This window comes from Simochromis diagramma, unplaced genomic scaffold, assembly GCF_900408965.1.
Source record: "Simochromis diagramma unplaced genomic scaffold, fSimDia1.1 OVJJ01000061.1, whole genome shotgun sequence".
Lineage (NCBI taxonomy): Eukaryota > Metazoa > Chordata > Actinopteri > Cichliformes > Cichlidae > Simochromis > Simochromis diagramma.
Genome location: NW_024386945.1, coordinates 1,538,582 through 1,610,422, shown reverse-complemented (window position 1 = coordinate 1,610,422; position 71,841 = coordinate 1,538,582). Strand labels below are relative to the sequence as shown.

The 71,841-nt window shown below is 39.6% G+C and overlaps 3 protein-coding genes across 10 annotated transcripts; 2 read left to right on the top strand and 1 right to left on the bottom strand.

Annotated features, from left to right (window-relative positions):
* Positions 1–14,917: 14,917 nt before the first annotated feature.
* Positions 14,918–23,992, bottom strand: pfdn4 (prefoldin subunit 4). The gene is made up of 6 exons (XM_040038014.1): positions 23,987–23,992; positions 22,213–22,221; positions 20,251–20,282; positions 18,724–18,831; positions 17,304–17,444; positions 14,918–16,005 (listed from the first exon to the last, which is right to left on the bottom strand). The coding sequence occupies exons 3-6, from the start codon at positions 20,275–20,277 to the stop codon at positions 15,874–15,876; spliced, it is 408 nt and encodes a 135-aa protein (XP_039893948.1). The 5' UTR covers positions 20,278–20,282; positions 22,213–22,221; positions 23,987–23,992; the 3' UTR covers positions 14,918–15,873.
* On the top strand, positions 21,760–38,868 carry bcas1 (brain enriched myelin associated protein 1). 4 transcript variants are annotated; one of them, XM_040038009.1, is made up of 15 exons: positions 21,761–22,016; positions 22,171–22,230; positions 22,435–22,519; positions 24,197–24,576; positions 31,307–31,486; positions 32,430–32,489; positions 32,770–32,805; positions 33,077–33,292; positions 35,326–35,367; positions 35,506–35,571; positions 35,859–35,897; positions 36,526–36,648; positions 36,770–36,850; positions 37,192–37,410; positions 37,823–38,868. In XM_040038009.1, exons 2-15 carry the CDS (start codon positions 22,189–22,191, stop codon positions 37,901–37,903), a joined length of 1,650 nt encoding a protein of 549 aa, XP_039893943.1. In that variant the 5' UTR covers positions 21,761–22,016; positions 22,171–22,188; the 3' UTR covers positions 37,904–38,868. The 4 variants fall into 4 exon arrangements, with proteins under 4 accessions (XP_039893944.1, XP_039893943.1, XP_039893947.1 ...); XM_040038010.1 differs by lacking the exon at positions 35,506–35,571 and having other exon boundaries at positions 21,760–22,016; XM_040038011.1 differs by lacking the exon at positions 36,770–36,850 and having other exon boundaries at positions 21,762–22,016.
* A 5,275-nt stretch (positions 38,869–44,143) lies between these two features.
* znf217 (zinc finger protein 217) lies at positions 44,144–51,093 on the top strand. 5 transcript variants are annotated; one of them, XM_040038116.1, is made up of 5 exons: positions 44,144–44,274; positions 46,125–47,474; positions 47,646–47,753; positions 47,848–49,194; positions 49,320–51,093. In XM_040038116.1, exons 2-5 carry the CDS (start codon positions 46,166–46,168, stop codon positions 49,430–49,432), a joined length of 2,877 nt encoding a protein of 958 aa, XP_039894050.1. In that variant the 5' UTR covers positions 44,144–44,274; positions 46,125–46,165; the 3' UTR covers positions 49,433–51,093. The 5 variants fall into 5 exon arrangements, with proteins under 5 accessions (XP_039894050.1, XP_039894048.1, XP_039894047.1 ...); XM_040038114.1 differs by having other exon boundaries at positions 44,175–44,414; XM_040038113.1 differs by having other exon boundaries at positions 44,176–44,400.
* The last annotated feature ends 20,748 nt before the right edge of the window (positions 51,094–71,841 follow it).

Here is a 71,841-nt window from a genome sequence, read left to right as displayed (position 1 = left end):
TTCTATTAAGTGCAAAATGTTACATTGTGCTTAACAAATGTAACAAAATTTACATATATTTATATTTTGGGGCAGAATTTGTGTTTGTGTGTGTTTCAAACACCAAACTAATTTTTAAACGTGTAAAAAAATAATTATGGTTCAGCATAAGTTGCCTCATTACAGCGTAACCAGGTTTTACAATGAATATTATTTCAGGTTTTTGGTTACTTAGGAAAATTTATGGATACAGCATTAAACGATTTGCTTTTTGTGTGTTCAGAAATGATGCGACTATTAAAATTACAAAGCTTTTAGTTTGTTAGAGGCACGACTCTTGTTTAATTTTCCTAACAGTAAATTAAACTTCACCAATTTTTTTGGTCTATGTTACTTGACAACTGGTTAAATGGTGACAGCAATGTGTTGAAAGCCATGGTTTGGGTGATCAGCTGATCAAACTACAGCACAGTATTAGAGGCTAAACAGCTGCTGGAGACCAGTGGAAAGAGAAATCTGCATGTGTCAAACCATTAGCTTTACAAATGCTAAAAACACATCCTTCCAAGAAGCTGCTCTCTTATGCTATTCATGGAAGTCAGGCATATGTTGTACTTGCATTCATATACAGTATGAGTGTATCAGCCAGATGATTCACCGCAGGGTCAAAGATACAGCCTCTGAAGTAGCACTGTTATGTGTATCTTTTTCTCTTACTAACATACTTTTAGCTTCAGTAGATAATACTGATAAAATATCTGCATTTACAATCATAGCAGGTACAGTAGCTGGTTTGCAGCTGCTATCCTGCACCAGATCTCCAAAACAGTATCCATATCTGATCTGTGGACAGAGTGATACACACTGAATTCCAATATTCTCCATGCAAAACATTTTCTTCACAGTTTATTAGTTGGGGTAACACCATTACTCTTATAAAACATTTAAATGTCAAACTGTATGTCACTGTCTGAATTAGGCTGTGAAATGTCTGCATGACAAAAACACAAGTTGAAGGATTGTCCACAGTGAATGACGCTTTAATCTTTTCTTTCACTCTTATCAAAGTGCTCGAGATATTATTCTTTAAAACGATGGCATGCCCTGTGCCACCGGATCAGGCTAACTAGAACAGAGCAAAAAGAAAAACGAGGAAGAACAAAAGAAGGAGTTATGCTACAGCACGTGTTACACTGATAGTGGTAGTTTGACACGTAGAAGGTGCAACCACATTTCAACTATAACCATGAATATATTAAAGGGACTCCATGGTCTTCCATCCTTACAGCTCGTGATACTGGGCGCTCTCTCAGGCCTTCAAACTCTCCAAGGTGCAAGATCAAATCTGTGATGAGCCAGCTTTTAGTTTTTATGTTCTCGGATGAGAGAACAGCTTGAAGATGATTTGTTTCATTGTTTCATGTTAGAAAATAAGGGCGGCATGGTGATGAAGTGTTTAGCTATGTCACCCCACAAAAAGAAGGATCTGGGTTTGAATCTCTGTGTAGCATCTGCATGTTCTCACTGTGCTCTATGAATTCCTCCAACAGCCCAGAGACACAAGTGTTAAGTTAGCTGATGGCTGTAATTGGTTGTAGGTGTGAACACGAACCTGCCCAGATGTATCTTTCCCTTTGCCCAGAATGGGACAAGCAGTTAAGACATGTTGCTGTCTGTTTTATTTGTTGTTGTAATTTCTTGTTAAAATATTTTTATAAAACATATTTTTCTTTTACTTAGATGAAATGAATAAAACTATTTAACATGAGAATTAAAACACTGAAAAATAACTAAACTTTCCTGTTGTCAGCTGTAAGTCACGTATAAGGGACGCAGGATAACAATGATAAGATTTCCTCATTTCTGTTTAAGTCTTGATAAAACAGACTGTCACACACTGTTCACCCTGTAATGATTATAACCTGCTCAGATTAAATGTGCAGAATGATATAGATGGATATAAGCTTCTTTAATTTTTATTATTTATTTTATTTAGTCATATATTTTTGTTAAAAAAATTTTTTTTATTTTTTACAATACAATACAATTTTATTTATATAGCACATTTTAAAAACCCAAAGGCACACCAAAGAGCTTCACAGTAATATGGAGAGTCAACATAAGTCAATAACAGGGTACAAATGAGGCACTAGCACAGACAGGATAGAGGCACTAACAGACCAGGAGAGTTCGATAAATACAAAATATGCTAAGAAGACAAAAACAGCAGTAAAATTAATAAAAAAAAAAAAATAAATTTAATAAAATCGAATAAAAGATTTAAAAGTTTTAAAATTTAAAAGATTTAAAAGGGTATTAATTGGTCAGGAAAGCCAAGTCAAATAGATATGATTTTAATCTTGATTTAAAGGATTGGATAGAGTCCAATGCTCGAATAGAAGCAGGGAGGCTATTCCAAAGGTTGGGTGCAGCTGAAACAAAGGCACGATCGCCTCTGGTCTTCAGTCTAAACTTAGGTTGGGCCAGGAGTAATTGACCTGATGATCTTAACGCACGACAAGGAGTGTACAAATTGAGGAGGTCAGTGAGGTAGCTGGGCGCAACGTTATTCAGGATTTTAAAAGTGAGTAGCAAGATTTTAAACTCAATTTAAACTCAGTGTAGATCAACAAGAGCCGGAGTAATAGGGTCAAATTTTCTAGTTCCAGTAAGAAGGCGAGCCGCAGCATTCTGAACGAGTTGCAGCCTTCGAAGAGAGAAGGCTTGGAGACCACAGTAGAGAGAATTACAATAATCTAACCTGGAGGTCACAAAAGCGTGGATAAGTTTTTCCAGGTCCCTGTGTGGTATATAATGCTTAGCTTTAGAAATCTGGCGCAGTTGAAAAAAAAACAGATTTAACTACAGATGATACTTGCTTATCGAGCTTAAAGGAGCTATCCAAATAGACACCCAGGTTACGCATAGAATCAGAGAGAGAGTTAGCTAGGGGCCCCAGCAGGGCAACAAGCTGGTCTCGAGGAATATGGCTGTCGAACACCATAACTTCAGTTTTTTTCTCATTTAAAACGAGAGAATTTTCTAACAGCCAATCTTTAACCTCTCTCAGGCAATCGTACAGGGAGTTCAGTGATGCTGACAAATCATCAGTCAGTTGACGATAGATTTGAATGTCATCAGCGTAAATGTGATAAGAAATATTGTATTTTTCAAATATGGAGCCCAAGGGTAGCACATACAAAGAGAATAATAAAGGGCCCAATACAGACCCCTGGGGCACACCACAGCAGAGAGTGGCAACAGAGGAAGAGTATCGTCCCATCACAACAGAGAAGGATCTATCTGTGAGGTAAGAATTAAACCAGTTAAGGGCAGAACCCTTGATGCCTACAACATGCTCTAGCCTCCTCAAGAGTATATTATGATCAACCATGTCAAAGGCTGAAGACAGATCCAATAAAACTAAAACAGCAGGGCGACCAGAGTCAGCAAATACAAGAAGATCATCATAGACTCTTAACAGTGCCGTTTCAGTTTTACAGTGCTTGTATAGAAGGTTCTCAATCAATTAACCTAACAGGGTCAGTCCATATCCTTCTTATAAAACCTACTGTGCAGAAGAAAACAAAAAGAACAATAATATTACCAAATTATTCACACTGTTAATCTTTCAAAATATCTTTGTACTTTTATTTTGAAAAAGCAAATCAAATTTCACATTTTTAATAGTTATGCATTATTCCATAGTTTAACAATAAAGATTCATTGTGTTTAATTCTCTTTATTGGCTAAATTATGAAACCACTCAAATCATATTTACTTCTGTCCACTGAAAAAATGTGCACAGTTTGAAGTGATTAATAACCCATAATAGTCTGTAAATGTGCTTCCTATATTTTGTGTTGTTAATGACTGAACAAGTACACCAACTCTGTCTGTGAAGGTTCTCAGTCATCCAGGTCATCGTAGTCTAAGGAGCTTGGAAAGAAAAGGGTCTGGACTTCTTTAAGTTGCTTTAAGACGTTTCACCTCTCATCTGAGAAGCTTCTTCAGTTCTAAGGTCAAATGGTGGAGAGTCCCAGATTTAAACCCAGTGGGAGTATCCCCCCAAAGAGGGACAAAAGGACCCCCTGATGATCTGCACTTTACTTGAGATGTATTTTTCTGAGTACTTTTTACTTTTACTCCCTACATTTTTAAGAAAATTTCTGTACTTTTCACTCCTTACATTTTCAAAACAGGCTCGTTAATTTTGGTTTAGCGCATTTGGAGGGAGTTATTATTTCAGCACTGTGAGCCTTCAAACATCAAACCGATTTGAGCCTAAAAAGAAACACATCAAAATCAGGGATTAAAAATGGGTTGGTGTTTTGGGTGACTGGATATGTTTATTAGCTGCGGTACTTCAGCATCTAGCTAGCCCTACTGAAGAGGAGCGAGCATAAAGGGAGTCATATTATTAAGTGACGGGTGTTTCAAATGTAGCGTTTCTATCAGCATAACAAACATCAACAAACACACAAACTGTTCGTGTGCAGTTTGTCTCACAGTGTGTTGCTAGCTAAAGGTCCAGCTGCTGTATTTTATAGGGAGAAACAAGAAAGAGAGCTAACTTCACTCAGAGATGGAGAAAGATAAGAAAGAGGACAGGAGAGGAAGAAGAAAGGTTAGATGTAAAGTTAAGGACTGCTCAGTGGGATCTGATAAACTGGAAGTGTAAAGCTTACATGTAAGTTCTCGTGTTTTTAAATTAAATACTGGGTATGTACACGTGACATTATGTTTTTTCTTATTTTGCAAAACAAACTGATGTAGACTAACTGTTTTTTAAAGGTTGCATGAAAATCCTCTGCAGGTTAGTGCAGGATAAACAGGTTAGTTTGCTGTACTGTGGCTGTGGTTCATGGTCAGTTAGGTTACACAGATCCCTTTGAGCTTGAGATCTGTGGTCTATTTTAAAAAACAGCTAAAAACTCATCTATTACTTACTTTACTTACATCAAGGGTAGCAGAGATTCATCTGAATTTTTAGCTGATGATGCTGAGATTCATTGACTAAATTCCACCTTTATACCAACTTTATAATTTCTAGAAAAACGACACCATAAACAGTGTAGTGTCAGTGTAGAGGATGAAATCAGCCAGGAGAACTTATAAGACATCTGCTCACATCTGGTTGAATTCAGTTGTGTAATTGAACAAAGAGCAGCAGGTCAGCTGATCACAGCCTGTACACTAAGAAAACCTACTGGAGCTCACAATAGAAATTATTATGAGTTATGATTCATTTCCCCACACTGAGCCATTACAACCAATTTTAGGTTTCCCACCTGCTGAATCCACTTTGACCTCTGACATTTAGAGGAAAAGTCGCCCTCTATAATGTAGGCAACAGAAAATAAATTCTCTTTTTTCTTTAGATTCAAGCTGAATATAATTAGAATTTTTTTTAAAAAAAAACTTACTTTTACTTGAGTAAGAAGGTGAATAAGTTCTTCTATTTAAGTACAGACTGTCTGTACTTTTGCCACCTCTGCTCTTAGTTAACTCTGTTAGTATCCACAAAAATGCTCCAGGCCCACAAGTACCCTACATCCAGGACAATTGTGAGATGAAATGACACAATCCAGATTGTTTTTGTTTTTAACCACTGAGCTTCATCCAATTCAACCACTTACACTAAGGCTAGACTTAATTGTGCTCCAGTATTATGCATCCCTTTTTGATGGTATTCTCCTCTGAGCTGGTCGAGTGGCCTAATTGAATGTATTCAATAGACAATTTATTGGCGGGATGACATTAGCTTACTGGCACACATCAGCATTACATTTGCCAGTTGGAGCTGACTGATGTGTTGAAACCGAAAGTGAAGTGAAAATACAGCACAGCACCTACCGAGGTGTTAATAGCAGAGATTCAGCAGCAGGATCAAGGTGAACAACACCCACAAACATCACAGTGTCAAGTTTTATAATGGAATTTATAAACCAGATGAATGAGGGTTTAGTCTGTGGGACTTATAATGGAATTCTATGACACAGATGAACATAATGCTGAAACTTTTATTGCTTGTCTACAATGAACACACTTATTTCTTTTATAATAAAGTGATTCATTCTTCTTTTTCCTTCTTTTACTTTAAATAATTAAGCTATGTTTATATTTCAAAAAAACAAGAAGAGATGAACACCGGAGCGATTCCAGAAATCAGAAATGTCACCCTAAAGCGAGGTTATAAGAATATTTTCTGCTGCTGTTGTACCATAAATTGAAACTAATTAGGTGACAGTGGAGCTGAGTCAGTGCAAAACTAATATGACTGAAGGATCGCTGGTTTAAACGTGTACTTGGGGAAAATGTTCCTGGAGTATATTTGAAGCACTCATCTTTCTTCAGTAAAAGTCATTAGAGTAATATTGTGCAAGACACGGAGGCCGCAATCGGTCTGCTGAAGCTGTCCAGTGGTGGGTGCATCAGCTCAGCGTAAGGTGGGGTGATCCGCCCACACTTTTATTCTTTGCTTAAGTGGTTCCTATCTAACACTCACACTCAATTTTATTTTTATTTTATTTTTTTTTGTAGAAGGTCTAAACCATGGGTCTCAAACTCAAATGAGCCACGGGCCAATTCTGGCACCGTCATCTCATTGGAGGGCTACTTTAGTGTTCAAGTAGTGCAAAAAAAAAAAGAAAGAAAGAAAATCCCCACTAATATTTCCTAAAATGTAGTGTTTTGTTGTTTTATTTAATTAAAAATATTGTATAACAAGAACGCATTTATTTTCCTCACTCTTACTATCTGAAGCCGTTCATTGAACTACCAAATAAACAAATTGGTACGCCGTGGCAGCACTTTTGCTATAATTTTGTTTGTATTTAACAAAATAAAAATGCAGACATAAGCATACACATTAGCTTTTGACTGTAAGTGAAAATGGTTTTCGTTCCAAATAAATCAGTCACCGAACTAATACAGCCAATCCCTCAACATGTTTGTCCTCTCTTGTTACCTCGGCCAGGTCCGCGGCTCCGAAACGTGGTAAGGAGACCTCTGGCTAATACTTCGGGTTTCGTGTCGGGCTCGTATCCGGGAACTAGCTTTACTGTCTGGGTCAACTTTGCTAGAGACAGACAGAGAGAGGCTCTGAAAGGCTGCTCCGATGGAACTTATTGTTTAGGAGGAAAACACGAACACAGTGTAAAGTCGAGTCTTAACAGCTTACTTACAACTGGGCTCGTCAGGCACTCTTTTTGGCTGCAGTGGCTTTTATTATATTTACATGCATCCATCTCCCGTTTCTGGTCGGTAGCACCTCATACTTTTCGACTTTGCTTTTTCTCCATCCACACACACACAGCGGGAGGGGCAGTCCCACACCTTCCCTGCAGCACGGACTACACCGCCCATGAGGCTACAGTCTTAAAGGGCCATGCCTGTAACACTCTGCTCATATTGCCTTCATATTAAATCATTTTTCGAATAATTTTTTAAATTAAATATTTATTCACATCAATATGCGGGCCGCAAGTAAAGGTGACGTGGGCCACAAATGGCCCGCGGGCCGCGAGTTTGAGACCCCTGGTCTAAACCCTTCTGATTAGTAGATGACCTGCTCCACCCTCTGGGCTACAGGCACCTCTAATGGTGACAGTTTCAGTAAACACAGTCGCTCTGGTTCTCCAAGTGGACTATTTACATACATGCACCCAAAAGCTTGGCCAAATATTAAGAGTCAATACTAAGGCTAAGTCCACATGTATATGGGTACTTTGAAAAAAAAGAGAATTTCTGCTTTATTTTTGAAAGACACATCTGTCCACATGAAAATGTAAAAGATGCCATGCTCTCTCAACTGCATACTAAAAACACCTCGCGGTTTTAAAGAAGGCCCAACCGCATCTCCATGTTCCTGAGAATCCTCAGAAAAACGGACCTGAGAAAGGAACTGCTGACCGTCTTCAACCGTTATATGACATATGGCATCTCTGTATAGTTCTCCAGCTGCACCACAGCACACAAAAAGGCACTTCAGAAGGTCATTAATATGGCCCAAAAAAATCATTGGACATCTTCTTCCCTCCCTGAAAGACCTGCACAGAACTCGCTGTCTCAAGAAGGCAGGCAGAATCCTACGGGATTGTAAACACCCAGGACAACCGGGTGTTTAAGCTGCTGCCGTCTGGCAGGAGGTTCAGGCTGCTGAGGTCCTGACAAATAGACTCAAGGATAGCTTTACAACAGGGTAATAGCCCTAATCAATGCAAACAGCTGACCTGGACTTTTTTTGTTGGTAACAAGAATAACAATAATAATACTAATAACAATGTGCAATAATAATGTGCAATAAACATACACTCATTCTGCCTTTTATTACTTAAGTTACTGTGTTGTGTTATACAGTTTACCAATTTTATTGTACTATGTATGACTGTCCAATGACAATAAAGATTTTATCTATCTTAAAGAAAGAGTCTGTGTTATATTTGTAAGTGTATAGAAATGTTGGCTAATCAGAAGCCTAAAAACAAAAACACTGCATCCTATCTGATATTTTAAAAAGGACATAAAGGTGCACGCCTTTGACATAGCAACACAAAATCTTCACTTTCCCTGTCTGCATGTCAAATGCAGAATTCGAGTCTCTGAAAACATTCACCTTGGAGGGACTTTTTTCAAAAGCTCCATTTTCAGTGACCCAAAATGCCTTTTATATGTGGACAAAAGACCTAAAGCGTATAGAGAAAGCTAAATTGACAATAACAACTCAAAACCCACAATCTTGTCCTTGGTCCAAAGATTCTGCATTTTCATACGCTGGTATCCAGACATTAGAGTAAATGTAAAAAGGAGTACAAAAGGAAATTTACTTGATCTTCCGGGAACCTCGAATACCTGAATAAACTATATAAACAACAGTATCTCTTGTACTTGGTCAATGTGAACCACAGGGGTAGACAAACGCACTGATCCAGATTGTCTAGCCTTTAACGAACACGACTTCCACTGTGACTAAAATGGTTAAAAGAAATCATCCACCCTTCCACAGAGAACACGCCACATATCACACAATGACGATGCAAAATAACTGTTACCGCTGTGAAATGGGAAGCCCCTACCAATCAGAGTGAAACATATATTAATTGACATATGAGGGTCTGGTAAATACAAAAGAAAGATGCAACCAGAGCCTCGAACATCCAGTGGCAACCAACTGTCAGCTAAATGTGACAAACAAATCCCAGCTGTTATAGTGCAAGAGGTGGGGTATATTAGATACGTTGCTGCATATAACTCAAAATAGTTCTATAAAATCCCTTTAAGAGACAAAACTATAGTAGGTTTTAAACAGTCTGTTCTTTCTTTACATGCCGTGAAGCGTGCATATGTCCGTTTCTTCAAGGTCTTTGCTGTGTAACTGACAAAAATTTTAGGTAATGATATTCATTGATATATTTGGAGTCATTCTACTGTCTTTCATATGGTAAGTTATTGGTCTATTTTTCCATGGTGGATATGGAAATGTATTTCTGAAGTAATATTCTCTGCATATTAGGGGCCTCTGATTAAAGCAGCTAACTGATGGAAAGTTACAGCCTTAGACTCCCACAGATTTTTAGGCATTCTAGGCGGAGGCTTGGTAATACACGGGGTGAAAGTTTTAATTTCCAATTCAGCAATTCATAAATGAAAGATAAACAAATCTTTAAATAAACCACTGGATGTTGGCTCTGAGACACCAATTTGTTTTCGAAGCACTTATAAGTTCTGATTGCTGCACCGATACCCCCCCACACACACACAAATTCTCACTGAGGGATCAGTCCACACACAGACTTGTCTTCATCATTCAGATGATTCATAAGCCGCCGCAGTGGAATTGCGCCTTTATTGTCTCGGCTGATCATCTTGACAGACAGTAATGAAATGAATGACAGAAGATATCCCAACATAGTGCTCAGCCTCCACACATAATGCGGTCCAGAGTCCCTGTCCACAGGAAGTGAAGGAATTCATTACCATCAAATTAATTAGTCTTAAAAGTCTCACAAAAACTTAGCGTGCCGTCTACAGTTTGAGCTGTGTGCCCTAACGCTACCTCCTAAATGATCTGTGACATTTGTTGACACAGGTGCATACCTGGATTGTGCTTCTCGCAGCCCCCGACACGAGGTCTCTTCACTGCACTCAATCTCGCTTTGTGCTTTTTAGGCCTTCCCTCTTAATCCCCATGATATAGCTTACTTGACATTCTCTCATAATGCATTTCACTGCAGCTGTCAAGGCTAAGGACTCTTATATCCTGTCCCATCATTCAGAAATTCAGTTGGGCTTTCCAATCTACTTGACTGAAACACAACAAAGGCAGAACGGTGTAAGACTAAGGCTGCAACTTGTTACTGTTTTCACTTTGCTTGGTAATTGTTCTGATTGATCAGTTAACTATTTGGCATATAAATTGACCACCGCTATTTCTTTATGCTTCACTGATGTATTCAAATATCCAAACAGTCCAAAATCAACCATATTTGAGTAATAATATAAGAGCAAAGCATTAAACCTCTAAATTAGCTGTGATTAATCTGCAATCGACTGAGAAATCATCTCAAATCCAACCGAGGAACAAATCACTGCAGGCGTGTGTAATGGTGGTTTGCGTGAGATAAACTCTCCTACTTATAGAAATCTTTATCTCATCTAATGAACCTATAAAGAAATTATAATAATTATTGCTATTCTTTAGGGTTCACAGCAGAACCATTGTACTTCCTTTTAATCCCATCATACATAAATTGCCTCCGACTTGGCCGGGGGGGGCAGCAAGCAGCAAATTTGAATGAATGAATTGAACTAAACAGCTGGAATATTTAATAACAGCAGGTTCTGAAAAACGGTCGTGATAATGTGGCAAGACTGAAGTCTTTTTTTTTTTCTTAAAGAAATGACACCAATGCTAGCATTCTGCTGAGGCGTGCCTATTGGTCAATCAAGGATAACATACTGTAGTGACACCACCTTTCTAAATGAAATTACAACAGAAACTTATCTGTGTACAAACAGAGGTGTGGACTACTGTACTACTAAAGTTATTCTGAATGAGAGACAATTTTGTTGTTGCTTTTATAGCCTCATATCAATCCAAGGCTTGTGATATCCACACATTCAAAGCGAATGTAACTCTTGCTGTTGTATTCAAACTGTCCTCAATTTCCAGAAACCAGTATCTGTGAAAACAGTTCACCGTGCCATTCATAAATCCAGGTTAAAGCTCTATGGTGGAAAGAAGAAGCAATATGTGAACATAATCCAGAAACACCAGCATCTTCTCTGGCCCAAATCTCATTTAGTGCAAGTGGAAAACTGACAAATCTATATTTGAAATTCTTTTTGGAAAACAAGGACACTGCATCCTCTGGACTACAGAGGAGTGGGACCATCTGGCTTGTTATCAGCACTGAGTTTAAAAGCCTGCATCTCTGATGGTATGGAGATGCATTTGTGTCCACAGAACTGGCAGCTTGCATATCTGAAAAGGCACCATCGGTGTTGAAATATACAGGTTTTAGGCCAACATCTGCTCCCATCCAGACAGCATCTTTCCAAGGCGATGATAAACCACGTACTGCAGCTATTATAACTGTGTGGCTTTGTAGTAGAAGAGTCCGGTGCTGAACTGGCCTGCCTGCAGTCCCGACCTCTAACTAACTGAAAACATTTGGAGCATCATGAAACGAAAAAAAGATGACAAAGGAGCCTCAGGACTGTTGAGGAGCTAGAAACCTCTATTAGACAAGAATATGACAACGTTCCTCCCCGAAAGTCGTGCAGCTGGTCGCATCAGTTTCCAGAAATTTACAGACTGCTGTTAAAAGAAGAAGGGATGCATCTGCTAACTTGGGCCCTATCCCAACTTTTTTAGAAGCTGATATTAAATTCAAAATAACCTTTTTTGTGTTTTAATGATACACTTTGTCAGTTTAAACATGAACTATTGTGACTAAAATCATTTGAGATATGCAATTCATTGCATTCCGTTTTTAATTGACATTTTAGAGTAGCCCAGTTTTCTTGCAAAAATGATGTCGAATCTATGATATGAAATTTAAGTTCTCATATTTTTGTGAATTTTTGCCATTGTTACCAAGATATACACTGTTTTCATATTGACTATATTGCCTATGTTTCTGTCCTCAGTCAGTGCTTCTTTACAATACGGCCAAACCATCCATCCATCTTCTTCCGCTTTATCCGGGGCCGGGTCGCGGGGGCAGCAGCGTAAGCAGAGAAGCCCAGACCTCCCTCTCCCCAGCCACCTCCTCCAGCTTATCCGGGGGAACACCAAGGTGTTCCCAGGCCAGCCGAGAGATATAATCTCTCCAGCGTGTCCTGGGTCTGCCCCGGAGCCTCCTCCCGGTGGGACATGCCCGGAACACCTCGCCCAGGAGGCGCCCAGGAGGCATCCTTGTCAGATGCCCGAACCACCTCAGCTGGCTCCTTTCGATGTGGAGGAGCAGCGGCTCTACTCTGAGCCCCTCCCAGATGGCTGAACTTCTCACCCATACGGCCAAACCACGACACCTTTCTAGGCCTCGTCCAAGTCCGCCACCAGCGTCTACACTTCCAGGATCTTCTCCTAATTCGTACCATCATTTTCAAGTAAGGACTCTGTGTTGGGGTTATATTAGTAGTCGTCTATACAGTTTTGCAGTTGAGTTTGCAAGTTTTGGACACTTTGCTTTTTAATTACTTGCATCCTAACTTCCAATAGAAATGACTGCATTGAGCTGCTTGTTTATTTTTCTATCTTACCTTTTGGCCATTTAATCTATCATTAACATAATAACACTGTTCTATCCCAGTTAGAAATGTTCATTATACAGGTGCTGCTGTCCCACTCTTTTCTAACCAAAAAAAAAAATCCAAACCTAAACTTTTACACAGGTGCTCGCATCGCTAGGTCATCATAAAATCCTCAGTTTTACATGTATAGCCTTTCACCTACTTAAAAAAAAACATATACAATCAATTTATTCTGCATGTCTTTTATCCTGTCTTCCTTCTCTCACCCCAACCGGTCACAGCAGATGGCCCCGCCCCTCCCTGAGCTTGGTTCTGCCGGAGGTTTCTTCCTGTTAAAAGGGAGTTTTTCCTTCCCACTGTCGCCAAAGTGCTTGATCATAGGGGGTCATATGATTGTTGGGTTTTTCTCTGCATGTATTATTGTAGGGTCCACCTTACAATATAAAGCGCCTTGAGGCGACTGTTGTTGTGATTTGGCCCTATATAAATAAAATTGGATTTAACTATTCCTTTAGCACTCCTCCAACAAACTTACTGTGAACGTCTCAAAACCCGAGCCCGTTTAGAGACCCTATGCCCACCCAAAATGATCAAAACGCCCTCTACAAAGACGACATCCTTGTATCACCTCTGCAAACCTAATACTCCCCCCCCCCCCCAATCAGGTCTGGCCAGGCATTCTGGTTTCCTGCCATCTTACTCCCTTTCCTTTCACCATTTGCTGTGAATTGTCGCAGAGAAAATAATTCCAGTCTATTAAAAGAGAGGAAAAAAAGCAGACCCGTATGCTAATAACAACAGCAAAATAACAACACGATGTACTGCAGGGTTTTTAATTTTGCAAATTCATGTAATATTGTGTTATTGAACCGCCTGCCATTTGACAAGCAGCACGCTGCATTGTGCTTTCGAGAGGGGCTGGATTGCTCCCCCTTGTAATGAATAAAAGCTGGCTGAGACAGAACAGCTGTAAGTGATGAAGAATGGCTGTAGCTGCTATGGATTTTTCAAACCGTCTGGGTTGACTCTCCTGACATTTAGGCTAACATACAGAGACGGTGAGCAAACACGATTTTTCACTGTAGCACCAGCGCAGAAAATGATATAAAGTGTGCACAAACTCTTCATGGAAAAACAAGGGATACCCGCTCAAACAACTATTTCTTTTTATTATTTAGAAAGCAGGCAAATCAAACTGTTTGTCGTATATGTAATGCATGCAATTGATTTTTATGGGAAAATGATGTCCCAGGTGCATACTGCTGTTTTTGTTTTGGTTTCTTTTACATTTCATTCATAATTCTTCTGCAGGAGACATGACGTGAGCATGTTTGGACGTATATTTGCAATGCGCAGCTATATTGAGGGATCTCAGAAAGCTCATCTTGATCCTACTTATAGATACGAGCTCACTGAAATTAGTGGGGAACTAGAGACACCCACTGGTATGTTTTTGCTGTTACTTTAAATCAAAGGAAGCAGAGCCTACTACATATATGTACCTTATTTAAAGTCACAACTTCAGATCATTTTCCTCCAAATAAAGGAATTAAGATGACGGTGTTTGGTGAGTTAAACAACAGACTTCATCCTATTGAAATTGTGTCCAAACACTAATGAATCTAAAGATTCTGGCAGACTATACCCGACCTTGATTGAATATTCACTCCAAATCATGCCACTTTAAAAGCTATCAATCCAGCAGCGCGGTTGATAAATATCAACGTGTGCGTCATTTGAGAGGAAGCGAGGGAATGAGCGGACAGGTAAAAACGAACAGATGCGGGGGGCGAAGGGGCAGAGACTGAGTAAACAAGGCCATGAGGGAAATAACTCAAGTCATTTCCATGCATGTTCCTCTGAGCCTGAGGTTTAACAAGCTGTGCATAAAGACAAGCTTGTGTGGGCCGTGTTCCTCTTAATCATAGCTATGAATGTTCAGCAGGAACCCTACAGGGAGGGGAAACTTGTTAATTGAGATCTCGATTCTCCTGAGGTGTCTGCTATAACTCCAAGCTCTCCATTTCTTTTATTTTTTTTCCCATCCCAGACATTTTATTAGCTCACGCAGGCCACACTTGAGGGCACAATTTAATGAGGTTTGTGCATTGTTGATATTTGTGAGAGCCACCAACCATCCAGAACACTGTACATGCCGGATTAAAATGGAGGAAAGACATTAAAGACAACATAATTCATCTTTTAATTCTGCTGAATTGTTACAGATCAATGAAGTGCATTTCAGTTTGAACTGGGTACTAGATTATACTACCCCCGCCCCCCTCCTCCAACAACAAATACACTCTTTATCACTCTCGTGCAGTCTTCTTGTTCTGATAATGTAATCAGCATTTTCAACATGCACCCAAAAATCAAACTTCTGTGTTACCTAGTGAGTGGCTAGTTCCTTTTACCTTTTTAAAAATGACCCCCCACTGAACTGTGTTTTGTGGATGTGGTGGCAGATTTCTTGCATGTTGTTTTAAATTGCATCTAAACCGTATGGCTACTAATTAAAGCAGAAACCTCTATATTCACACACTCGTTCAGCCTGCGACTACGGGTCTCAGCAAAGCGTCATTTGCTGAAAACGCGCTTTTTTATAGTTTCAAACTCGAAAACTCTCAGACAGAATGAATTAATGATTGATGAGAATGACGTCAAAACTTTGCAAAGAGTACAAATCAGTGTACTCTAAATTATTGATTGACGGGTACACCAGTGTGTCACAAACATTTTGTCCTACCTTTGACATTAGTAAAAAATAAATAAGACTTCAAATGACACAAATCCTTTTGCTGCATTTCAGACTCTGTAAAAAGAACAAAGAGCTTTGTAATATTTTAATTTCTGGCAAATTTGTAATCAGTTCAGTGAAAAAAAATTGATTATGCAACCACTTGAAATTCATTAGAAATGAAGCACATTTATTCATTTGCGCAAAACATTTCTGTTTGATGACCTTGTGATCATGTTTGACAACACAAAACTGCAGACACATTATTGGCATGAATGAAAGATGCTACCAAACGTAAGAAATCCTTTTTTGGGGGGGGGGGGGGATGTTGTGAAGCAGATACAGGAGGTCTGTGGAAAAGTCCAAACTGGGGCAACTGTCAAAGTCCATTTCACTGCTCAGCTTTCATCTGCCTCCAGGTTAATGTTGTTACCAAACTTGGCATAAAGCTGCACCTTCAGATCACTCAACACTTGCTGTATCGCCGACACTTGTTTCTCAAGGTCTTGGACCTCTTGCTCCAGTGTTTCCTGATTACAGAACACAGAAACTCCAATTACAGAACAGCCAGTTCAATTTCCCCACAGCAGGCAAGCAACAGACACAAGACATTTCCTAAACCGATTTCACCAAATGACTCTATGTCATCAAAAGCACATTCCAAACACTAAAAGAGATCATTTTAGGTAAGAAATCATCTAAAATGACTGATATAAATCCACATTAAAATATAATCTGCCGTTATAATGACTGAGCTGTCTTCGACACATTTGTCATTCAAGGTTTGCAGCAGACTCCTTTCAATCAATCAGTTCAGGGCTGTGCAGTATGTCCTATTGTGACAAAGTCACAGCAACACAAGGACAAATGGAGACATAATGGAAATTACAGAAGGGAGAAGGTTTAATCTGAAGTCCCTGTTGGTTAACGTCTCTCGTGTAGCAGCCACAGAGCACCGCCATTGCTACACGTCTTTCCAAAAGGTGCGTCAGGAAGCTCTCAAACCTAAATTTGAAACTTAGACTTGTACTTTTTGTAAAATGGGAATTTTTGAAAGGGAACTGAATTATGAATACTTGTCAGGCACAGACAACAATGACTGCTTTTTGGACATAACAGCAGGACTGCTAGAAATCCTTTACCCAGTGGAGCATTTCTAAAAATACTCTCAATTAACAAATGCTTTTATTTTAAATTATGTATTATCAGATATATGTACAAGTCTAAATCAGGTCTGAGTGATGAAAAGACTCAAAATCTTTATTGATTTATGAAGAAATTCTTGGTCTTAAGAGATTTTGGAATTAATACATTAGATTTGACTGACAAAGTTGCCGTTTTTTCATTTTGCAAACAAGATATTCATATCTGCAAAACACATGACACAGTTTTGATGAATTGTGATTCATAGCTAGTAAGCAGTAGGTATAAATGAACAGGCATTTAGCACTGTTTGTCCACGCACTTCTGAAAGTAATTATAAACTACACAACAGGCACATTTGTCAAACTGTGCTCAGTGAGTCTGTTTAGATGAGTTCTGAATGTTGTGCATGCAACGATATTTTCAACTCTGCACAACAACACATTCGAGAAAGCAAAAAGCATGCAAAATTCACTTTTCCCTCAACTTTTTGGGACTGCACTGGCCTCCAGTACTGATAAGCTGACTTTCAAAGGAATGACACGACAAGGACAAATCTTTGTGTTTACAGAAAGGAATGTCTTTGAAACAAACCGTGATCGATAAAAGCCATTGAGATTTGAAAAGAAGCTCACAAGACAGTGATTTAGAAAAGGTATTGAGAAATCGTCTGCGTTACACTTACCTTTGCGGATTCCAGCATCTCTTGTGTTTCGTCCTGGGAGTGATTTATAAAGACGTCGCCGATTTGATAAGGGATAAATAGAGAGTTGTCGTCAAACAGCATTAGGTCATCACTGGCATCCTGAAGGTTCTGAAGAGTTTTCTGCACGAAGACATTCACAGTCAGTCAGTTTGAGGTGGTTGCAAATAAACCTCGGTAGTTTAGGCGTCATTTAGCATCACAGTTCAAGATCGGTTTGTGTAATGCATCATTCAAACAACAAAACTGGATGAACTGTAAATGTTAAATTATCTTGATGTTGCAAATGGGGGGGTATACACAGCAAATTAGCAGCTCACAGCTCACCACAGCTGACGAGGGTGTGGGTAACAACACAGGGGCTGAGAATACGGTGCAAGCCAAACTTTTCACATACATTTCTCTCTAGAATACAAATGTGAAGGATTTGAGGTTCATTCTGCGTTTCTTCAATACTGTAATGATTTACTGAAGTCAAAAGGAATTTGACAACTGCAGGCAAACAACTCGTCTACTAATGTTTCTACAAAAATCCTGAATGAATCCTTTATTCTGGAATGCCTGAAAGACGTCTCGCAAGATTTAAATCTCACAAGAAGAACAACATTAATGCATTACCCTTCAGATCTAGGATGGAGGGACTAACAGCATCTGCAGCTATCTGACAAAGAGCTGCGCATAAAGGTGAAGCTGTCAATTCCCTGGCCAACTGGTTCTTAAACTGACCTATAACAAGATCAGGTACAAGCAACAGAAATGAGCTTCCTCATAACAGCATCTGGTTTCAGCTTTAGAGATTGAGGATGAGGAGCTCAGTTACTCAGGAGGAACTTGGTACAGCTGCTGCTCTGCTGATCATTAGGAGCCAGTTCAGTGGCATCTGATTAGGATGCCCTCTGCACACCTCCTCGGAGAGGCATTTCAGGCATATCCAACTGGGAGGAGATCCCAGGACATGAGAACATCGATTGAGTCGGTTCTGGGGTAATTTTAAAGTAAGATCATTAGAAACATCTCCATGGATGTTCGTCAATCATTCACCAGCAACACAATGTTTAGCTTCCATAATGACAACTAATTAAAGTCACTTTTCCAGCAACTAGGCTAGAAAGTGAAACCAGTGCACAAGTGACAAAGGAATGAGTCTACTTTGTGTTGAATTCAAACACAAGCCCATTCAAATAAAAAGCTAAATAGTCAGACTTCTCCTCCAGTCATTAGCCCAGTTCAATCTTCCTGATCAGAGTGCCAGTTGTCATTTTGAATTTAATGTAATAATTTTATCTAGATATAAAAACTCACATCTGGGTGTAATTTGACTTTTGTAAATTTAATTGAACACTAAATCCTTGCTCCGATATAAGACTATAAAACATGTCTTCCCAGCCCCAGTAAAACTCACCCTCTTTTCCAATATCTCATTCTTCAGCTCCGTCATCCGATTCGTGTTCCTGGCAAATTTATTGATCTTCTGCTGGTCTTCAAACGTTACATTCACATCTTCAACTGCCTGCAAACAAGGAGAAATGACTTGAGGTTGCAGCTCATTTTAGCCTGTTAAACATGACAATCCTAGATGCGCTGACAGAATTTGACTCATTCTGCTATGAGTTATAAGTATTGATCAGCAGCAACTTTTCCAAAGATGAAATCACAAGCATCACAAAGACATGCTGTGCTAACTGAAAAAAAAAAAAAAAAAAGACCCACCACCTTATGAATGGAGAAGCATTTAGTAAGATTAAAACAAGCCTTATAAATAAAGAATGTGTGGTGGTGTTGTTTTAAATCAAGCGTAAGGAATAAAACCAAAGAGCTGTATTCAGTTTCATTTAGAGTGACCAAGTGGCCTACTTTATGCAGGATTGCACAATGTTTTTTATTTTTCACCTCCTGTCCTACATTTCGAATTGGCTCCAATTCACCACAGCACAGGTCTGGCTTTTGGCTGACTATATAACGAAATCTACCACAAATAAAAGTTATGTGGTGTGTTTTTGCTGGCACTAGACTGCAATTTCCCTTTTGAGAGAGTAGAATCAATAAATGCATTTTGCATTATGCATTTTGCATTATGCACTATGCATTTTTCATTTCAACCTCAAATACATGTAATCTGGTTGATTTGTCCAGTGCTAACGGAAGTTTATCAGCGCATCCCTCCTCAACACAAAGATTATTAGGAGGGAAACAGCAGATGAAACACCAGAACAAATATTAAACAAGTACTGCCAACCAAGACCATTGCATTAAAAAAAATAAAAAATAAAAAGCAACAGCTGGAAAATTGGTTGTAATGGTGCATATAGATTTGTACCCGTCAGTCACATCCTCTGCAACCCGCATAGCTTTATCAGACTGCCCTCTTAGCATTAGCGTAACCCACATTGTCCAACACATGAAAACTATTTGCTCCACATTTGGCTTGTTGTGATATGGTCATCCTACTGTGCTGTTGGCCCCTCAGAAACATTTAAATATAAACTGAGTGAGACTGAGCAGGGTATTGGTCATTTATTGGGGACATATACTGCTTTAGCTTGTCGTTTCTTAGACAGTTAACTACAGGCCGATTTTTATTTTGTTTGCTAGCATGCTAGCTTGGGTGTCCCATCACCTGCAGCGGCCACTGCCCTGATCTGGATATTGAGCTCATTGTTTCACCACATAGTTGTTAAGCTCGCACGAACAACAGCTGCAAAATTACAACGTATGTCGAGCTAGTGTTTTAACCCAAGGAGATATCGCTTTACGGTAGCTACACGAGGGTGTGACGGCGCTTTCAAATATCACCGCCGTGAGAAAGCTCGGCGTCTTACTCGCACACATACACGATGCCACCTTCTTTCTGCATCCCCTGTTAAAACAGCGATAGAGTAACGCATATGCAAGACAAAAAAGTGGATTTTTGTTTAAAAATATTCCTTACCACGGATGATTTCATGGTCGCTGCCATCTTTGCTTCTTCGACTGTTCACCCGCAGCGTCGCTCAGCGGGATAAATACCCCGACACTGCCACCTATCAGCAGGCCTGATCTGGAGTTTGACCCCCACAAGTTGGCCAGAAAATGTGTTTACTTCTCTCAAACTGTTTGTTTAGTTCTTTTCCTTCTTTTTGAGTTTTCGTGTGATTGATTTGTTTATTTAGTTGAGTTCATGTTCTGGTAACTATAGTTAGATATGTCGCAAGATGCTTTCCCTTACATTTACATCTAGAAGCTGAAATTTGACTTATTTAAAAAATAATTCAGCCATTTTTTTGTTCTGTTGTAGGTAATTATCTCAATAAATGTGCACTGGTTACACTGCTTTACACTGGTTGTGTAAAGCACTTTGGGGTCCTTAGGGACTAGAAAAGCGCTATACAAATACAGGCCATTTACCATTTCAATACGCCAAACAAGTTATTATGCCAACCGGAACTGCTGTTCTGTAAATATTTGCACACAGTACTGCACCCAAGTTCAAATATTTAATGAATACATCTGTAATGGGAGAAGACTAGAAATTCATATTTGTCTAGACCGAATTACAATGCACCACCTGTAGTTTTAAGCATCACTGGCATTTTGGTCTGAGTGAAAAACAAATCATAAATATGCAGGTTTTTCTGTCTCAAAGTTAGCAGTCTTTATCTAACTTTGTAGGAGCCACTAGCATACCTAGTAGGCTGTTACACGTTGGTGCACCATGAAGAGTTTTCTTGAGGCCCCTCAGCTGCAGGCCTTGCATGAAGTCACCAAACAGGGGAATCCAACTCCCACCTCAGCATGCAGTCTATAGGATACAGTCGAGCCATTGTTTTCATGGATTCCAAGGCTTGCCATAATAAAGTCAATAAATAGTGCACATGTTATAGTCTTTTTTAGTTTGTTTGTTAAGCATGCTTGTTTGTGATAAAACGCTTTCACATACTTTGGTTGACATCTTCCAGGAGTCAAATGACTTCTAGAAGTTAAATCCAATAAGCAAAAGCCTTTGTCAGCATTATCATGGCCTAGTTACAAAAAAAAAACATAAAGATGAGTTCATCTTCAATACCATATTGACATACAGTGGTAAACAATAATATCTAACTATGGACACACAGCAGCCTTTAAACACAGACATTTTGACACAAAGCTTGTTACCCGCCTTGATGACCTCTTTTCTTTTTTTATCACATAATACCAAAACAACATAATGGGTATGTTAAAGCACATCTGTGTGATTAGATTTATTTTTATCAATCAACTGCATCTTTAAAGACTAAATCAGTAAAAAAAAAATGCTTAAAGTGTTATCTTCAAATTAACCAGTGCCAACATAGTTATTTTGGGTTTTGTCAGTGTGGATGCTTGCCAGACCAGTATCCTTAATATACATCCTGTTAGGTCCCCGCCAGATTGGTCAACAAACTGTTTGGACCGCCTTATCACAGCAGGCTTGGACAGATTCACACCTCATTATGATCTCGTCAGGGTATGTTCAGGATGCCACATGGAGATTACTGTGAGTTGATCAAAGTACCAATACAGCGCACTTTCTTTTTTTTCCAGAGGAAATCCAGCTGCCAACTTGAAAACAGACCCACCCATTTTGACACACACATAAAGTGTCCAGTTAACAAAAGTCTATATACATAGTTGGGCAAAAGGAGGAAGTCCATCTCAGACAGACACGCCGTATCCTTAAGAAGGAAGTCAAGTAACAAGGTAAGACATTTCACTGAAAGCAGTATTAAATTTTTTAAATGGCTTTGCAAAAGTCTTAATAGATGTTAACCATTATTTGCAGATTGTCTTTGCTTATCAGTACAACATAGCAATATGACATTTCTATTTCATTTAATTCTATTGCAACCTGCAGATCTTAACTGGGAAAAAGATGGGAAACGAGCAGTCAGTAAACATAGAAGAGCTATCCAAGGTAAAACAATGCAAATTACATGGCAGACATTACAGGCTAAAAGTTGCACGTGCCATTTTCTATATTTGTTGACATCAGTCACAAGATGCACACTTTTCCAAAACTCTAGCATGCACAGGTGACAGGTGAAAAAACTCTGCTTCTCTTTAAAGATAACCCATCTAGACTAGAAAGCACAATGCTGACGTTCTTATTTACTCACAGAATGGGACAATTCCTGAAAAGCATGAGAATGGAACCGTGAATGGCATCTCTATAGAAGTCACGTCTGGCGGACTGGAGATTAATGGTACATGAGTTTTATTTTATTTTTAATTTCTCTTAGGATAAATAACATCCAAGCAATCTGTGATGATGTTCTGCCTGATCTACAGTGGTGGTGCCACTGTAAAGCATGAGCAAATCAATGCTCAACACTGGCAAATTAAATTCTTACTTAAGAATGAATTTTATTAATGTCAGACTGTTGTGTTTTACTGTATCACGCTTTATGCTGATATACTTTACGGTTCTCCTTCAATGAAAAAAAGCAAATTAATTTTACAAATTTATTAGTGGTGATTAATCCTTTAATCCTTTTAATACTCTGCAAACACAGTGACTCCCAGTTGCATGGTGTCTGAGTAAACCACAGGTGTTTTCTCAGGAATTAACAAGGAGCAAGTATTTGACTTGTCAAGGTGTGGTGGTTTGTGTCTTCACTATAAAAATAAAATACTGTGGGATTCCCATGGCTCTTGACTGTTGATTCCTGAGATAACGTTCTCACACTGACTTGCCCGTGTTTACTAGCTCGTGGAAATTTTGCTGAATTTTATGGCAACTGTTGAAATTCTCTTTAAGCTAGAAGTAAAAATCACTCTATGGGCTAATACTAAACAAAATGACACTTATGTTTAAAAATAAATTCCATATGACCCAGAAATGTTCATTTTGACCCTTTTAAGCTGACTCATTAGGCGGATGTTTATTAAGGTGGAAGTTCATAGAAAAGGTCCAGAATCAGAATCAGGAAATCGCTTTGTAATAGACATTTAATTAAGGTGTAATAAGGTGTGTCATTCAAGCTGCAAAATATTAAATAAATATTTCAAAGCTAAAAAAAAAACAACTATGTGCAGTATTTACAAGATTCAACAAATGATGTTGCAAGGTCCAGATGTCGCAGGGAGGAACTGATACATTTTAACAGGAATGATGTGCTTTGACGTTCCATGTTGCATTGCTGTGGTATTAGCCTTTGGTGAATTTGCTCCTATTACTGCCTAGCACATCATGGACGCGAAGTGAAGGATTATCTATGAGTTCACATGACTTTGACATTTTTCGCCAAGCTCCCCAATTTCCAGATTTATGGGCCTTGAGGATCACTTTGTTGAGTTTGTCGGTGTCCATAAAGGTGCTTAATGTAGTTTCCTTTAGTTAAAAGTAACAAAACACTTTCCCCAAATTAACTAAAGCTATGACGTGATGCACTTGTTAAGACTTTGGGTTTAAAATCTCTATATACTGTGTTCAAGAGATATCAACTGAAATGGAACTAGAGCTGGGCTGCACTTTCATGCAATGCCAATTTGTACCACTAGGTGGTATAGTAAGTCCATGTAATCTTTATTTAAACAGACAAGTAATTTATTGTTGTTTACAATGGCAGCCTGGCAAAATGCAAAATATCCAAAGAAAGAAAGAAAGAAAGAAAGAAAGAAAGAAAGAAAGAAAGAAAGAAAGAAAGAAAGAAAGAAAGGAAAAGCACCACCACACATCTGAAAACATCTGAACACACCCAGTGGTAAAATGTTGCTACCTGGTCTTTAAGCATATATGTCCAACTGTTATTTTATAGTAATTTTTTTCCTGAAAAAAAAAAAGAAATTTAGTCTGGGTTTAACAATAGTTTCAGTCCTTTGTTTCAATGTTTTTCCTGTATGTGGCATTTTGCTTATTTTGCCACTTTTTTATTTTTCAGGTAAAAGTGAAACTACAGTCTGCCAAAATGGCAAGGCCCACTCTTTAAACTCTGCCATACAATCAACTGATGTGATCGTCAAATCAGAGTGTCAACCTGATATTGCCCAAGCTGTTTCTGAAGTTCCTGACACCAAAATCCAAGCCGTTTCTGAAGCCTCTGACACCAAAATCCAAGCCGTTTCTGAAGCCCCTGACACCAACACCCAGAAGGAAGAGGTCAAGAAAAGCAAAGGAGAAAGAGGTCGTCGTCATTTTGGCAAATTGTTCAAAAAGAAAACAGAACCTAAAGCTGAAGCTGAGACTGTTGAAGAGAAAGAAAAAGAGACACAGAGTGAAGATCAAATGGATGTAAGTGTTCCTCCCACTGAGCCACAGCAGGTGAGGGCACTTCTCATGTTTATTCTCATCAGATGAGTCTAGTTGTTTTTTTCTATTTGCCAACAAAACTGTGAAGAGACAAGCAGAGCAAGTCAGGTTACTTTGCATAGCACATTTTACACACAAGGGCAATTCAAAAGGATTTTCTAATGTACGGATGAATGGCCACTGGAATCTATGATGTATGAACTGCAATGAAAGTATGCAAAAACACAAATAAACTCATAGTAGAATTTTAAAGGTAATGGTAATGTTGCCATATCAATTAAAAGCAATGGGAAAAGGAAAAGTCTTTAGCTAAGTTTTAAAAACTGATCAATTATGGTAAATTATGATAACGCTCATGTTGTGCAATAGACCTCCATTGATTCTGAAAAACAACAACAATAATGTAAATACATATAGCAGATACAATGCTTGCCCTTAATTAAAAAAAAATAAAATGGAACCACACACCTTCCTTTATTAGAGCGAGCACACACACTGTGTTGTGTTTTTGAATGATGTTATTTTATCATTCTGCAGCTAACATTAACTAAAACAGAGTAAGCAGGAGTGCATATGTCCAAGGGTATAACCCTTTTTAAAAAAATAAATAAATAAAACAAGATAAATATGTCACACGTTGTTTGTCTTTGACAAAGATTAGTGGGCGTGGGCCTCTGCAGCACTGACGCCGACGCCCACGACAGGAAATTCAGAGAGCACAAAGATGTGCCGCTCACATTGTTAGTTTTGATCTTATCATGGGATTTCCTGAAAATATCTAAAAAGGGGGGGGGGGGGGAGCCACACTTTTTTTATGTTGTGCTGTTTTTGTCAATTATCAGTTGACCAGATAGCCAGAAGACACTTGGCATAATTAAAATTCCCTGATGTCGACTTTTAGCTGTGCAAAGAAAATTATTTTATTTTGTCAGCCTGCCAAACACTCCAAATCATTTTAGCAATGTAGTCCAACACACCAAGCACTATATGCATTTAACTATGTTTTTCCTTTTTGTTTTTTTGTTTTTTTTAGCTTTGTTTACAATGGGCAACATAATGTAGAATAGCGCTTATTTCAAAAAACAAACAACTAAATAAGCAAGTAAATAAATACAAATGTAAGCATGTTACACTACATGACTAATTTTTCTGATTACTCGTGATCAACCACACGATTATCATGCGTGCCCTGGGAAATAAACACAAGTTGTATGTTGGTTTACATAATTTAATACAAATGGAGCGGAAGCTGGCCGTTATAACTCACATTGACCATCAAGACGGAAATGAATGAACATTAAAAAATTGAATTAGCAACATAAAAGCAGATATTTCAACACAAATGGGTGATGGTGACTTTACAGCCACAACTGTGGAGGATACACTGAGTGAACATGCCATTAGCAAAGCTGAGGAGCTTGTTAGAGACCCTTTAAAAGATGAAACATCAACGTTCAGAGCAGAGAGGGTTGAGAAATCTGACTCAAAAGATGACACTGTTGCAGAGGGACAGACGAGAGAGAAAACTCTGGCAAAGGAGTTCACTTCCACCATTCCAAAAGCTGCAGCAAGTTGTGTTGAAGCAGTTTTGGCAGTTGCCTCTGACTGCGCAGTAATTGCGTCAGAGCTGGGAGTAGGTGAAGCAATTACTGAAGACAACAGTAAAGGAGCTGCAGACAAGTCAGCTGATGTAGTGCTGATTGAAACCGCTGAACCCGAATCTAATGCTGTCACTCCTGAGACCGGGGAAGCAAATGACATTACCTCCCTAGACAAAGAGGCTGTGACTGGAGTGACGGAAACAATCTCTGAGGTTGTTCATGAGAAGCCAAACTCCGCAGCCGTAAATGAAGACATGCTTGTAAAAGAAGCCGCTGTCCGTTTTCAGAATGGAAATCTAGTTAAGGTGGATCTGGCCCATGAGGAGGTCACTCCTGATGATGCACCACAGCTGAAGATGTGCTACAAATAAGTGAGCAAGACAATATTAGCCCTATAACTACCAATGAGTCTGGAGAAATGTTCGGTAGTTGTCCCAAAGAAGAAATTAATATTGCAGAAGCCTGAAGCTACTTTAAAATCTCCAGCAACTGAAGTCAATCCACATTGTATTCTAGAGATTATTGTAGTAGACATCGAAGTTGAAGAACATGTGATAACTGAGATAGAAACAGAATCAAGAATTTGAACCACGCTTCAGGAGCCTGCAGTGGATAACAACAGCACCGTCAAAGAAGAGGACATTGTAGCAACAGCTTTTGCGCTTCTCTCTGGAGAACATGAAGAGCTTCTTTCCCTTTCAGAACAAGCTTTTTCAGATCAAGCTTAAACAGTGGCAGACAGTGTTGAGGAAAATACTTCAGTCCAAGGTTTATCTACTGAAGGAGAGGTAGAGGTTGCAAGTTCTGAAAAAGCTGTAGAAGAAAGTGACATAGAAAAGGTTAAGAATCTAAAGATAATGAAAGCCACGACACACCTGAACAAACCCTTGTGATCTTAGAGGAAGCAGGACGAGAACCCAAGCCCTTTGTAAAGAAGATGGTAACAGTGAGGGTTAGGGTTTGTTTTTTTTCAGAAATCCTACAAATAATTTAAACAAACTTGAAGAACTAACAACTGAAGGACACCACAGAAGATTTAGAGCCTAATGTTTTAGTCTAAGAAGAATACTGAGGAGAATACTGCCCTGGAGAATGCTGATCAAGGATAGATGCTGTCATGTGTGATTTATATGTGAGCCTTGGGATTAAATCCTAAAAAGATAATCCAACCTTGTTTTTGTTTTATTTCTCTAAATAGCCTGGGAAAGATAGTAGAGAACAAATAAAAATGAGTTACTATTTCTCATCCTTGAGACAACTGAAAATGAACATTTCACCTCTGAAGATTCTTAAACTGCCATCTGATGAGCCTGTGGCAAAGTGTGGCGATGCACTCCCAGGCCAGAAGTTAAATACACCTCTAGGTGGAGAGTGATACTGAAGAGACGCATGAGAGGCGGTGCAAACCGGATAGATTCAACATGTGATGTACAGAATTTCCTTAAGGCGTCTCAGTCACAAGCTCAAACATTGAACGTTTACCTCTTAGGTTTCAGTCACCTATAGCTGTTGAGAAAAACAACAAGCCTGGTGACTGAAAGATAATTTCACCAGTCCTCCGTATTATTGACATCCACGAGTCTTCAAACAAACAAATAAATTATGAATGAGCAGTGATCAATAAGCAGACACGGAAATATTAATTTGAAGTTTCCTTTTCTCATTCATTCATTATTTCAGTCATACTGTGTTTAATGACAAATAATACTTACAGGGACATATTGTGCTCATTCTGTGCTTTATGTTCTTAGAGATTTTATTCAATTCAATTCAGTTTTAATGGTATAGTGCCAAATAACAACACTTACTCAAAGTCCTTTATATTGTACAGAGAAAACCCAACAAATGAGACGACCCCTTATGGGAAACACCCACTTGTTAGAAGTGGGAAGTTAAAACTTGCTTTTAACAAGGAGAAACCTCCTGCAGAACCAGGCTCAGGGAGGGGCAGCCATCTGTTGTGACCAGTTAGGGGTTACAGAGAGAAGATGGGACAAAAGAAACTCCCTGACAGAGAGTCAGTTTGACAATTAAGATAATAAAGAAGAGAATAAAAAATGATTAAATGCAAAGTGGTGTATAAATATAAAGAGAGTGAAAAGAAATGAGTGAAGATTATCTAACATGTCTAGTCTTTTTACACACAAAGTCTTGGTTTTTTACACTTTCACACTTTCACACATACATATGTATATATATATATATATATATATATATATATGACTGCTGGATTCAGTCATTTAATCTGAAGCTGGTTCCTTCATTTACATTTTAAACAAATATCCCTCTATTTACCTGTTCTGTATATAATACAGGAATGATTAATAGCAGCCACAATACATTTACGGTTACATAAAATTTAGCAGTACTTGCCACAGGGTCCACACAATCCTGATGGTCATCAAAAACATCTTCAGCTTTACCAGAACTAATTATCATCTGCTTAGATATATAACATAGATACAGATTTATTTGTAATTCTTCATTCTGTACATTTTGGTAACTGTTCAGTTATGTGTGGGCAACATTCATTAAGCAAATGCATTCACAGGGGTAGGACGAACTGAACGTTATATACAGTGGGGCAAAAAAGTATTTAGTCAGCCACCGATTGTGCAAGTTCCCCCACTTAAAATGATGACAGAGGTCAGTAATTTGCACCAGAGGTACACTTCAACTGTGAGAGACAGAATGTGAAAAAAAAATCCATGAATTCACATGGTAGGATTTGTTTTTTCTTTTGTTTTTTTTCTTTCTTTTTTTTTCTTAAATGACATCAGAAACAGCAGTATGCGACATTACGTGATGGCAGAGCTTCAGTTCATCCTTTGTCATTTTTTTTTTTTTTTTTTTTTTTTTTAATTTTTTTAAATTTTTTACATGGTAGGATTTGTAAAGAATTTATTCGTAAATTAGGGTGGAAAATAAGTATTTGGTCACCTCAAACAAGGAAAATCTCTGGCTCTCACAGACCTGTAACGTCTTCTGTAAGAAGCTTTTCTGTCCCCCACTCGTTACCTGTATGAATGGCACCTGTTTGAACTCATCATCTGTATAAAAGACACCTGTCCACAGCCTCAAACAGTCAGACGCCAAACTCCGCCATGGCCAAGACCAAAGAGCTTTCGAAGGACACCAGGAAAAGTATTGTAGACCTGCACCAGACTGGGAAGAGTGAATCTACAATAGGCAAGCAGCTTGGTGTGAAAAAATCAACTGTGGGAGCAATCATCAGAAAATGGAAGACATACAAGACTACTGATAATCTCCCTCGATCTGGGGCTCCACGCAAGATCTCATCCCGTGGGGTCAAAATGATCATGAGAACGGTGAGCAAAGATCCCAGAACCACACGGGGGGACCTGGTGAATGACCTGCAGAGAGCTGGGACCAAAGTAACAAAGGTCACCATCAGTAACACACTACAACGGCAGGGAATCAAATCCCGCAGTGCCAGACGTGTTCCGCTGCTGAAGCCAGTGCATGTCCAGGCCCGTCTGAAGTTTGCCAGAGAGCACATGGATGATACAGCAGAGGATTGGGAGAATGTCATGTGGTCAGATGAAACCAAAGTAGAACTTTTTGGTATAAACTCAACTCGTCGTGTTTGGAGGAAGAAGAATACTGAGTTGCATCCCAAGAACACCATACCTACTGTGAAGCATGGGGGTGGAAACATCATGCTATGGGGCTGTTTTTCTGCCAAGGGGACAGGACGACTGATCCGTGTTAAGGACAGAATGAATGGGGCCATGTATCGTGAGATTTTGAGCCAAAACCTCCTTCCATCAGTGAGAACTTTGAAGATGAAACGAGGCTGGGTCTTCCAACATGACAATGATCCAAAACACACCGCCCGGGCAACAAAGGAGTGGCTCCGTAAGAAGCATTTGAAAGTCCTGGAGTGGTCTAGCCAGTCTCCAGACCTCAACCCCATAGAAAATCTGTGGCGGGAGTTGAAAGTCCGTGTTGCTCGGCGACAGCCCCAAAACATCACTGCTCTCGAGAAGATCTGCATGGAGGAATGGGCCAAAATACCAGCTACTGTGTGTGCAAACCTGGTAAAGACCTATAGTAAACGTTTGACCTCTGTTATTGCCAACAAAGGTTATGTTACAAAGTATTGAGTTGTATTTTTGTTATTGACCAAATACTTATTTTCCACCCTGATTTACGAATAAATTCTTTACAAATCCTACCATGTGGATTCATGGATTTTTTTTTCACATTCTGTCTCTCACAGTTGAAGTGTACCTCTGGTGCAAATTACTGACCTCTGTCATCATTTTAGGTGGGGGAACTTGCACAATCGGTGGCTGACTAAATACTTTTTTGCCCCACTGTATATGAAAATCAAGAGAACTGGTATTTAGAATAAATCTTTTTAAAAAGCAAATAGATGTTAGTAATCACTGCATGGGTTCATACAAAGTCTTGTTCAGACTGCCACATTCGTTTAAGGACGAGATAGGCTGCATGTAGGCATACATACACTTTGATCATTATAGTGCTGAAAATAAGGGCCCTCGTGTTCCTCACTTCATCCGCTACTTAGAGCAAACGTTTATGCTCTCTTTCCTCTGATTTAAACCTTCTTTTTTCTGATTGGCTGCCCCTCGTAAGTAGAAAGTGGGTCTGGCTACTGTGAGCTGACCTGTGTGACCTGTCTATGTTGCTGGTCTCATTAACTGAAACTTTGGCAACATTTATTTTGGTGCTTGTAACAGAAAATATGGAAAAGCAAAATAGGCCACCTCTACAGTTTCTAATGGGATAATAAATTGGGCCAAAATAATGTGTCAAGATTGCTGGAAGAAAAGGCAAAAAATGTATAAATGAATTGACATTGGTTCAGTTCACATATTTTATAGACGCACACCATACGGGCATAGCTAGGTATTTGGTTTTCCTGACATTTCTCGAGAAATAACTCTCACACATTGTTGAATATCAATGACTGAGGGGTGGGACACACACATTAATAAAAGGGTGATTGTTGACAATGCCCCGAGTAGGCAGAGGCATGGTTGGAATTGTGCTCCCATCTCAATACTGCGATTAAGACACTCACTGCTTACATATCAGCTCCGCTCTGCTCTAACATAATTCTCAAAGGCGAATTCTTTTGTCATGGTGTACAGGAGACGGCTAACCTAAACCACGAGCCTGAATCATTAAAGGAGCCAGAGAGGGTGACTCCAGTCTCCAGTCCCAAGGAAGAAAACGTTCCTGAAACTGACAACGGAGACAGTGAGCCCGTGGAAAGCAAAGAGGAGAGTAACCCAGAAGAGAATCCAGTTATGAACTTCTTCAAAACCCTAGTAAGTGGCATCATTTGGCAATTTAAGGTGACTTTTTATGCTCCTGCTATTTCTGTTTATCATGTCAAATTAGACTATTTGGGGGAAAAGGGAAAGAACACATGTACTTTTATATCTGCTTCTTTTTCTGAAGAGAAACAGGCAAAAAAATTAAAAATTAAATAAAATGAGATTAATGCGTCTTCCAGTTGTGCCCCAGTCAAAGTGAGATGTGTGGTCATTTTTCCAATCATTTAGCAGTAATAAGTAGTAATACGCTTGAAAATGTTTCATTAGTTTGTGTGTATTTTTGAATGTTTTTGTTCTATGTAGTGATGTGGGAAGGCGGTATAACTGTATATGACTTTAAGTGTAACCGTAGCGAAATCTGCCATCATGACAGTGCCAGATGGAAAAGTTGCAACAAGCAGCTATTGTATTTCCTCTTCATCATGCTGTCTTTTGGATTCATGCCGTTTTAAAGAGTTGCCATTGCCCTAGCCCCATGCTAATCAAGTCTTTGAACATGCGGGAATGTGGTGGCCTATTGTTCATCCCATAGTGTGAGCTCACAAGGGAGGCCTGTGCGGTTGGAAGTCGAGATTTGTGAAGATAGAGCGAGGGCAGGCCTACGCCATCTCCGGAGCACAATGGCTGTCACAATGGCAGCGCATGTACTGTATGTGCTCTGTCAGGGACCTCTGTGGGCCTCAGTTAGCTTACCATAAAGGCCTATGTCTGCATTCATGAAAGGCTTCTGTTTTATCCAAATAATTATTTTTCTGTCTCATCAACTGTATCCCCTGGCATTTTGCTTTTCACACTGCTTAACCGCCACATACATAGTGCTCCACAATGCTTACACAGTTCACATTTAAAGATTAAGATTTTTTTCTCTTGTGTTTTTATGTGGATCACGGCACAAAAAATAAAGACGGTTCATTTTTATTCCTCTGTTGCACAGGTGACCCCTACTAAAACGTCCAAAAAGGAAACGGCTACTCCCGATGCCGCTAAAGACAAGGTGAACAGAGGTTCATTTTAACCTATCACTCTCTGCTGCTTTTATCAAACCATATCTCTGATTATCTAATACAGACAGCTATACAATGAGCTGTCACACCCTCGTCTGTTCTGTTTCTGTTGCTTGAACTAAGGATGTTCCTGAATTTAAAAAGTAACATTTATTTTTAAAAGGTGATTTATTTTTGCAGAATTTGTGCATAAAGCTTTTTTTTTTTGCATCCTTTGTTTGCTTCAGTTTAACCTTTTTTATAAGTGCTTTCTTTTCTGTTGCAAAATAGTCCCAGAAGGAGACCCAACCAGCGGCAACCACTACTGTGAGCATATAACCCATAAGTTTTGATTCCCATAACCATTGCACTTCACGTTAAATGTATATATTTACTGCACATGGTGAGTTTATTTAATTTCCGGATATGATGCCTTATTTGCTCATTTTACATAGCAATGCATTTTTATTGGGTGAAACTGGAAGGAAATACAGTTGCTGATATCATATCTGACAAAACTGCTACATCAAAAATGTCTTTGCAGTTTAAGAGGGCTGTGTAAACCATTGCTTTAACAGCCCCTCTCTTTCTTCAATAGGTTGCACAAATATCTGAACCGCCTGCAGCACCCAAAGGAATGTCTGTCCCACCACCCCCACCTCCAGAGCCACCGAAAGTGGAAATCAAAGGAGAGCCAACTGCCAAACCTGTAAAGGCCTCTGCGAAAGAAGAACCTAAAGCTGCTGGAAAGGAGCCTGTGTCCTCGAAAGGAAAATCAGCCAAAGATACTCTGAGCAAATTTTTCCGCCAGAAGGTAAACAAACAGCTTTAACTGCAGATTACAAGATCCAATCACTATTTTAAGGAGTAGCTATTCACGTAGACACTCATTGCATGTTCAATGAGAACACAGTGTGAAACATACTGTATGTCAGTTTGAGGTATTGCTAGGAGTCAAGACCTCCAAAAGCAATGGTGCTTCAGCAAGTGGAGCCAAAGCCCCGGGCAAGACTGCAGCAGTGGTACAGTAAATGATCATATTCTCAAACTGACCATGGCTCATCAGTTACTAACCGAACAAGAGCTCATTTGTCCAGAGGCACCAGAAATTTGCAATTTACTGTTTCCTAATCGGAGCTATAGTTTTGTGAAGTAGCATTAGTCCTGTGCTGAAACCTTTTCTCTTGGGAGAATCAGGTTTTCTTATTTGTTGAGAATAAGATAAGAAGAATGACGTCGTCCTTACGTTTTTGCATAATACATAAAGACAAAAATAAAAGATCATAGCTTCAGCATAAGGAGCAGAAGCAGGGACAAAGGGCTAACAAGGCTCATCAGCACCCACCAGCACCACAAATGCTCACCCACAACACTGCATCTCCTTTCTTTTAACCGCACTGACCGTTAAGTCACATTTGCATCACTGTGAGCTCAACGAGAAGCCATTACATTTAGCTGCTGCCCAGAGAAGGTGTTATAGGGCATAACTACAACAGATTTCTTTTTTTATTTTAGTTTCCGTAGAGCCAAAATAAACAACATGTGTATTTTTAAATAAAAAAGGCTTTAATTTACAAGATCAAATCCTTATGTTGTTACATTTTTGAGCATCCATGTTTTTTTTTTCTTTTTTCTTGCTGGATTTTGTCCCATATTTAAACACAGATCAACCAATTCAACCCAACACCTTTCATTTACATACTGAAGAATTACAAGCTGCCAAGACAGCAATAAACAAAAAACAAATAAATAAAAAGTAAAAATGAACAGACAAACAACATGAAGAGGGTAAAATTTCCAACATACATGCGCTAACAGTAAGTGGAGGAAACAATTAATTGCTATCTGAAATAATTAAAAAGACAAAGTTTCATGAAAAAGAATCACATTTACAACAATCAAACTAAACATAAGTGAGTAAAATAGATTACAACACACACACACACACACACAAAACAACAACAAACTTCTACTTAGTAAAATAAACTAAAACAAGTAATATCCCTGATGAATATTTTAAGATTCTCCCAGATTTGATCAAAGTGGTTTGGAGTACACAATCTATAAACTGGTTTTGTCCTGCACTTTGGACTCATGCCAGAGGAGCTGTGGGGCTGTGCCATGGGCGTAACTATGTGCTGAACATTGGGGGGGTCAAGATCTCTGTCTAAATAAATAAATAAATCTGGGTAAATTCCCAGATGATTAAACATGCAACTATTTTGCTGGTAATAACGGAAATGAGTAAAGAGAATCAACAGCCTATTTATGCAAGATAATTCATAATTTTATTGGGGGAGTTATATTGGCTGGGTCTGATTATTGGGGGGGGGGGGGTCATAACCTCCCTAACCCCCCTGGAAATTACACCTCTGGGTTGTGCTGACATTACAGTGTGGAGCTCTTTCTGACTCTTCTAATGCATTTGAACTTCCTTAACCAGTTGATACAAGTCACCATTCATTGTCATGTTAACATAGTGAGTAGTCCATAAATACAACTTTTCACGTGTTTTGAGGTTCTGAAGTCCTTTTGCATTTCGCTGTCCTGCAGACAATCAGTCATGTGCAACAGTCAGCTGTAGGAGCAGAGGTACAGCCAGGTGTAAACTTACATGTGAACTCGAGCCTGTTTAATCTTCCCAGCTGTATTCAGGGAATGTTACATTAATGTATTAAGATGTGAACATGAATCTACCGCACACAAGCCTTGCTGGAGACGACTGGATAATTGCAAACCATCTTGCCTGAGTTACATAACAAACATGCTTTATGGTTAATTACAGGGTTTGAAATGTTCATCGCAATTTGCATCTGTGCAGAATAAAATAACAGTTTTGCTCTACAGGAGACACCAGTGGATGTGCCAGCGCCTGTTGTAGAAGTGCAGGTAAATGAAAGGCAACTTCTCACTCTTGGGGCTTTGTACTCTTTTAGGGAGTGGAATGGTCTTTTGAGCCTCTGATTACACCACGTACCCTCTTCCAAAGCTGTTTTTGTATGTAAAGATTCATTTCTATTTGCTTAGATTCAAAATGAGGTTGAACCTCAGGAGGCAGCAGCAGTGGGGGAAGAGCCTGTTGTAGAAGTGCAGGTAAATGAGCAAGAAGTGCTTAGGAATATTAATTCCTGATTTTCTTCACTCTGCAGGCACCTCTGCAATAATGTTGCCACACTTATATGGTACCATAACATTTCCCACATTTACTCTTTGTAATTCATCCATTTTTTTAAAATAATTGTATCGCATCACATCCCAAACTGTACAGATTAAACAACCCCCATTATGGCACAAAATGAGTACGATATAAGATTTAATGACTATCACTATTTACGCTCTTCCAATTCAGGATATAACAAATAACTCTCCCTTTTCTGTAGATAAAGGAAGAGGTACCACAACCAGTGGTAGAAACTGAGGTAAATTAGTGGTGTTTAATGTTCTGGGAAAGCTTTTTTTCTTTTCTTATGTTTCTTTTAATAGTTAGGGGAGATGAGTGGCTATAAAATAACCATATGAGTCACACTGATAATCACACTATGTGTGAGGCCAAAGTACCAAGATGGCTGACTGAGCTTTAGCAGAAAGACTACAAGTACGAGGAAGCAGCCTTGCAGCCTTGCACTGTTCAACCGTGACACAATCAACCCAGATATCTGGGGTTATGTGACTCTTCTTTTCTTACTTTCTTGAAGAATTAAAGTTTTCCCAAAATGTTTAACTAGCTGTTTCTTTAAAAGTGGACATCTTTGAAATGTAAAGTGAATATTGATGGGCTTTACCTTTTTCCTCTTTACAGATTTTGGCTTTTGCGCTTGACAATGTGGGCTTCCTCACTAGTTCTTATCTTGATCTGATTATACGCTGTCTCTCTACTCTGATCACAGATATCTTTTTACTGCTTTACCTCCTCTTTCATGTCACAGATGGAAGCTCCTACTCTCACTCTGTCACCTAAATTGATGAGCATCCCTTTGATTTTTTTCCCTTTTTTTTTTTAGTAAATATTCATGATACATATTTTTCTTTTTCCTGCTTTGGTTAAAGAAGGTGGATTCCTCAAAAGCTGGCACCCAGGAGGCTGCTGCAAAACCAGAGCCGCCACCACCTGCTCAGGAAGAAAAGAAAAGCGCCTCAAAATCCCCATTCCTTTCTTTCTTCAAGCCCCAAGTAAGAACCTATTCCCATAAACATTTATAAGATCTCTGAAAAGAAACAACTCTGAAATACATTAGGTATGAATTGTGGTGAAATTACAGAATGGTAAGTAACAGGTTAATGTGAATTTGAGGTACTATTAGATCACATGACCACAAAAGTCCAGGCAGCCTCCACAAGTGGAGTTCGGCTCCTCAGGAAAACTACTGGACTGGTAAATACATGAAATACGTTGCTTCTTGCAAACAGATGCATTATTAACCAGAGTAATTTCATCAATTACGTCTGGTATTAAAACATGCTCTAAACAACTTCTTTGCCAGAAGCATTTTTCTCCATTTGCTGTTATCTTTGAGCATATGTCATCATCCCTCGTGATGTTGCGCATGATGTCGTATCCTAACAGCAGATGTACATTTTAATCCCACTTCATGTGCCACCTCAAAGTCCATCTGCACTTAACGAGTGAAGTGTATGAGCCACCGGTGTGTGAATCTCCAGCCTGTCAAGGACTGAAATAATTGAATGCTTCATTATGTGCCGCAACACTTTTAGGCTGCTGAGCCCAAGAAGGTGACCCCAACCCCACCTGCAGCAGCGGAGGCAGCTCAAGCAGTTAAAGCCAAGGAGGAACCTAAAGTGGCAGCCAAGTCTTCAGAGCAAGCTGCAGATAACAAACCAGCCTCTGTGCCTTCCCAAGCTGGCGATGATGCAGCCTGTGTGCCCAAAAAACTGGAAAAGAGGAACTCCATTCAGCTATTCTTTAAAAATCTGGTAAGAAGAACATTACTTTCCCCAGATATTAACATTAGAAACATGCACAATATCCTTATCACTGCACAGTGCAAAGTATTTTTGTATTATCCCCACTAGATGGCAGCAGACACTTAAGGTGTAGGCTCCACATTACTGAAAACCAAGCGGACTGATATAACACATCTGGAAATGCAGTTTACTTATAGGACAGTTACCGTTACTTAAATGTAACAAATTTAGTCAGAGTCCAGTTTAATACATTTGATGCCTGTGAAAGAAATTAATAAAGTTTTTGTTTAACTAAAAAAACAATTAAAGCTTATAAAAGACAAAAATTAAATAAAAAATAGATATTGGACGAGTTGCATTTTCTAAAGACAAATTAAAGACACTGCAACAAAATGTGCCATTTTCTCCCTGCAAACTGTAGACTCAGAAACGTCCTTCTACAGACGCCGGAGTCCAGACAGAGCCACTGACCGCTGCTCAAGGAGCTGAGAAAGCCAAATGAGACCAGAAGCAACCCTTACGTTTTCCTGTACAGTCTCCTTCCCTCCTTCTCACTTGTACTCAGTCCTTCTTTTTCTCTCTTATCACCTTCTTGAATCCCCTGAGTTACTTTGATTACTTTGTTTTTTAATTGTTACTGCTTAAAAGTCACAATAGCAAAGGTAAGGTTTTGGAAGAATAAAGGAAAGTGGACAGAACAGTTAGCAGGGAGTTGAACTTGTGGTGATTTAAAATGGTCAGAGGTTGTTTGGACATATTTTTTGTCACATAAATGTGACATTTTCTACAGACGTTTAAAATGACTTTTCTCTGTTTTGCAATCTAACATACTGGGCTTATGCAATATATAGTGCCATGCTTTGCCTTGAACAACTATTTTGTGTTAAATCGATAAAACTCAATGTCATATAGGTTCTATTTTTACACTTCACACCAGAGAATTCACGCAGTTAAGGTAATGCAGTGGTTAACATGAAGGACGTAGATATGAGTCATAGAAATGCTCTTAATGGAGCTGATCTAAGGAGTATTAAAGTTTATATAGCAGAGTGTGCTTACAGATTTTTGAACTCTATGCAAGTTATATGTGGACTAAAACAAAAAGGTACATGTCAGAACAGCTATCTTTTAGCTTATATGGGACATCACAATCTCTACTGATCTTTGGGGAACTGATTGTAAATACTCAACAAATGCTTAAAAATGCATCCGAGGTATTGAAACGGTGTCTTTGTGCAAATGTGTCCTTGTGGTATGCTCTGCATTACTCATAAATCACAACCGAGAAGCTTTTATTTTGATTTTAGCACTTTGTCTCGTGTCAACTAACAAAAGTTTTCCGGTGTAAGTAAACTGTGTCAGGCGTATGTGCAATTAATGTGACGCTGTAGTTTGTCGTTATGTAGTGTGTATGTGAAACTTGAGCTATCCTGAAGACAATAAATGCAAATAAATATACCACATGCCTGTTTTGCTTCAGAGTTTTCATTTTTAATGTAAGCTATAAAAGCATGAGGAGTGTTATCAAGAATAATTGGATGTTCCAGCAATTTAAAAAACAAAGAAGAAGATGACCAGGCAAGTCTGGCCAAAAAATAAATAAATAAAAGACGCCTCTATTCATGGGCAATGTCATAGCAACCATTTTTATGCATATAAGAGTGCAGCAAAGGTGTAGCGTATCCCGCTACACCCAATCTGGGTGTTAAGCCAAATACTGTAAGTCTGACTCATGTTCATAAAGATGTCTGACAAATCAAAGGAAAAACCTGATCCAATGACCCCTTTGGTGAGAGGATCTGGTGGTTGCATGGCAACATTTTTATATAGGGCAGAGACAGTGCAAATCATTATAAGATTATGGGGAGCCATCTTAACCCTTTATTATGATTAAATGCTTCTGTTGGGAGTGGCCTCTCCCAAGATGGCACCTCGAGCCACAAGTATGTACAAGAATTCAAATCGCATTCTGTGGCCTTCGCAGTCAACAGATCGTTTTCCATTTGAATGAGTGGTCTAACATGCTAGACAGCTGGCTAACGCGCTGCCATGGTCAAAAAAACAAGTTAGGGAGTGTGTTTTGGAAATGGTTTTCCTTTTTTGTTTGTTTTTCCTTTAATTTGTCACACACTCGTATATATTTGTAATGCCAACAAATAAATGTTTGTTGACTGGAGAAAAAGCAAATTAAACAGAGTAGAGGTCATATTTTTTATTTTAGACAGACAGATGGCTGTTGGACATTACTGCTGAATTTTAGTGTCTGTGAGGCGTACCTTGGAGATAAAAAATGTAAAATAAGATCTAAGGAATTTGATATTTCAGGTAAAGGAAGACCTCAAATCATCTTCTCCTTTTATGATGTAATTTCTATGATTGATGGCGTAGTGTGCAGTCTCTGGAAGGATGTGTTTTAGATAGAAGTGTCTGAGAACCACTATTCACCCACCATTAAGTGATGAGTCGCAGCCCCCGAAGGCATAACTCACACTGCTCCTTTGTTATCAATGAGGCACACTATTCTTGTATTACTGTCTATAATAGGTGTGATCATTTTAAATTGTGCATCAAAGTAATTGCCACGGCACTGAGGGAGAAAAAGTGAGGTACTGCTGCTTGCACAGCTTAAGACATGTGCTCCATTGTCTCTCCTTTCCCTGGAGGAATGTCTCAATTAAGATACACTGTGACGACTTTGCCAGCAGTTTTGTTTATGTGTGAAGAGCTCATTTTCATTAGCAAACAGAGTATAGTGTTGATGAATCTGGGAGTGAGGAATTCTGACTGAGTTTTAATGAGACGGAAGTGAAGAAGAAAGCAAAACTACTCACACATCTCGCTTAGATTACAAAAACTAATTGGAAGAGTGACTAAAAAGATGCCCTTACACAACACTTTAACTGGAAATCACGAGCAACTTTGTGGCCTTGCTAACAGTTCCAGATGTTTTAAACTTCCGTGTGCAGTTATTTAGAAATCTGCTCAGCCTTTTCTGTATTTAGTTACTTGGCAAATAGCAGTGAAGACGATGATAACAGCTGCATGCCCCTACACGCAGCGTTCCAGGAGTGAGAGTTAAGGGAACTCTTTTTCCATACAGTTGGGAAAGTGATTGCGCGTCACAAGGACTAGTCGCTCCCTTTTTTTTTTTTTTTTTTTGCACAATCACATACAATAATGACCTAAAAAGGCTTATTAATAAAGAGATAGTTCCCAAGTATGGATTTAACAATGCATGGACTGTACACAGTGCAGCAGATTTTCTCAGCCACCATGTTGCTGCAGTTCATCCTAGGACAATGCATGTGACTGTGTGAATGCACTGAGCTCAGAGGGGGTGAAACAGGGGAATAGTGGGAGGAGAGGCCTGATAGGAGACCTCCTGTCAGCACTAATGTGCATCATGGCAGTGCTTGCTAGTAATATGGAATATGAGAGGTTAAAACTATTCTGGGTACTAATGAAAAGAAAAAAGAAAACCGTCATAACCGGTTCTGATCCCTTCACAAACTGATGGAATTTTTTTTTTTTTTTACCTATAAGGAAAAAACAAGCTAAATATCTCAATGTGTTCCCCCTGCAGTGCTTACGGGGACAACACATGCATGTGCGTGTCTGTTAGGGAAGTTTTGTAACGCGGATGCTACCAACTGTGCCTTTACATTTTTTGTTTGTTTGTTTTAGTCTTTTGAGCGGAAAATTCGATTATACTGCTGTAGGGATGCAAATGAGTGACGTAATCATGATCTGCCTTCAACTGATAGATAAGTGTTCATCTTAAGAACAAGTATACAGGCATACATTTAGACAAAAACACTTTAGCTTCTGTTTTTACACTTGGATACATCAAACTTTGTTCTAAGTTGGTAGAATCTGAGCACATTGTTACAGCTTTGGGATCATTTTGAGAGTAGAGATAATAAAAGATGCTCTTTACATGTTATTATGTGTGCTTAACTTGCTAGAATCTTGGGAATGTGCGCAAATACCACAGCTGTTGTATGTCCAGGCTGCTAAGCTGGTTTTGCTTAGTTTTGTAAACAGAACAAATCAGTTTCAGTTTTAGGTGTGGTGCTCATAACGTATAATTTTATAGAAGAGATCAAGCATTGCAGTCTGAATGACAAGAGACTGCCATCATTATAACTAATAACAAGAGAGTGTTACGCTTGCAAATACATACGTCACTATTACCATAATTTAAAAAGATAAAATTCTTTGCTTTTTTTTATCATTTGTATATATTTTTCCTGCACAGTTAATCAACAAATAATGTATATCCTTTGTGTCTTTTATATGTGTAACTGTCATTTATGCACTTCACTGAGAGGTCATAGTGAAACAAAGAAAGGTCAGGAAAAAAAAAAAGTCGTCAAAAGAGGTCACGCAGACAGCGGGGCACTAGCAGCAGGACAAAGAGACACTTCCTTCACCCAGTTTCTACAGTTTCTACACAGAAAAGACGGGTACTGTTTTCAGTATGAACTGTGAGAATTTCTGTTTGGCCACTGATACTTCTATGATCAACAGAACACAACAGCTGGTAGAACTGAATAAACGTTCGGGGTGATAAAGAAGCTTACGTATTATCAGTGTCTTTCAGAAGCGACACCGGGATTATGAAAGAACTCAGGCTGTGAATCTGAAGGAGAACAATGCGGTCAGCTGCTCCTGACACGTCAAGACAAAAAACAAGCCATCACAGCCTTCCCCGAGTCGCTGATCCAATTCCTGTTAGGATGTCTGCCCGCAGAATACATTATAATTCTCTAAAGTACTGAGCTTTTTTCTTACAGATACCCCTTCTTTAATTAGATTTAACTGCTTTTAGCTAAATGTTTTAATAAAGAAACTATCTGAGATAATGACTTCAAAAAAATCTATTAGCATAATGTCAAACAATAGCACAGAGTTAATTAAATCAGTTAAAAGTAAACAATGCTCGGCCACTTGTTGCTGTCATTGCCACTACAGATGATGAATGCTATTTAAATTATCATAGTAAATCAATGATAAAAGTTGCAGCCAGCTAAAGATATATTTGTAGGATTAGACACAAACAACCACTGCCTTAAGATAAAAGGCATTTCCCGTGATGGGCTACAACATCTTTTGGCAATTTCATCATCCTGAGGAATGATACTGCTGCTTCAGACTGATAGCTTTTCACAGAGGCTTTGTGGTTGCTGAACAATAGGAAATGACCGGGAGGCCTCGATGTGTCACATGTGGTGCCTTTGATTAACATACTAGCCTTGTTTGCAACAGGATCTCGGGGGAAGGCACGAGTACCTATAACTAAATCGTAGCACTGCGAGGGGAGAAAGTGTTTTTAGTTTAGGGTAAGCTGCCTATGTAAATCAGTCTTACTAAAGAAAAAAATATGTGTTTTTTAAATCAGTGAGCTGAGTTATTTATTAAGACAAAATAGAAATAAAAATAAGTTCACTGGTATCCTTGGAATGAGTGCAATTATCAAATCCACTGTTCAAACCAAACATTTTTATTAAGCATGTTTGCTAGGCTGGAAAACCACATGTTTATTTCATTATGAGAACAATATTGGTTCGACCTGTTTGGTGACAGCAAATGCTTGACAACAGCTTGTAATATAGGCAAAAGAGCAGGCTGCTTACAGCCAATCCTTGGCTCATGTAAGAGCCATAGCTTAAGCAAATCGAGCACTCCAGTCTTTGTTCACTGTTTTTCAACTGGGAGTGGTTACTGATAAAGTTTTGTTTTCTTCCAGACATTGCTGCCATTCTGGGGGGAGGTAGAGTGGGTCTGCATAATGAATGTACACTGAAGTCAGTTGAATATCTTCATTGACTGATTAAGTGCCCATCAGTGTCTCTGCTTTTAAGAGTGGAGGAGGGGTTGATTTTACATAGAAGGGTGTGGAGGCTACTGTAGGTGAAGGTCTTTATCTCACAAGCACCGGTCTATTAATCTTAGGTGATTACACAATCCAACAGTAAATGTGTGCTGATTCTCTATTATTATTAACAGCAATATAGTATGTAACTAAAAGTTAAGGTTTTTCCTTCCATTTTTCTGTAAGATCAAATGTGTTTACACGCACCATCTCATGGCTTTGTCAGAGGTATGTTTTGGGTGGCAACAACTCATATGGGATATAAAAGTGGGCTGTGCGCCTTGGTACGTTTTTGTGTCACCATATAGGAAGAACTTGAAATTTCTCATGACTCAACCAACCTGCTTCTGCAAAAAGAAAAAAAAAGCCTCATGTAACTGTGAAAAGTTTGAGGCACCCCTCCCCCAGCTCCACATGGTAGCTGGTGCATGACGTGCTGACTGGCTGCACTTTTAGGTAACTTCTTAAAATGCAGCGTACACATCAAAGAGTGTTATATGGCGTCTATTCAGCGCACTCACTCTTACTCCGTGGAAGTTTAAAGCATCGTTAGACACATGATTGAACCGCTCGAAAAGCAAAGCGTGACAACAGACTTCACTGTAAGCGAATACGACTCTAATATTGGCCGTTTGAAGCACAAATGAAGCAGCTTACACATCTAATAGTGAAAACATTGGGAATAAAAATAAAAAATAAAAACCCCACGTGTGATAACGTGTAAGAAGCTCATTGTGGGCTAGAACAGTCAAATAAAATATGCCCCCATGCTTTATTGGAGTGTATGAGATAAGATGATTATGTGCACTAATCCCTCTCTGTTATACGTGACCACGTGATTGCCCTTTTTTGTGGTGGTGGAGGGGGGGGCTGCCGTGCACGCGCCCCATCTTCCCCTTGAGAAAAAGTTGAGAGCGCGCGCCCCGGATTTCAACAGCTGCAGCAGGGAGGACTCGCCAAGTCGAACAAATATGATTCAAATTCAAACAATTGAATAGGTGAGCTGTCCACCAGCGGCAACGCGTTGTGTGAAATGAAGAAGCAAACTCGAGCAAACACCCGAATTCCCTGAATTCAGTCGCTCGTAGTATCAGTATCAATATTAATCCGGAAATTCTGAGTTGGTAGGTATTGTTTGGTGAGTTTCTACAGTTTGCTCGAAGTCGAGGCAACAGAAAGTGTTGTTTGCTAACGTTGCTGTCGTTAAGAATGACCGAGGCTATGGGAGTAAAACTAGTTAGCGTTTTGTTATGCCACTCTCTCAATCTGGGTGAACTTTTGAAAGTGGCGTTGGAAAACAAACCGTAGAGGACAGCGTAAGTAGACACACACATTAAAAAAAGTCAGGTCGATAATGTTCTTTTTGTACCACAGTGTTGTCATGAAATAACGTCGTCGCCACTCGAGACGGGTTTGTGTCTGGATGTATTGATTTAAAATTCAGTCTTCCTCAGTCACAGACGCGGACAGGGCTGATAATTGATCTGAGTGTTTCCAAAATGAGTAACGAAGCCCTCGTGCTCGGCTTATGATGCACATATAGAAACGTAATAGCCAGTCTGTTAAATGCACCGACTTTTATTGACGTTAGCTGGAAGTTCTCAACTGTTAACTTCGAGCATCGCCTCCGAGGTAAAATTACGTTCAAACCGGAGCTTTGCTTTCTTGAATAAGAAGGTGGCTAACGTTAACGCTTGCCTCCCGAAGCATGTGTGTACTTCAGAAAACCACACAGGATCATTAAGAGTTTCCTGTGCTCACCTGGTCTAAAGCAAAAGTACCACACAGCAAACTAATTCCAGATAAATTGGTTATGAATAGCGTTGATGTATAAAAAATATATATGTGTGTGCATGTATTATATAAAACTGAAAATAAAACCATTTATCATTGGTTTGAATGACCTGAAACCTACAGTTGGGACTTCCCCTTTATCCACTCATTTGTGGGTTTTTTGTTTTGTAGCCATATACTGAAAACTTGATTTAAAGGTAACAGTTAAAAATGTGTGAAAAGGGGGAGGGTCTTTGATGCTACAGTAGACAGCTATAGGTATTGCTGGTGCCACAGCCTTGATTAGCATTTTGCATGGGCCTTGAGCATTTTGTCCTTGCTGAACCAGTTACTCCACTTCTCCACCAATCAAAGCGCTAAGCAGGTCGAGCCTTCCCCAATATAAGCAGTTCAGTATACAAGCTGAAACCACTACACAGAGAAAAACCACAGTGTCTTTTGTCACTGATGCCTGGAGAAAAGGATATGCTGGGATTTGTGAGTAAAGATTTTAGAGTTTTCAAAAATAGTTTAACAACTTGAAATTCTTAGACTTTTGCTGGGATGTTGCTTTTTATGTTGTTGACTATAAGTTAATCTATGTCTGTAGATTGTATTTTAACACTACATGTTTAGTATGATTAGTTAAAGTAGTTGTCGTGTTTAGTTAGAAACAAAAGAGAAGCAAAGGTTTGTTACATTTAGGGGAAAAAATGAAAAAAAAAACCCAATGACCTTACTTAATCATCTTACTTTCTAGAAGTATATATTCTAAGTTAATGTTAGTCATATTAAGCTTAGACACAGAGGCATAAATTCTAAATTAATTTAAATAATGTTTGCGAGCATAAAAAAAGACTGTTTTGTCATTGGCCTGCACATAGAGGAAATGACTTGTCTGTGTAGTTGATTGCTAAAAAAGATACATTTCCTGTTTCAGTGTAAGGAAAGGCAATTCTCTCTGGTGTTTTTTTTCAAACAGATTTTATGATAACTTAGGTGTTTCAGTTACCTGATCCTGTTTTGATTTTTGAGCAAAGCCTAAAAAAAACCCCACTTTTCCCATTCTTTCCAGGCTCCTAATAATCTGGACTGCTTGTAAAACATTAGGAGAAAATGCCGACTCATTCATTGCTGCCGTTTGTAAATAGCCCAGATGGACTCGCCCAAGATTTTCTTATTAGTAAAGATGCAAGCATCCCAGGGTTGGGCTCTAGCATGACGCCACACACTACTTACCCAGAAAAGACTGAGTTGCAAAATGAAGAAAGTGCACCGCTGTACTGTATGTTCTGCGAGGAGACTTTCGCTCATCAGGATGAGCTTGGCCCCCACGTGTTAACACAGCACCCCACCACATTCTCCGAGCCAACTGTGCTTCGGGTTGAAGCAGAATTCAGGATCCCAGGAGAGAGACCCCGGGCCAAACAAAGCAGCCTTCCTGCCGAAAAAGACGAGGTTCACAGCTGTATCCTGTGTGGTCACGTATCCCAAGATGGCAGCGAGCTTGAGGCCCACATGAGAAAGCACAAGGACTACTTTACTTATTGTTGCAATTTTTGTGGGCGTCGGTTTAGAGAGCACTGGTTCCTCAAGAACCACATGAAGATGCATGTAAAAGCAGGAGCAAAGAACAAGACCCAGCAAGACCCAGAGAGCCCAATCACAATTAATGGTATCATCCAAGAGCCTCCATCAGAGCCTGTAGGCACCGCATACAAAATGTGCATGGTTTGTGGGTTTTTCTTCCCTGACCATGATAGTTTGGTTGAACACAGTAAAATGCATAATCGAGAGGCACAGCCTGGAAAAGATAAAAGCAAGGATAAGATGGGTGATACTAATGAACCCACTGCCAACCAGGATTCATTTCTTCAGTTCCTAAACCTTCAGCCTCGCCCTGCAGGAAAGGATGTGGAACCTGTGAGATCATCAAAATGGATTCCCCAGCTAGATCCTGTCAACACATATCAGGCCTGGCAGCTTGCTACGAAAGGCAAGATCGCAGTTGGGCCTAATAATACAAAAGATGTTGGCCAGGAAAACAGCACGGACAATGACGAATCTGGCTCTGACAAGGAGGAGTTGAATAATATTTGGACTGAGGGCCAAGGAGACAAGGCCGTGAAAGAAGTTGGGAGAGAGCTCCGGTCTCAGCAACAGGCCCCTGTTAAAAGCCCAGACCCACAGCGAAGGTCTCCAGTTCAGAAAGATAAGGACAAACAAAGGCCAACGACTTGTGAGGAATGCCAAAGAAATTTCAGGACCTACCACCAGCTGGTGCTCCACTCCAGGGTCCACAAGCGTGAGAGAGGAGGTGAAGAAAGTCCAACCTCTTCTGTTGATGGCAAGCTTTCAAGAGCAGGCTCACTGGAAAATACAGAGGAAGGGTCTGAGGAGGGCATGGAGGAAAACTTGGGTTCAGGTAAGTCTGTTTTTCTGTATACACTCAGATTATCTTATCTGTGGTGTAGTAATTGTTTGTTACCAAGGGCTCCCTCTGCTGAGGGGACGGATAATAACACATGCCTTTTGTGGCCATTGTTCTGTCCTTTGTGTGTTGTGTTAATATTTAGATTTTTGTTTGTTTTCAAAGGTGAAGATGGATTTGACCGATCCAATGGCAGATCAAAAGACTGCAGTTACTGTGGCAAAACCTTCAGATCCAGCTACTACCTCACCGTTCATTTGAGGACTCACACAGGTAAATTCACGACAAATGATTATAAATTATCCTAAAAATAAACTGACCTTAAACTCTGACTTATGTTATGTTTATGCAAAACTATTTGTTCCAGGTGAGAAACCATTTAAGTGTGCTTACTGCGAGTACGCTGCGGCCCAGAAAACTTCGCTGAAATATCACCTGGATCGACGCCACAAGGATAAGCCCTACGTCGAAATCCCCAGCAGACCTGTGCCTTTAGTGCCCTCACCCAGTGATGGAAAAAATGAAAACAATGCTGAAAATCCTGTGCCAAAGAAATCCTGTGTCCCTCCAGCCAGGCCGTGCATCGATGAAACACCAGAAAGCGGACTGGATAGTGTCGATGGCAAGCTTGGCAAGCCACTTGTCCAAGTAAATGCTGTGCCTGCCTGCTCTCCGGAAGATGATGCGCTCGCCAATTGCTCTGTGCCTGTTAACCTGAAGAAAAAAAGGGAGGAGGTTCAAGAAGAGAACTGTGAGGCCCCATTAAATCTGTCCATAAAAGTCTCTGTCTCTACACCTGTCAGTGTTGAACCAAGAAATGGTATTGTTCCAATTGCCTGCCCATTTTGTGCTTATAAAACCATCTACCCAGAAGTTCTGATTATGCATAAAAAGCTCTCTCACAAAGACAAGTCAAACAGCACCAAAAAGAATGGGTTTGGAGGCAATTTAAGTGAAAGTCGTCATACGGGTTGCCCGCCTGCCCTCAATGGGAAAGATGTTTCCTCAGTTCTGATCACTGAGAGGATCTTCCCTCGCCGAACCAAATCTCCACCTCCCCAACCTGCAAAACCTCAAGAAAAAACACCTGTTAACCTACCGCACGTTCCTAAGCCATCCCCTGTCCATGCACCCATAAAAGATGTCCAGGAGACCCAGCGTTACAGGCAGAGCACCGACTCACATCCCAGTCAGGAATCCTCCAGGTATACAGAGCTAATGAGAAAAAACAGCACAACCAACAAATATATCATGGACAGAGTGGGCATCGGCGATCGGAGCTACCCAGTACGAAGCGGTGTCCTTTGGCACACAGATGCCGCCAGGCTCTGCCTATCCAGCCGATTTGGAAGCCTCCCCCAGATGGACTTTGGCGAGCCATCCAGCAAGCGATTAAAGTTTTCTGTGCCTACAAACAGGGATGCTGAGGCTGGCGAGAAGGCTGCTTTTAGAGGGCCACCAGCAGATGGATCTAACAGGATGTTTACTAAAAGAACTGTGAAACCCACACAGCAAGGGTCATGTCCACCCACAGCTTCTGAGGTTTCTGTTTTGGGTCCGGCAAAGAATGCACCTACGACTATTGGAGGCAGTTTGGAGTCTGAGTGGAGCATGATGAACCTTCTCCGCTCCTATCCACCCCATGACCTGGCATCTCTCTATCACACCAACCCAGCAAACCCCAGTCATGTAGGACTAGTCAACCCAGGAGCAGGTAAGCATTAGACTTGCAGTTTCAGTAGAGTGACATATAAATTTCTTTTGATATTTGGCTATTTTGTATCTGCATATTCTGATACTTTGAAGAGTTAAAGTTTTTTTGTTTGTTTGTTTTCTCAGGGGGCAGAAGTGTGCTGTTCCAACATCTGCCCAGTCTACCCAGCCTGCAAAGAAGAGATGTTTCAGGCCCATTCCCCAGTCAACGCTGTGGGGCCACTGACAAAAGCGCCTAAAATAAAAAGAAACAAAGAAAAGGTTGAAAACTTTCATTTAAAATAAACCTGACGAGAATTTTTGAAAATGACATTGAACTTCATATAGTTGAATCAAATCATTTTTTTGTCCTTCTCGATGTAAACAGTGCTGCTGCCTTATTTTGGAGAATTTCTAGAAACGTTGTTTAATGTACATATTTAGAAAGAGAGGTAGTTTATGCTCACGGTGTGCTTATCCTCTCTTAATTTAATGTTTCTTTTTCAACAGAAAAACATTTGTGTTATATGGACATTTAAGGGCTACAGTTTCAGCAGAAGTTCTTTTTTTGAATGCGAAGATGCAGATAACCTTTGGGGTTTTTTTGTATATAGTCCACTGGTGTGCACTGTAATATTTCTTTTTGAGACTGTTGATAAATCTGTACATGACCCACACTAATATTCCAGAGTCTGTCTTAGCTGTAAAAGTTGTGTGTGTGGGATGGCAAAATCTCTCTACATAAACTGTGTTAAGCTAAAACCTAAGAAAAACCTGTGTGGGGAAAAAAAATGCTGCTCTGTGTAATTGCTGCACTGCACTGGATGGTGGGGAGTTTCTGTCGGATAACTTGATGGCTTCGGCCCAGTTGTTTACAAACAGGCCACAGCAGCGAGCTCTGCTGTGTGTTTCAAGTTCTACCTCAAGTTGTGCTCTGAAGGCTTATTTTTGTAAAGCCTTTGAAGCTATCATGTTAGCTGAGCCTATATACCTACTTCGACCAGAGACTGGTGTTTTGAGTTGTAGTAATAGTAGTAGTACATGGACAAGTGACCCGTGACGTTTGACATCTATAAAACACCACAGGAAGCTCAAGCTCATTTGGTGACACTGGACTACTACTGCTGCTACTGTTTTTTTTTTTTTTTTACCTATACCACAATTTGGGCTGTACATTAATTTTGATGAACCCGCTATCTACAAGTATTGTTATTTTCCTTCTTGAAAAGCAAAAAGGTGCTTAAGTGGTGCCTCACATCCGTCAGCTGTAAAATGTACCAGATTGTGTGTAATTGTCTGGGTTTGTGTGAAATAGTCATTCAGTGTTATTTGGTTACTGCACATTTAGCCGCTCGCATGTTCGGGAGTTTGCTTTTGCTATGCAAAGTCTTGAAAGTGTTTCTTTTGTCAAGGGGCAGCAGTCACTGCCAACTGGATGTCAACGAGCGTTTAAGGTGTCGTGATTGTGCAGTTTTAGGGGAGAAAAAAAAATGCAAAAGCAGCTATGTTGATTGCTCCAATTAACTTAATGCTAAAGAGGGAAGAAAGACTCAGGTTAATTCAATTTTACATGCTGGGTAGTGTTTGGTATAATTTTGAAAAGCCTTTTTTAAATTATTTCTTTTTTTTTTTTTTTTTTTTTTGTTTGGTGTTCACATTATTGGTGTGTTTATATATTAAGTATTGTTTTGAAATTTTTGATGGCACGTTTCAACAATAAAGTGAGAGGCGAAGAAAGAAAGTATATAGGTGTTGTATTTAAGCTGAACCATAATGAACCTAGGATCACCTTTCTTAACCTCCTGAGACCCGTTTTTCTAATCTCTCCTAGCTATTTAGGATTAGTTGGACCTGATTAGACTTGTCCCCACAGAGGACAATGGTTTTATATTACAGCATAACATGGCATGGTCGCAATTGATTAAAAAATATAAAAACGCAGAATATAAAAGTATAAGGTGCGAAGCAAAATGTAATGTTGCCATATGAGGACACAAAGTTAAGAAATAAAGTCATACTTGGTTACAGTGTAGCACATTGTTCACGGACTCAAGGCACCAATTATACAGCTATGTTCATAACATCTGGGGGATGTAGGGTAAGGACCTCCAGCTATATTATAAAATATATATATGCTTTATACATGCATATATTTAGCAATATACCGAAACCAAGAGATGCAGTGGTTCACGGTCATAACAATAATCTGCTTTCTTTAACTTGCACCTGGGGTTCTAGCTTCCTTTAATGACATCTTTAATACCTGATTACACAGACACAGAGAAAGATAAATTCGGTAATATCTGTTCTAATTAAATCATCAGTGGACTGTAATATTCCAATAACTCGATTACCATTTCAGGCTATTAGTCCTCCAGAATCTCCAAATATAGGCAACAAGTATTGGTTTTCTTATGTTATATTACAACATAAGAAAACCATTTTTTTTTTTGGAGTATTTGTGATTAGTAAACTGTGTTTAGTTTTTGCATTTGACAGCAGATTATGTAGGCTATACTCGACTTTTCAATCAATTACTCCAATCGACCACTAGAGAGCAGTATTTACAAAGTCAAGACTATAGTCTCGTTAGATTCAGGTTTCACAGCCTTAAAACGTCCAGACCTTTGTAGTGCATTTACCTTTTATAAAACTTCACACCTTGACCACACTGAGAATAGAATTAATAAAATCATACTGTCAGTTACATACTGCTATAAACCCTAATACTGAATAGTTCTTAAAATAGACGATATTGTATTCACTTTAAATGTTTACATAAATAAAAAAATAAACAAAAACACATGCACTCCTCTGTTTAGCTGTAAACCTGTAGTGAGAAGAATGTCACGCTTGGGGATACACCTGTAATTGATGATGTCACACAGGTGTTGCACATTAGTTATCAAACACAACACATCTGCCATGACATCATTGATTGTAATTGAATGACTCAAACAGCAGTGCACCCAGATTATATTCCCCGAACATCAAGTCCTTAAGAAAAGAAAACTGCTTCAGAGAAGTTGGTTAATAGCTTCTACATCTGCAGAGACATCAGCGCACTATTGTTTCACATCTATAAAAGCAGAAGACTGACAAAACCTATCACTGCTTTTCATTCTGTAAACAAGAAATTGCAAAGGACAATCTTCAGCACATTGAACACTTTAAACTTTTGATTTTTTTTTTTTTTTTGCCCCCCTCCTCCCCTTTTGAGTAGACCACATCTGTTTGCTGTCTGTTCCCCTGGGCCAGCACTGTGTAATCTATTGCATTAGCTCACATTAGTGCATATCGCCCATGGGCCTTGGTAATCACAAACGCAAAATGAGCATTTCACTTAGCATCACCCTCATATTCCCTCACACTGTGGCAAACTTAGTGCAAACGCTTGGCAGAGAACGCAAGTCGACAACAGCTTATGACATCCATCCCGTTACACTCGATCCCCGTGTCCAGAATGCTGCGAGGGCTTTCATGTCAAAAGCTCCTTTAATAGGCAAAGATACATGTTGAATTTTCCTTCTGTTTACTTCCTCTTCTGTATTGTTTCTTTGTGATTTGGAGCCCTCGAGAAACGTCATTCCTGAGCCTTCCTGCCAGAATTTTTGTCTTTACCATAACATATGTGTTCGTGTTTTGCAGGCCTTTCATGATACTGCGCCCTTTGCATGGTCTACATTAAAGATGCAATGATGCAGTGTCACGAAAGAAGGTCTAAAGGCCTAAAATAATGTTGCTTTAATAAAACAATTTAGGAGAGTAACAGGGATCAAGGATACAATGCTTCACTCAGGTTAGTTACAGAAAACAGATTTCAGTGAAGTTATTAGAACACAGGCTTTTATTTAATCCACAAACGCTGCGATTTTTCCAGTTATGCACAGACCCAAGAAAATACCCACGTTTCAGGCAAATTCACCCGGGATTGCTCTGGTTCATAATTCTTTGGCATAAAACACCTGATGTCTTCACGGCTTCTTATCAAGTTTTTTTCATCACATTAGCTTTTGTGTGATAAGGATTCCCACAGCAGCCATTTTATTGCACAAGTCAACACACAAATGGCATTTTATGCTTGCATTGCTCCTCATTCATCTGTTCAGAGTGTTTGGTTTTACAAGAGGTGATGTTTAAGACTTGGATACGTTCATCTGTGACTGACTATGTGCCGAGCAATTTAAACCCTTTTCTCTCCAGTTTTCTCTCTAGACTATCAAATTTCCTACCTCCCTCCATTCTTGCAAAGTAAACTTCATGTTTTTATCCCCCTTAAGTGCTCTCTCCTCTTATTTTCACTCCTTTCATCACTCATAATTGTTGCCTCCAGATTGTCAACTTGCATGAATTAGCAATTGGGCCAACAAAGCAGATATGGTCAATTGTTGAGTATCCTGTCAGAATTTCAGGCTGAAAGTCTGCTCTCGCTGTGATCGCTCATCATCGTCACCCCATTCCTCTGAGGAAGAGGAGCAATGTAATGGTTCCCACAAAAACAGCCCCTGGCCTAAGGAAAGGGATTTGGGTGTCTAGAGACAACAGGGGCCATATGGAGCGGGCTGAGATAGCAAGGCACATGTACAGAATAATGGATGATGTGTCATGTTTCATGTTGCAGGGAAGCCATCAAGAGAGTTGGGTTTGGGAAATCAAAAGGCTCACGTACAGGAAAAGCGACTGTTGGACCATTTAGCATTTTTGTTTATTTTCTGAACGTGTAGGCTTGAAAAATGCGGTGTTCTATTTCCAATGCCTGTGGTCTGCTGATGTTATTTATAACTAAAATAATAATCGTGATTTTTTGGGGGGGGGCTATATGTAGCCCTGTATGCAATATTAAAGCAGATGACCTTACGAGTATAATGAGCCAACCACCTGTTTACTAAAACTAAGAAATATACTCTCTGAAGCAGCGATTCAATTAAGACTAGATTTGTAAAACAGATGAAACCAAATTTGTACACATTGTATTTATCCTGCTTAGTGGGTGGCAATGTCAGACAGGCACTTAATGCTGACAGGAATATTTAATCAAATCATGGTCTCCTGAGGATAAATCACATATACTTTAGTGATCCCTTTACTTTTCATCTAGCGCCATCAGGAGGCTGATGAGCAGTATTTTGGTTCGGTCTGGACAAAATACCTGCAAATTTGACAAGACCACCAATCTGGGAGCACAGACTGTAAATAAATGATGGATGCAATTACTGTGGCAGCACCTTTTGGTTGTTTTAAAGTTTAAACATTATGTGTCATGTTGTTATTTTAAAGCCAGGCAAACAGGAGCCACAAGTGATCATATTTGGGGCCCCAAAAGCCTCTAATATGATTGCAGGTAGCTAATGCTAACTTAGCACTGCTCCAATAAGGTGCATCGGTAAACTGAATGATTTCACCATACAGAGACAACCACCTGTTAGTCAAAGTAGCCACGCCCCTAACGTTAACGCTGTAAATTGTATAATTTACTGGCAGGTGCATAACCTCAGTGAGTTACTATAAAATATAATTTATTACTATAAACAGTGTTTACAGTGACTTTTATTTCATTTTATTTTGCAAGAATAGAAATCTTGATGTAATTTTATTCAAGGTAAAGTTACTGTAGGTGAAATTACAGTAAGATTAATGTTACTGTAAATGAAACTGCAACTTTTTTTACTATAATTACTGTAAAGTTACAGTAACTTATAGGCATCCATTACTGGCTAATTACTGTATTTTCATTTATGTTGTTATAGTTTTATAATAGATTTTTTGTAGTTAGCAATCGAAGTGTTTATTTTTTTATTTGCATCTCTACCTGTAGGAAAAGACGCTGAAGTTAAGCACTATAAGCCAGCGGTCCCCAACCTTTTTTGCGCTACTGGTCCGTGAGTGGTTTGGTATTGGCCCACGAGAGTTGAGGCTCGGGTGTGAAATTTATGGTTTTTATCATTATTTTTTTTTATCGTTTTTATCATTAACTTGGTTTCCCTGGGTGTTTTCCCGTGTGTTATGAATAAATCTTTTTTTTTTTGGTACCGGTACTGGTTTTATTTTGTTGTATTTATCCACGACACCATAAAGGCCGGTCCGTGAAAATATTGTCGGACATAAACCGGTCCGTGGTGCAAAAAAGGTTAGGGAACGCTGCTATAAGCTATATTTCAAATAAATGAATAAAAACAGTTGTTGAACATTTGAATGCAAGGGCCTACAGAGATTAACCTGCTATTTTGAGCCTTCAGGGAACATTCAAAGTTTTTGACCTTTCTGGGAACACATCAGGTGATTTAGTCAAATGTAGTCAAACTTAAGATATTCATTATATATATGTGTATATATATTCTTTCTTTTGCTTGCCATATGAACTGTTTCCTTCCATGCAAGCAAAGCCTGTAAATGTAATTGGTCAACAAAGCCCAGACTACAGCCAGGCTGCTAACAGAAACCAGAAATCTTGCAGAATCAAAAATCCCGCCCCTTCCCCTGAATTTTGTCTCTCCTTTCGTAGGTATCTATTTATAGAGATTCATAGCCTTATTATCAGATATTCTTTATGTTTGGTGCTAATGAGTGAAATTCATTAATTAACACGAATAGGAATCCAAGATGTTGAACACGTCTGCTAAAATTAAAAATATTACCATTGTTCCTGGGATTAAATATAGTTTCACAGATCCAGCTGCTCCTTCAGTGTTGTTTTAGTTTCATTTCATTGGAAATAACTCTAATAGTGCGGACAAAGTGAATATACAAAAGAGGAAAGGAAAAGAAATCCTCCACTGTTGTGTAGATAAAAACTCCTTTGTCCAAGCTCCACCACTACGGGGGCACTGTATACTTAGATCCTCCCTCCCCTCTTATCTGCTCTACCTGCATGTGGAATAAGCAGAGCACCTCATCTCTGTTTTTCTCCCAGTGTCAGAACTACACTTAAGTGCTGTTTCCGATACCCATGAGTAAGCCCCATAAAAGCTGCCCCATCGCCACAGCGTTATTGTTTCTTGCGGATGATTGATTGATGGATGAGGGCTGACACTTCAATGAAGCCATTTCCACTGGCATCTCTATCCGATGATGTGCAGCGTATATTTTCCATCCACGCCTCATTGCTCGCCTGTGTCATTCCTGGAACTTCATTTACACCATGTTCCCTGAAGGACCTTTTTTAGCCCCATCTCCCTTTTTCTCTCTCTGGCTCCTCTTTTTATCTCTTTCTTTTTCTATGCCATAAAATAATGCTATTTCTTGTACACTCTGGAGGGGCTTGGAATCATTTGCGGGGAATGATAAAACCAAAGGCATGAAGGGGTTATTTACAGGAAGTGTAACACTGACAGGGTCCCACTGTTCTGCTTTTTTCACTGTCAGATGCCAAGTCCATGCTGAGGCAGGGCAGGGATATGATATACATTTCAGGCGCACTCGACCTACACTGTCTGCACACACGATCATTTACTGTTATCTCCACAAGCAAAATAGGCACTTCCAGCTTTGCACGTTGTAACAGGATGATGTCCAAAGCTACCCAAAATACATGTTAAAGTATAGTTTGATGGCAACGTGATTGAGGTGCCTTCTCTGAGACAATTGCCTGTTTTTGCTCATATGGGGAGCAGATGGTAAGCAGGCATCAGAGCGGCAGGCTTTCTGGGATGACAGCCATGAGATTCCCCCTCAGGTGCCATTGGAGCCCCTTTAGAAGGGGAGAGTGATTGGTAGGACATGGCACCCCTAAGCAAGTGTTTTTTTTCTTTCCTCCCTCGAGTTTCCTGATTTTACAGTTCTCATCAACAAGCCACAGTGCCGGAAATAGATGTACAATGTCACCTATGACATTGTCTAATTTAGGAGCCTACATCACATATGGAGAACTTTATATTTAGCACCAACAACAATGTGTTTCCAAGACTTCGCCATTATTTCTTAGATGCAAAATGCCAGTTTTAATTCTGGATTTCTGTCTGCCCATGTTGTGCAATATGTAGTGGGGCTCTATTTAACACCTCTTACCATTTTCACATTAAAGATATTGTCCCTGTGTGGGGTTTAGTTGTGAGAAAATAGGAGATTTTTGTTTATTAAATTTTGACAACACAGTAGCCTTAACCAGGTGACAATAATACAAACAAAAACCTTAATCGCTGACCCCTAACTCTCATGGCTCTGTTATGCTGTGAGGTGCATGGTTTTGTATCACCGCCAATCGATACAAAGTTGCTCCCACCAATCGCTTTCATACTGTGACGAAACATTTCTGATGGGAGCAGTCTCTTCATAGTGTACGAGGTGACGCTAAGCAGCTTAATGTCAACAGATCTCACTCTAATTGAAGACCTATGTGAAATTTATACAGACATCTTCACCACCATCCCTGAAAACAGCAGATGAGGAAATCTCATTTGGAAAAAAAAAATAGTATCCCATCTCTATAGATGAGTTGTAAGAGACTTGTGGAATCTTTGGCAAGATGAATTCAAGCTGTTCTGGCGGCACGTCACCAGCACACAGCTTTCCAGTTTTTTCCTTTAATTTGTCACTCAGCACTTTAATGTTCAGCAAAATTCTGGGTTATAATTCAAACTTATTTCAAAATATTCTAACCAGATCTTTGAACATCTATATATGAATGACACACCTTCATGTAACTAAAAGATAATTGGATACAACGTATAAAATTGTATGACTTCAGTTGCATATAGGCAAAACTGCTATATGATAGGATCACACAAAGCTGTGCTGTTTGAGATCATATGGCTGTTAGCCATGCATGTTAGATTAATGGGTAATTCTAAATAGGCCATGCATGTGAGGTAGATAAAATGCTTGAAGTGTATAGAATAAAGTGCTATGTGGTTAAAATGTGACTTTTAGTTTCAAGTGAGCGGCCTGTACGACTACAAAGGCGCTGTATAAATGCGAGTCTAGAACACAGATAACCATATTAAGCTTCATAAACTTAGCATTGTTATCTGTGCAGGATTTTTTTTCCACAAATGCTGAAATGATCCTTATTTCAGCTTCACCGTGGATATATGTGCCCCAAAAGTACACAAAGCTTCATGTTCCTCGTGATAGTTTTTCTAGCTATCCCGTTAGTACAAATACTAACGTATAAAAATCTGATGAAAAACATAATAATGAATGCCTCATAAGATGAGTTGCTGTTATAGTGATAAATACTCCATACTACAGAACAGCATGTTGTGATACATGATATGAATTGGTTACATACTGCGTGATATTAGATGCTATTATGTGACAAACAGTTTAGAACTGCCTGTAGGCTATATTAAGATGTTAATGTGTTATTTCTTGTCACCGTTTTGTTCAAAAAACATCTTTTGAAGTGTCTTCCTTTCAGCACCTTGAGATCAAAACCTTCCCTGTTGTAAACTACAGGGGGGGACAATAACGGACACAATGCACAGTTGAACACATGATGCATTCACTGTAGCTGTTTCTGTCTGTGTGCGTCTGTGTGTGTACTTGACCTTGGCGGCTACAGGACATTTTGGTTCATCAGGAAAGATGATTGTTTCCTTTAAAAGATATTAGGAGGACTGTGTCTAAAGGAAACTGACATGCCTCCCTGCATCCCTGATGGTTTCCACTCCGTTTCTTTTATAGTCACTCAGTAGGTAAGGGAATAGTGTCCCACCTCAGTATTTATACATTAAGCAAGGTCTCCTTGTCCAGAAACAAGAGATGAGCAGTGATTGGGCCCAGAGAATAATTTCTTCTGTGTCTACACTGGGGATCAACCTTAATCAATAATCACCTTGGAGGGAAGTGATGCTCTAGTTTAAGGTGAATTGACCTCAGTGGTGATGAGTCTGTAGACAGTGGTCATCCGTTACCACAATACTGGACCCTAATATCTGCAAATGGGGAGGGTGGGAGTCCTGGAGCAGGGCAGGTCTTTATTGTCTGTGCAGGAATTAGTGTGGGATCACGAACATTTGGTGTCCCACCCATCCAGAACTGTCACCACTCCGGTAAACCCATCTCAGAGTTGTCGCTTTCACCACATGTCATGGTAAGAAAGAAGAGGGCAAATGGTTTTGCTTTCAAAAAGATAAAAGGAGAATGAGTCTGGACAATGTGGCCTTTATTTAAATCCTTTTAAGACATTATATGTTTGAGGTACATGTACTTAAAAAAAAAAGAAAAACATGTAAACTAATGAACATCTCCGTGTGGGAAAGGAAGAGCGAGGAAGTTACGTATCCATTCCAAAAAGCAATAGCCCTCATCCTCTAATGCAATGTGACATTGAATACTACACACAGAGAAACAAGTAACCCCAAATTGGGTTATTCCTCCTACCTGCCAGTAATCCAGTTGATAAGCACTATACATGTAGATTTCTGGGGAGCAGAGAAATCAGATTACCCTGAGCTGAACTGGGATTTTCAGTCTAAATTGGCTGTTCTTCCTCGGGTCTCTCATTCTAACAGGATGAATGAGGGGAAATAAATGATTTGACTTTGCACCAGATAAATTATCTGTGCAGGAGCACACAGCAAAGTAAAGAAAAGGATGCTCGGGTTATTGAGCTTACAAAAATGAACCATGTTCATACATTTAAAACAATAACACAAGTTTAAAAATACAAAATAGTTGCATGACTTCTTGATATTTAGGGATGTAAAGTTATAAAGAAACGACAATTTTGCAAAACAAACGCAGGCAAAGCATCTCAACTTGTAACTGCTTAGTTTTCCATAGGGCACCAGTTGTACATCAACTGAAATTAACTTTTACCTGGGCCTTTATTGGACATGGAAGACTTATTGGTGTCATGGATGACCAGAGGGGTGTTTCTGTGTTTCATAAAGGTGTCTCAGGAAAGCAGGGGGTTATTGTGCAAAATCCCATCTTGAACAGATATAAGGAACCAAAACTAATAAAGACAAATCCTGATAATGTGACAGATAATATGAATTAGCCGCAGCTTACATAGACTGTATGTAAAAGATGGCCACTATGACTTTTTTTTTTTGTGAAGTCTCATTTTGAAGTGATTTTAGCCTCTTTATGACCACTTCTGTATTTTTGAGTAACTATAATGTGATAATAGGATGGCTGGCTGTGCTATTGCTAAACTAGCTTGCTAAACTAGCTAAACAAACTTGGTAAGCTAGCTGAAGCCTAACTGACACTAGAATTTCACTCTCCAAAACTCAAACCTCAAAAATTCTTGGATGGTTTCTTTCTACATTTAATGTCACAGCATACTACACTATCTGTTATAACTGTATAAGCATGTACCAAAATGCAGCAACACCACAAGCACACCTGAGAGGTCTAGTTCAGTGACGTGCACACCATGCATCGAGCTAGCTACCACGCCCTGTACAGTTGGTATGTAGAAAGGTAGTTATAGAGACCTTTATTTGTTGTTGTTTCTTTGGTACTCATTCATTGGACAAGTAAAGTCTTTGGGCACTCAATCACTGGCTTTTGGAGACACCCTTGAGGAACAGCAACTCTTGCATGTTGCTATTTGAATTGTACTAGCAGTCTTCGAAGAAGTCTGTGACCCAGTTTTTTTGGTGAGAATTTTTTTTATTGCTACAGATAGTTACCAGGTGTCGGCGCCTGTGGATTTACCATCACCTTATCTTAGCATCCCAGGTTTAATCCAAATATAGTCACCGCTAGCTCCAAAACAAACCCCAAAAACAAGACAGCAATATAGAAAAATCAAGGTTGCAAGACGATAGCCCTCAAAAATCACAGTGGCTTTGTTCATCTTTGATTTAAAGTCAGTTCAGACCTATTTGAACCTTCATAGCACTGATTGAAAATGAATTCTCCCATGAAAAGAGGATGCATTTTTCCTTTAGCACTTATTTCTTGCTTTTGGTTACGGTGCAGTTAATATTCCGAAAGCACAGTTTAAGCAAGAACATTAGAATTCAAGCATTTATGTGGCCCTTGCATCCGTGCATGTGTGACTTGCATGCAACGCCTCGGTATGATTTATGTCCCGAGCAGCTTTTTCTTGCATTGCAAATAGGTAGAGGCTCAGCGTCTCTTCTGCTGTTTTTGTATTTTCTAACATGACACATGAATCCCCGGTGGCCCTGAGAATCAGACAACCCAGGTGCAACACTAATATCCTCCCAGTATCCAAACATTTCCTTTAAAAGTAACTGGCACATTGGGGCCCATAAATTAGAAGTGAATGCTGCTCAAGATGTCTGGCTTCCAATAAGACCGTACCCAGAGCAATAAACTTTGACATTGCTGCTTGAAAAATGCCTGCCCTTTTTCATTGTCAAGTGTTACAAATTGATGAAATGAGTTCATCGATGTTCCCTGGTCATTATCTCTCCAGTGGCACTTTGTTTTACAGACAGTGGGAAAAGGGACAGTGCAGATTAGAGGCCCAGGCACAGTTTATCAAACAAAATCTAATATCATCCATAAGAGAGGAATCTGGAAATCAATACTTCATTACTAAATTGTTAGTGGGGATGAAGAGTAATTGTGTGAGTTCAGAGATGTGTCTCGGCGGCCGGGGCATAGGAAGTTCAATGTCACCCGGGAAGTGATAAGTAAAGGCACTGATGGGAAGAAACATTTCTGTAATGGGGGGTGCTGTAGGAGGGCAGTGGCCTGAGCACAGAACAGACAATAGACACTGGTTTGCCATTGATTGGCTCAGCTATAAAGATGGAATAGTTTAAAGAGCTGTAGAGAGATAGAGGGGGGAGACAGTGTGAGACAGGAAAAAAGAGTTAAATTGAGCACCACCTCCTGAATTTACCCTTGTCTTGTCACCAGTTTTTGTGCATTGCGTAAAGTCTTCGGCTGTGGTCACTCCGATCAATCGTCCGGTACATTTGCATCCTGACAGAGATAAGTGCAATGATAAAACAGTTCCTCTGCAAAAATGGAAGACCGCTTGATGACACGGCCATTACTGCTGGCTGAAGGTTCGGCGCTGAAATGGCTTTGTGTTAATGAACGCTAATAAATATCTTTGATGAATAATCAAAGCCGTCGCAGCGGATTCTGTAATGTTTACAGTATTGTACATTCATCTGTTAGGTGTGATCTTAGCAGGGCCCTGTAGCTCCTCTTTTGTTCGCCATGTGTAAGGTCACATCAGTGGAATGAGCACATCACCTCTGTGCAGCCTGGCATGGCCTCATCCCTCTAAAAGCTTGTGTCTGGAGTCCCTCTGACCTGTTCCCCTGCCTCACCATGCTCAGCCATGCAAATCGGAGTGCCTTCAATTTCAACATTCATAAGCCAAAACCTGCAGCTTGCGTTTGAAGCCAGAGGGAGCTTAGAGGAAGCACAGCGCTTCCTGACATACAATAGGGGACTTTTATGTTTTGGCAAAAGGACAAAAAGCGAAGCAATGGTAGAGAAAGTCTTTGTTCTGTGCTAAACCAAACTGTTTACCTGTGTGTGTTTACTTCATTTAGAGACACTTGGGGGTAATCTGAAAATGTCACTCAGTCTGTTCACCACTTTGTTCAGACATGGTCCTGAGAGGATGATTTTTGTCCAGCACCACAATGAGGTTGACATTTTTGTTTTGAGTGAAATATCTTGACATCTATTGGATACACTGACATTAAATTTGCTCCATATATTTCAGTTCTATCCATCCATTTTCTTCCATCTATAAAATTCAGGGTTGCAGGAAGGGGTTGGAGCCTATCCCAGTCGTCATAGGACCAGAGGCAGGATACACAACGACAGGTTGCCAGTCTGTCACACATTGAGACAGACAAGCATTCACACTCATACCTAAAGTCAATTTAAATATCACCAAATAATCCAAGGTGGGTTCTTTAAAACAGGTGGGTTCCCTATCAGAGAATCTGCAAAGAACCATGCACGCTCCACACAGAAAGGCCCCAGGCTAGATCAGTACAGTGTTGCCAACTCCTCAGTAAGGAAAATCACTATTGGTTGTCCTAAAAGTCGCTAAATGACATCATCGTCTAATTTGCATAATTGGTCATGCTAATGTAATTGTAACCTACCTTGTTGGAGAGAGAAATAACATCGTGGAAGAGCCATAAATTGAGTAAAAAATGTCCTAAATGCATTTAGAGTTTATTTAGAACTACAAATTAAATTTCTTTTAGCAATTATTGTTTTTTTTTATGTCACAATTCCAACCCTGCTTCCTTTACCCGGGCTTGGACCGGCAAAAGTGACCCGAAATAGGCACTCTGGTGGAGTTACTTTGTGTGTGTGTGTTTATAAGTAGTTTTAAACCTTGTGATCCACAAAACAGCATAAGAGTAAAAGAAGAACTGACTGCGTTACAGTCAGTGCGGGAGCAGCGGCTTCGCTCATGCGCGATTCATTTGCAGTTTGGATGCTTAAACATCTTCTGCCCTGATAGCAGCTGGGGGAGGACTATCCTCCGCCCGTGAGCGCTTTGGAACGGGCGAGGTGCCCACAGCAGCACCCGCTGCTTGTTGAGAGTAAAAGCGATACGCGCTTTCACGTCAAAAAGTCGTCATAAATAAGTCTCCAATAACACCAGAAAAAGTCGCCAGATTTGTCGCTAGTGGCTTTTTAGAAAAAAAGTCGCTAAGGGGGTCTGAAAACTCGCTAAATATAGCGACAAAGTCGCTAAGTTGGCAACACTGGATCAGTAGCCGGGTGCTAACAGCATACCATTGTGTTACCCCAAATATCTGGTACCAAGTATATTTATTCTAGTTACCCCAATTATTGGCTGAAATATTGGCTAGCATATTTGATGAGTCAAACTTGTCCACTTCTTTGTTTCCTGGCAAAAATCTCAGCAAAAATAATGACATTCTCTAATAAGCTAATGCTAATATGCTAATAGGGTTAGCTTACACTATTAGCTAGCTTGCACATTGTCACCTTGTATGCTTCCTATTTTAGAAGCCCCAGGGAGCTCTCGGCATAGCTTTAAGAGAGTTTAGTGTTTATCAAAAATGTGGACCAGGAAACCAAAATAATGACCTCAGAGACATCTTTATAACACAAAGGAGAGCGCTTCAGAATCAGGTGACAGTTCTCACGTTTGTCACAACTTCTTCAAAAGATATTTAAAAAATCTGAACGATTGTTGATGAGGAGACACTGATTATAGCAGCTTTAGGTCTACAGACTCCTAAAACCTTTATTAAAAATGTAAATAATTATAATAAAGATAGGCTAATAACAATTAATATTGGAACAAAAAGTTTATTGTTACACGTCTCATGTGGCGTAGATATCTACCACTGCAGATTCTACAGATGGAGTAGCTTTTCTAATTAACAAAAAACATCGCCTCGCTTACACATCAAAAACTAGTGGTGGGAGTGATATAACAAGCTGTTAGAATCCAGATACTCTCATTTCGTGAGCACATGTTTGACTGTTCAGCAAGTATACTGTTCCATTTTAAAAAAGAGGCTTCCCCCGTTGTTGACAGAGATAATCATTTTTTTATCGTGGTGCTTTGACGTCGGTGAAGTGAGGCTGACAGTCCAGTAACAGGGGCCGTTTGCTAATGATTTTTGAGCAGCCCCCAACTGAGTCCTAAATGTCTGCAATATCCATAAACAACTCTATACTGTCCAATTAGGCAGACAGAGATGTACTGGGCTGTCAGACAGATTTGCATGGCTAAGCACCTGAGATCCAGAGGATGATGAGGGGGATGGTTCACCGGCCAGGGAAAGAATGTGCACAATGGATGACTTTCATTACAGCATTACCGCTTTACATACACACTCATCCAATTACTGCTTGGATTAATTGATCATCGTACTTTTCTTTCCCCAGCACCCGAGTCGGAGCTGGTGTGTTTTTCTCCCTTCTGTACCGACTACACAACCTGCTGCTTTTCTTCCTTTTGCTCTATAGCCCCTGTCCCAGGTTTATAGCCAGGGCTCTTCATAAAAAGTCTGAGGGGACATTTTGAGCAGGGTGGGAGGGTTGAGAGGGGGGGATTGTTAGAGGAAACTGTCACTGGCCACCACTGTGAGGATGGCCATTTGCAGGATCGCATACATTGGGAATAATTAGAATTTATGTGTGCTCGTCAATCCCGCCTCATCCTCTTCCCTGCTGTAGACCCATCAGTGGTCAGAAGGGTTCACCGGAGCATGACTCATCCCTGAGTGCGTTTGATCAGAATGAATTATGCCTTTTAGATTCATTATGGCACTTTATTTCTCCTCTCTGTCCTCCTCCCTTGTCCGTTCAGCACAGGGAATGAAATGTACAAGACAGGGTACATATTTTATTGTATGCATGCTGTCATGCACGCACGGTTAAGGATAAGAAGTAGACAGTGGTGGTTTAAGCTAGCTACCCAGTGCTGCACATTTTACAGAACACTTTTTCCAAAGAGGCAGTGCAGAAAAAGAAAAGCACCAGTATGGACGTACTGGAATGTTTATAACATCAGCTCCCAAGCTTGGAACCCTAATGCATGAGAAACATTTGTCAGAGCAAAAAGATTTTCAAAGTGGCATCGCAAAACCACTTTAATATGACAAAAAATCTAATTGAACTCACGCTGTTTAGTGTACAGGACTATGACAAGTGCTAATGGGATCATTTAAGATCATTTAAAATACAAACGAGTCTTTTCTTTCTCTTCATTAATTACTGCTAATTATACGAACAGCTAGCCTTGTCGGGGCAGTGCATTTGGCTGTCTCCGAGTTGTGAACATCAGGTCTGAACAAGAGGATGTCCCATTTCCCTCCTGGATGGCTGGCTGATAATGTGTGGTGATAGTAAGATGAATAAACAACAGCGTGCTAGGATCAGGCTGCATTCATAAGCGAGTCTCGTGTTGCTTTACTGGCCTAACTGTGTTTATCTGAATGATGTTTTTGCTCTTCTTTTGCCTTTTTCTTTTCTTTTTTGTAAAGAATTGTCTAACCTTATTTATCAAAATATGGAGCATGAAGTGCTCCCTTTTTCTTGACTGTGTTCTAGGGAATATTGATAGCACTAAGGGAGAGCACCTGGCTGGTATTCAGTGCAGGAGAAAAGCACTTGTTTCCTAATATGAACATTTTTAGTCCTTGTTTTGAAATGCGCTACGTGAGATAAGGGTTTGTTTTTAAACACACGTTCTGTGAATTACAGCAAAGAAGTGAGAATTATTGGAGATATTTGAGCGAACTAAATATTTTAAGCTGCTTACGGTAATTTATTTTGAAAATCCTTTCTTTCAGTTATGTGCAAATCACAACTGTCCGTTCTCTGAATACGGTTGATGCAGCGATGCGTTGGAGATTTCAGCAGAATAAGTCTGCAATGTCGTTTAGAGTGAGCAGATTGCATCAACTCATTTTTGCATTTTTAATTGTTTTTTTTCTTCTTTTTCCCCCTGCCATGGTCCCATTCCCCTGCAGGGAAAGAGTCCTGTCGAACAGAAAGGTTAGTAATCTTTGTTGCAAGCAAGCTGCTGGATTTCAGATCTGTTAGTGTTTTGGGTTTTTTTTTTTATCCCTGTTAATAATGTAGTTTCCTATCCTAATTTATGTATGCACATAAGCTTTACATAACCAGATGTTGTTGTTGTTTTTTTTAAATTGAAACAGTGATATCTGAAATAATTATTGCTACTGAGTGGTCAATCTTTTTTAAATGTTGTTTTCAGCCTCTGTTCAGAGCTTCATCAGTAATCAAGGGTTAATTTCACACCTCAGTGGATTGCCTGCCTTAATCTCTATTCAGTGTAATTAAATCTGTCCAATAAAGTGAGCTCTTTTCCTCTTTGTTCTCTCACATCTCCGCTCTCTTTTTTTTTATTGTTTTACACCCATCACATCTCATCATCTGAACTACAGGCCATCCAGCCTCGCTTGACAGGCAGAATCTATCCCTAAAATTAAAACATTCCTGACCGAGATTGTAAGGGGGAAAGCGAGGGAGGCAGGAAAAATGAGCGAAAGGGAGGGAGAGAACAGGGGAGTTTGCTGAGCTTGGGAGAGGAAAAGAAAAGGAAGGGAAAGGGAAGGGAAGCTGACACATCCAGTGTCTATTTTACTTTCTTTTTTCTCATTTCAGCAGAATGGAATGTGAAGATTTGACCCTGTCAATCAGGCCTCTTGACAAGTTTAATCACGATGTGCCCTCTGCAAAATCACGGCTAAATAGGAATGCAAATAATAGAGCGCTGGGGCCTCTTATAAATGGTAATCAAGAGGACTAATCAACTGACAGGTCCACAGATCTGGCTTGCTCAAAGAGTCACTCAGATTTCTTTTCCTTTTTTTCGATTTTAAGTGCTTGCACACTTTTAAACGACATTAATAAAGGGAGGAGGGAAAGGGAGAATTAACACCTCCATCTGTCCTATTCTTGTTTTCTTTGTACGCGTATGTACGTAACACCTTATTTATGATTGCTTTATATGCCGCCAACTACTTTTTTTCGCTCAAACTTTTTCCCCCGGTGGAGTAAAAGACAAAAGGTTACATTTAAGCCATGTAAAGGGTATTTTTCTTTTCAAGACAGACCAGCCACACATTTCTGAACAATGTAAATGAGCCTTGCCAATCCACTCCTCTGTGATCTGCCACAAAAGTCAAGGGCTCCATGAAGACTTTGAAATGTTGATTCAGTTGAGTATGGTGACTTCCCTTAGCACCTTTAAAAATACAACTGATCTAAGTTTTATGTGCGCTTGAAAGTTGTGAAGGTTGACTCTCTCTCCCCAATTGTCAAAGATGTCAAAGCTAAATATGAAATTCCGTCTCGCCCTGACTGCATCAAAAGTCAGGACTTTTTCTTTTTTTTAAGTCCATATATATGAAAGAGATGGTACAAATCTCACTGCTTTGCTATTTCTACTGGACAAAATAGATCACATGTGAAATCCTCCAAACAAATCACTTATAATGTAATCTCTTATTTGCATGGCACACGTTAAGATAAAATCCAGTGATATTGTATGTGAAATCCTGCAGATTCTTTATGTTTCTGTATCTGTAAATCATTTATTTAGAGGGAAAAAAACATTCCAAAGGGGGTAAATTGGATTTGCAGCAGCGTAATTATACATGATTTTAGATGGTTTGGTTTGTCACTGGGATTAAAAAGGGTTATATGGCACGTCAGCTGGATCTAACATTTTAAAGACTTACACTCCTCTACTCGCTAATGATGGTTTACAGGCCAATTCTCTGGGGGCAGTCTGAGTGCTTCCAAGATATCACATCTTCACAGGCAATCCACATAACTTAGTCTGGCAATGCCAAAGGGAGGTTTAAAGACGAGCCAAAAGAATGAGTAAGAGACATGTCAGAAAACAACATCATGTATAAATCTCTGCAAACAAAACATTACAATATTAAATCCTCTTTTACCTTCCTTCTCTTCCACTGGCTCATTTCTCTAAATTATGAAATTTAAGCGTTAATGAGAATTTTTCAGGCTGTAAATCCCATGTGTTTGATTTCCCATGTTGCATTCATCCACCGAGGCGCGGCCATATGTGCACCAGAAAGTCGTTTAACAGAGATATCTTGTTTTTTTAAATGCTTATATTTGCTTCGTGTTAGATTAAGTCCAGGTAAATTCAGTCACCTTCCTCACCTACAGAAGAAGATCAGCATCCAAACAATGGAACAGGCAAGACCAGACATCATTAGGCTTCTTAACACCTCACAAGACATAGCCAGATTGACATCCAGCCAATTTGGCCATGAGCTGCGATAGCTACTAGTAGTCTGCAACCTCACCATGGACTAATGATGGTCCAAGCCTGTCTTGGCCCTTCACAGGCCCTTTTGATCAGGTAGTAGAAATCCAGTGTTATGTGAAGTTCACTATACATTCAGCAGTATTTACCTGCTTGAATCCTGCCGTGAGTCTGGCAGTTGATCAACATAAGAGTTATTTCCACTGATGTACATCATCTTTACGGTACAGCGCTGGTCACCTGTCATCATCCACACTGGAGAATGTGCTAAAATTAACAGAGTGAGAAACAGAGTGATAAACATCCAAACAAGGTGATGGCACATTGCTGATGTGCAATATGCAAACCTTTCCTGCAAAAAATAAATAAATAAATAATGATGTGATGATGCTATCATTAGCAGCCGACTTATCTATACGACCCGTTTTGATTAAAAACAAATGGCACGGATCAATTTGCACAGAACAGACCATCAACTCAGGACTGCAGGCAGCTGCATGGATGGTATGAAGGCAAATATAAGCAGGAATGATGCACAGTATTTATAGCATCCAGATAACACTAGGTTGGAAATTGACAGGCCCACCTAATGATGCTCCTCAAAGTGGCATGGATGCAGACGAGTGGACCTCTTCAAATGGGAGGCCAATCCCTGCTGACACAGGGGATAATAGCCCAGCATTGAGCCCATTGTCTGGGCACCACACACCATGGCATTTGGAACTGAGCAGCCCCTGTTCCTGCGGACAAATGATCCGCACTCTGCCAGGGGATGTCAGCCATCACATCTCTCAGTCAGTCTGTTCGCATGAGAGATGATGGCAGAGGGCACTTTTTCTTAACCCTATTAATTTATGAATAATTAGCGTCATTACAGCAGCAAATGGGGAATCTATCTATCTATCTATCTATCTATCTATCTATCTATCTATCTATCTATCTATCTATCTATCGATATTTCTCTTTGGACATTGGCTGCTTTTACACTACTTTTCAGTTTTTGTTTGTTAAGCCACTTTAAACTGACCTATGAATTATTCAAGAAAAAAAAAGGCTGATCAACCAGTGTTGTGTCTACATACCAGACAACTTAGCAAAGAACTCCATTTAAATTGTATTCTTAGGCACTTTGTTAGAAGCAGCCTGTCACAAAAACATGTAATTTGTTCCCATTTATTTAGCCGAATCTATGAAAAATGTCAAAGAAAAGACAGTTGACATAAAATAGCATTTTTTGGACCAACAAGGTGATTGCCAAAGAGCTGTTAGTTGAGAACTTGCCATATCTTGGCACAGTGTGCTTGTGTCCTTAAAAAAATTGAGGAAACAGGACAAGTGGAGGACAAAAGAAGAAATGACAGTCCTAAAAACGAACTACACCCGAGGAACAGTATCTGAAAGTCACGTCTTTCAGAAATCGGGAAAAAAAAGATCCAAAGACCTGGCACAGGACCTGAGAGATGCATCTGGTCCTTCATTTGATCTACTGTTCTCTAAAGCCTCATCAGAAATTGCCTCACTGGAAGTGTGGCTGTCAAGAAGCCAATCATAGGGAAACAGGAAGAAAAGGTATGTCTAGTCACACAAGTACTGGACTGGAATTCCAGCAGTAGGTCAAACGGAGTGATGGATTGAAATTTTTCATTCAAATTGTCATCAACGTGTATGGATGAGACATACAGCGACTGTAAAAAACAGTGGAGATTCCAACACCACTACCTAAATTTCAATATGACGAAGATCCCAATTACAGTGCCGGAAAAACACACATGGATGGAAAAACACACAGTCATAGATTCTATCAGTCATAGATTGGACTCCCCAGAGTTCGGACCTCAACTTTATTGATGCATTGAGGGATCATCTTGACAGAGAACGGAAGAAAAGGCAGCCAACATCCAAAGAATAGCTTTAAAATGTCCTTCAACAAGTCTGGAGAACTATTCCTGAAGAAATGACAAGAAAAGCTCGCCTAAGAGAGTTCAGGCTGTGTTGAAGCACATTTTGTAAATTGTAAAATCCACATTAGAGCTGAAAAAGGTGATAAAAGCAGGGTATGCTTTAGGGTGGGCCTACCTTGTGATTCTTAAGTCACAACCAAATGGCTTTTCAGTCAGATTCACTTCGTTCCAGTTTCAAAGAACCAAGATGCCACCAGCAAAAACACCCAGTTTAAGATTTTACAATGAGGCCTCACTAATAGGTGACATCCGTTTTTCTATACAGTCTATGCTACCAACCAATCTGGGAACAGATCCCCTTATATTTCATGTGTAGCCAGCAGATATCTGCTCCACAACCTGGTCATTGCTCACCAATGACATCTAAAATTACAAAAAACAGGTGACTGCAATCCTCTCGAGGTCATGTTTTTCTGTTTTTCCAGAAAATACATTAAAAATACAATTTCATTTTTGATTTATAGGGGATTTTGTTTGTTGTAAAATACCATGCTGTGAGTATTAGGTGTGTTACAGCACCACGACTCACCTTACGGCATTCGCCATTTTGATTTCACACATCAAACAAGAAGCAGCAGGGAGTGACGAACAGCAGCCACAACAGTCACCCAGCTGCTTCTTGTACACACATGCAAGTTTCTCGTTTTATTTAACTAACATCTGCTGCAGTTATAGCTGGGAACAGGTGCCACTGACGCAGTACGTCATGTTGAACAAAAAGGGTTTCCCTATAACAAAAACAACGGTATGAGTATGATATTGTTTCATGCTAAATTTGCAAAAAGTATGATAAAAACTTGGGCTTTTTGTGTAGAAGCAGGTGTAGCCAAAATCATTTTTTATTTTTATTAGCCATTATTAGACTATTAGTAGCCAATAGCCATTTATCTCCATTCACTAGTATTCATTGAGGACAAATTTGACAACTCCTGTTCACTTCCAGCCAATTTCAGTACAATGGTGCTAATAAAAATTACACTCGGTGTAGACAGGCGCCAGTGAAACCAAAACCTGCTCAAGTGTGATTTATCAGCAGAACTCCAACTAC

What these genes read in the sequence shown, in the direction of transcription:
- pfdn4 (XM_040038014.1), bottom strand. Translation starts at nt 20,277, where the DNA reads ATGGCAGCGACCATGAAATCATCCGTG. An exon ending in CGACCATGAAATCATCCGTG is followed by an intron (nt 18,832 to 20,250) that starts GTAAGGAATATT and finishes CCTTGTTTGCAG; the next exon opens with GCAGTTGAAGATGTGAATGT. An exon ending in ATGAGATATTGGAAAAGAGG is followed by an intron (nt 17,445 to 18,723) that starts GTGAGTTTTACT and finishes GTCTTCGTGCAG; the next exon opens with AAAACTCTTCAGAACCTTCA.
- bcas1 (XM_040038009.1), top strand. Translation starts at nt 22,189, where the DNA reads ATGGGAAACGAGCAGTCAGTAAACATAGAAGAGCTATCCAAG. An exon ending in TGAACTTCTTCAAAACCCTA is followed by an intron (nt 31,487 to 32,429) that starts GTAAGTGGCATC and finishes TCTGTTGCACAG; the next exon opens with GTGACCCCTACTAAAACGTC. An exon ending in TCAGGAAAACTACTGGACTG is followed by an intron (nt 36,851 to 37,191) that starts GTAAATACATGA and finishes CAACACTTTTAG; the next exon opens with GCTGCTGAGCCCAAGAAGGT.
- znf217 (XM_040038116.1), top strand. Translation starts at nt 46,166, where the DNA reads ATGCCGACTCATTCATTGCTGCCGTTTGTAAATAGCCCAGATGGACTC. An exon ending in TCATTTGAGGACTCACACAG is followed by an intron (nt 47,754 to 47,847) that starts GTAAATTCACGA and finishes TATTTGTTCCAG; the next exon opens with GTGAGAAACCATTTAAGTGT. An exon ending in ACTAGTCAACCCAGGAGCAG is followed by an intron (nt 49,195 to 49,319) that starts GTAAGCATTAGA and finishes TTGTTTTCTCAG; the next exon opens with GGGGCAGAAGTGTGCTGTTC.